Consider the following 72,089-nt stretch of genomic DNA (forward strand, 5'->3'; position numbering starts at 1 on the left):
CAACAACTTAAAATCAATGGCATAAGCAAACTTGTAAAGAGCTTAGTATATGGTCAATATTGGAAAAGGCAAGAAAGCGAAGAAATATGACGTGTGGTTGAAAGAGAAGTTGCCCAAAATGAAAGCGCAAAATCTCAATTTTTAAATGGTTATATGTATACGGAGAGTCATGCATCCAAATGGAACAAGCTATTATTTTGTTATACCTGGAAAGTGTAATAAGCTTAATATTTCTAGAGAAATTTAGGAACCTCTACAATAAGTTGTTTATATTATATAATATTGTGCGGTACTTGATGGCCACCATTAAGAGATAGATGGTCATGTATGACATATAAGATCATCTTGTTTGTACCCGATGGTAATCATCAAGTGCTGCACAGTATTCTGCGATGCGATGCGATTCGCGCAATGCAATAGATTCATACTCTTATAGAGAACCTTTGCCCTTATAGAGAACCTTTGCGAAGAAATGGGTTAATAAACTTTAGTAATAAATACAAAAATAGAGCCAGAAGCAACTGCTAAAGCAATTGCATGCATGTTGATGGTTCTTTTTTTCTTTCTCAAAACAGAAGTTATATTTATCCACATATTCTTGAATTGCTCGGAATCCCCATTTCTTCTTGTCTCCTCCCCTCTTTGCACCTCTTAGTACCTATTTTAATAATACATCAAGTATGGATACATGCCCCCATCAACTAAACTGCAAGGCACACTTGCTTTTATGTTTCCTGCCTAACCATCAATTTAATTAGCAGCCTCATTTTTCTCGAGCAATAAAATAAGGCCTATAGATCACATCAGATTCTTTTCTTTGACTCGACGCAAAGATCCATCCACAATGAAACCGTCAAGGACATCCCAAGGCACCCACTGTGGAATTTCTCATAGGTCATTAATTAGGCCAAGCAAGAATTAGCCGCAAACAAGCGCATGGAGTTCTCGTCCTCTTAGTTTATAGTAATCTATTTCTCCATAGTGGAGTGAGCTGTGGCCTTGCATTGTAGGAGCGGGCCAGTGTTGTCAACCATTACGGTAGTAAAAGCTCTAAAGGAAAGGGACAAGTGAGCTGCTTCAAAGAGAAACACCACACTTGAAAACAAAAAGGGGAAGAATCACACTCGATCCATCTCAACGCATGACTTCCCATTCCTGCTCATTTTGTTGGATGATAACAACGCTTTGCACTAAAGAAGAAGAGCCTGGAAGAAACTCTCCTGAACTAGTACTCTAATTCATCAGCAAGTAATTGGACCACAAAAAAATACCAACCTTTGAAGCTACAACCACCATCATATGACATGTACATAGAGTGGATCACACTCATCAGTATCATAACCAGAATCATCAAATAGCTTAGAGCCCTCACTCTCAAAAATTTTGATTCCCGAAGTCTTTCTCATGACCTCCTCATCAGCCTCAAAACCAATACAATCCTTGACACTCAATTTCTCCAGTTCTTTACATCCATCCATAATCATCAACAGCTGCTCCTTGGGCAAGTAAGACTTGTCAAAACACAAGTGCTTCAACTTTGGAAGGAGCCTGACAATAGCTAATACATCATCCTTCTTGATGGACCCAAACATCCTCAAGCCAGCAAAGTTCTTGCAGTTACGGCTGATTTCGGTGACCATCTCCGAGAAAGAAGCTGGCTTCGATTGCATCTCGAGCAATTCGAGCTCCTTCCATTTCGCTACGAGCTCAGGAATGTGCACCTCATCTTCCATCAACAAGTTCGGCAAGACAACCTTCTTCAGCCCTGGCCATCTGCTAACAATCAGTTCATATATAACACCTTCAGTACTCTAATCCTGGTAACGGGCAGCAGGAAAGAAGACTGTACTTACTCGGATGAAGCATGGAACAAGTCATGCATGGATGCACCGAAGACCGGAGGGAAGCGGAGCTCGATGGCCGATCCACGACTTCGCATGGCCACCAGTTTCATGAAGCCGCTGAAGGAAAAATGGTGCAGAGAGTACTGCGTCATGAATCTCTTCGTGAATTTGCTCCATGGCATGAAATCCAACGGCTCCAAGTCGAGCACTCTCCAGCAGAGGGGATCGAGGGAGGCTCGATACCAGGACTTGCACAAGAAGGGCACGCCGAGGGTGAGGTCCTCGAGGCCGAGCCTTTGGAAGATGTTAACAAGGCAATCCATGTCCATCTCCTCCCATCTCCTCCTCTCCTCCATGGCTGGCTACCTCTCGGAACCCCTCCTTGTGGACTTTGGTCATGAGCATGACGGGCTTCTTATGCGAACCGGGGAGGATGGGTGGGGTTTAGCTCCACCACCAAAGAAAAGCGGCTGGCTTTAGAGGTACAGGTGGATTTCTGAGATTGGTGCTGCTCGAATCTTGGAGTGGTTGCACATCGGAGGTGGGCTATGGGGGCGGTAGGTGCGAATTTGACGGCATTGCGAAGCGTGACGCCGGCGGGAGCTCGTGCGGTCGCGTGGTGCGTATTCCGGAAGAATTGAGGGTGGTAATAAAGGTAGGAGAAGATAAAAGGAACATAATTGTCTAGTGGCCCAAGATCCTTGTAGGTTGGGATTGTATCTTTCGGGTGAAAGAACGATTGATGTTCTTTTATGACGTCGACCGTCGGATAGCAAGTGGCACAGATCTCGAAGCCAATGTTACGCAATCCAACGGTTGAGATGGAACAAAAAGGTGAATCATTGTTTAGCGCGAAGGATACAACCTGAACCCCATTATTGTTTGTACATATCTTTATGATGAAAAGTCCACGTCAGAGTGTACGACACGTTGGGACGCCACATCCGCCTCGGCCACTCAGCTGGAGGTTATACCAAACCAACCCCCTCATCCGGTAATCCCGTATTTGTTGCTTTATTATTATTAGAATTTTTTTATATATATATCCTTGTAAATATTAAAATTTATATTAATATTATTTCAGAAATGTTATTTGCATGTATATCATTATAAAATACTTGTTTTGCGTGTATATCCTCCATTTTTCTTTTTTCTTGTATATATGCCCATCTAACGCTGTTAAAATATTTGCAGTTTAAAATTAAAAATGACTGACATACTCTTAATAGGTAGATATGCAAAAAAAAAATATTTGATAAGAGTATATATGCAAATAATACTTTGTGAGTGTATTAATGCAATTTCACATATTTGTAATAGTTTACATGAAAAAAAATCTAATTTTATTTTTTTTATTGCAGCTCGTTTTAGTTTCCAATGAGATCGTTAACCTGTTACCCATTTTAGATTTAGAAATAAAAAAATGCTTTCATAATTTTAATTAAATTATAATTTAAATAAATATAATGTTGGCTAATTACGTTAGCTAAATCGTTATATCAAAAGTATTCATATAAAAATAGTATTTTGTGAGGGCAGGTAAGTAAATATCAATTTGGAGGGCATTCGTGCAAATTTTAATATTTAGAAGGGTATTTATGCAAAAATCTAAGAATTTTTTTTGCATGTATATCTTTCTAAATATATGAACTTGCATAAATACCCTACAAAATTGATATTTTCATGTATATCCTTATAAATGTTTCTTTTTGCATGTTTATCCATTAATAGTATTTTTGTCATTTTAATTTTAAACCGATAACTTTTTAATGGTGTTAGATTGCATGGGTATATATACAAAACAAGTATTTGACGAGGGTATACATGCAAATATCAATTCTGAAAGGACGCAAATTCTAATAAAAATTTATTATTATTATCATTATTTTTCATGCCGGAAAGCATCTAGAATGAGGCATATGCAATATAGATATATTTTAGTTTTAATAAAAATATAAAAAATAATTTAAATGATTAGTAGTGTTATTGCTTGAACCTTGGAGCTGATGCTAAAAAATTAAATATTCAAGTTAGTTAAGGAAGGAAATTGGGAAAGGATGGGATGGAAGATAAAAATAGTTAGACAGCCCATTCACTCTTATAATAAATATTTATTTCGACTATTTTGGTATTTAGTGGCATAAACAGAAATTGAAATTAAAGAGCTCCCTTATATACATAGTTACCGTCTTTTGTTTGTACTAGGAATATATTGCACTAGTTATTCTGACTAAATTAAGGCTTCCTTGGAACTTATTTTGTGTGTGTGTGTGTGCGTGTGTGTGTGTGTGTGTTACTAGGATTTATTTAGGACTTCAAATACCTAGTCCGACCGAGTTAGATTTGATCTAATCCATTTTTGTAGATCTGTAGATCATGTCAGGATTTAAAATTGGACAAAATTTGGAAATCAGCTCATGTCTAGATTTTATATTTTCTGACCTGACTTGACCTATATAATATCCAGATCTAATTTATGTAAATAAAAAAGAGATCTGACTCCAATCCTAAAACCCAAATAATATAGAGCCCCTTTTCCTTCTTCTAAATATCTTTTCAACTCATTGAATATATCTTATTTAAACTAATTCCTCATCATTCATATCAATAACCCCATCTCCTCACACCTAGTTTTACTTAGTCACATAACAAGTATATCAATATTTATTTTTTAAAAATTTATAGTATGTAAACTTCTACTTAAGAATGATCATATTCTTGGATCAAATTTAAAAAATAAAAATTCATGTTTAAGTTAGTTTTCTAGTTTTAGTTGAAATTTTTAATAGTTTTATATTTAATTTTAAGTATTATTTTTCAACTATAAATGATGGTTAAATATTTGACATGAACTGTAGATTCGACTTGATCTGATTTTGACCGGAATCTGAGTATCAGACTTCAATCAGATCCAACTCGAATGATCCGTGGAATCTAAAATCATTTTCATTTACTTGACCAGACCTAGTACAATCAACAAATGGGTTAGGTCCAAGTCAAAATCAAGGCCCAAATTGAAACCAGGTCGAATTGGGATCAACCATGCTCGAGTGTGACCTAATCCATTTGTAGTTGTAGATTTACTCAATTTCATGCTTGAATTCCTAAATTCTCTCCTATAAGATATAGAAGTTTGATTTGGCACATTTAATACCTAAATATTATATTTTAAAGATGAACAATGATCCAAATGACAAAGCACAAGCTCAAGTATCACGATCGCCGAACTATGTTAGTTCCAAATTAGACTGAAGTTAGCGACAAGGGGACCACAAAACTAGGTGATGAATCCTTTTTACACAAAGTTTTCAGGGATAAGATATTGCTAGAACAATGGAGATTTTTCTCCCCTTTTTTTTTCTTTTTTTCCCCCCAAAACACTGCTTTTGAAGGTTAAGCTAACAAACTGAATAGTTGCCCATTCATTGCATTTGGTGGAGGTTCCATTCTAACTTTGGCAGATATTGAGTGGTACTAATATTCCCATCATTAATTTGCTAGGTTCTAGCGTCATTGTTGAGTCTCATTTTTAGTTATCTAAAAGATGATTTCAAGACCAAAGGAGGAAAATCTGTACATTTTTCCCCCCATTGAAGCTAGGATATGGTCTTTTTGATGGTAGGTGAGAGGGAGATGAATCGAAATTAATCTTAGTTTATTATGGCTGCTGATACAAATAGATAGCGAAGTTTTGGAAAAACTATAAATTTTGATATCTCAACTGGTATTTTAGAATCAAGATATCAAAATATTGGCAGATTTGACAAATTCAAGATTAGCAACTATACTAGAATATTAAATTTAAAATTTATTAATAAAAGTTATTAAAGAAAATAAATATGTGATTGAAAATTCTCTATCTATATGTTTAATATTGTCTCTGCAAAATATTTTAGTATTTGTTAGCTTACATAATTGTTTGATATATTGTTGGCCAACATCTACTATTGTACAAACAAGATGTCAGCTAAATCTTCTCCAAGATGGAAGTATTGAGACTACAAAAAATTTCAATGTTCTCCTAGAATGTATCTCATTGTGTCCAAGTTCCAAGTTCCAAATTTCACATTGACCACATACATACATGAATACATACAAACATACATACATACATTCCAAATTCCACATTGACCACTAACTGTCCTCATACATACATACATACATACATACATACATACATATATATACATACATACATATATATACATACATACACACATATATACATATATACATACATACACACATATCCCCATGACTTTGTCCAGCCTCGTGCCTTCCGCCACTTCAGAAAGCGCAAGACCAAGGCACTCCTGTGGACCGGTTTTAGGATGACGTTAGTCTACTTGAAACTGGGGGGAAACTTGTATGGAAGTTGGTGGTTGTGGGCTTTCTCCATTTCTTCATGATTTTTTGGAGGGCTATCTTCATAAGTTGTCGACGAGCTAAGACAAGGTTGGAATGATGCTATCTTCTTGAAATTAGTCCACAAATCAAAGTAGCAGGTGAGGGTCTTTTTCTTTCAGTCTAATACTACTTGAGACCGAAGGGAAGTTACTGTTGGAGAGAAAGGACCCCCAAAAGCTAAGTTGTTGAGTGGTAGAATTAACACAGTTAGCATGATTTGACACCAGTATGTGGGTTAAACTGAACGTCTACTTCAAAAATGAGCCGAGATTAGTGATTTTAAAGCGCATTGATAGTGTTTAACTGGTTTCATTTCAGCATAGCATTGGTTTAGTCTAAATATTACTGAAAGATATTATTTAAATTTTTTTGCCTTATATAAAAACCTAATATCTATACAGTGCATAGCCAAGTTCTCACATACTCTCGTTTAAATCCGCTACAAATTCATTCTCAAGTATCATAAATTTAATCACAAACATCATCATCAGCCTGTGATTAGCGTAATTGGCCCCTGCTGCAGTGTCTCCTAATCTACATGGACTATCGACCGGATTTGCTATGATATTGCTTATAATAACCTAGAATATCCTCCGAAAAACTAGTGACAAGATATTATTTGGATTTCTGGTCCTATATAAATATTCAAAATCTACTCAATTCATAGTCGATGTGGAACCAAACACACGCCCGAACAGGTTCTCATAATGCCAGTGCCAACCACCCAACTAGTCCAAGAATATTGTATCAGGTTCACCATACTCAAGCATGCAATTAAGTAAATAAAAAAAGAGAGGAGAGACCACAAAGAAACCCAAATAATCAAAACTTGGGAGTCCTTTTGTTTATAATGAATAGGCTGTGTTAGAGGACTTCTGCTTTCCCTTCCTGCTTGTTTATGGGTTTTCCGCTTTTTTTAAGTTTTCCTTTGTCTGCTTCCAAACGGCTGTTAGAACTTCTCTTCTTAGTCCTTCTGCTGTTCCCCACTTCTTTTGTACATCTTGTAACTTTTTCTTTCGAATAAATTTGGTGGTTTGCACCTTCCTTCGATAAAAAAAAAAAAAAAGTGCATAGAGGCATTTGTCTATATCTTCAGGGCAAAAGATATCTTTAGATAGCTTACATTAGGAGTCAATCATTACAACTTTAACCAATCCACTCCTCTTAATTAAGGCTTTTTTTTTTCATAGTTTTCTCCTTTCTAGCTAAAGTATGGGATTCGTACATCTTCTTCCTTAAATTTATATAAGAATGTATCATTTGATCCTTGCAGAAGATTTCTATTACATATTTGTCTTTTTTAAGTTATAGACGTATTGGAGTTGGTATTATACCTTAGAAAATATCTGCTCACCTACAATATTTTATGGGTACAGGTTGGAACTTGGAGAGGCTGAAGCAAGTCCTCATAATTGCAGTTCTGGTGGCTTTTGACGTTTACTCAATCCACTGCAAAATAAAAAATTAAGAAGGAAAAAAGGGACCAAGTCCAAAAGAACTGCATATAATTATTGAAGTTTATACTTCCAAGTTCCGGTGAAGAATTTGACAGCTGCAATTTAGTGCAGCAGCATGGACCGCTCACATGGTGAAATCTTCAGCATTTCTAGAATGCAAAAAAGTTTTTTTTTGGTTCTTTAAGGCCAGGGTCACATCGGCACCCAAGAAAAAATTGAATTCCTTCATGACTCCTTAGTTTTTGGATACATCGGCACCTCACCCTCCAAGTATATATACTCCGCCCCTTAGCTTGTAAGTGTAGAGAGTTCTCCTAATGTAACTCTGAACCAATGACAAGATATCAGTCCAATTGCTGATACATGGCTATGATTTATGACCAACTAGACATCATCACTTGTTATGCTCATGAGAGAAGGCATGAATAATGAGGACTGATAGCAATGGGCATATGCTATGCACTAGGAAAGTAGAGCGGCTATTAGTCACCTAGGATCTTGGAGCACCTTTGGTGCCCTTAAATTTATGCTAGAAAAATATAATGCATTTTGTGATGATAGACAAATCTGAATTTGAGCCTCTTGCCCCACAGATGATTCTATTGATCTCCCTCAAATTAAAGAAACAATTACATCAGCTGTGGCTCCTCTTTTTCCAGTTAAACACATATTAGAAGAAAGAGATTGCATCAGCATATATGTCTAGCAATTGTTAGTTTATTTTTTTTTCTCTTGATAAAATTGTTTCATATATAGTGGATAAGAATTCATATGATGCAATCTTTGATCTCAAAAAAAAAAAAATAATAAAGGTATAATACAGTCTAAGCTTGCTTATATGTAACAAAGAGGGCTCTGATGTTTTTACTAGCTGCAGGATTGAGATTACTTACCTTAGAAGAACAAAACAGAGCAATGACAGAGCAATAGATATGGAACAAGCGGCAGTGGGAGCTAGCACAGAGAAAGAATAGGTGCTACAAATGTCCCTTGTGGCTGAAGTTTTTAGAGTCAAATCAATGGGGATAGCACTACATAGTTACTACTGAACTATGAGTCAGCCTCTAACTTGACTGAAGCAGTATAGGCTGCTCTCAAGACTCATCAATTAATAGGAGTCACCAACCATCAGTGCATGATGTTCTTCGACTAATCCTCACTCTCAATGCTGGAGATGTTATTGATTGTAAACTCATATTGAGATATTTACACATGGAGATAGAAAAAATAGCAGAAAATCGAGCAATTATTATAATATCTCTCTTACAACATGTTGGGGTTATTTAGCTACTATATTCATAGAGAAAATAACGGCAAATACACCAGAATAATTGGAAAAAGAGGAAAAAGATAAAAATGAAAAATGCAAAGGCCGTCTTATTCAAAACCCTAATCCTAATTATCTCTTCTCTCTCGCTTCTTCCAGAGAGAAATACACTTTCACATCTTCTTGACCTGAAATGAGAGAGAAGAGGAAAGGTTCTTGAAACCACAAGAATTTTTGGAATAAGATTTATCTCACAACCTCTTATGATTTGGAGAAGAGTTGCTGGTTTGAGAGCAAAATATGATTAAAGTTGCAAGCTACGTTGGGATTATCCCACTCCTGGACTTGGCCTAATCTAGCTAGAAAAAGACCCAGAGTGGGCACCCAAAAAATGATTGTATCAAGCTATAATATGGGCCTAACATAGCCTGAACTCAACTTGACCCATTGAGCTGCAAGTGGAATCCCGGATCCCTGTTCTTGGCATTCTTGATTAGAAGGAATAGAAGAATCGATCAATCCAATTGACACTTGAAGGACGATTTTTTTTTTTTTTTTTGGACAACTAGAATGGGAGATTAAATTCCGATGAGTGGAACCTCTTGAAACTGAGATTACAACAATTAATCATCTAATCTAGTGTCTAGCTGAACTTTTTGTGGATCAGAAGTTGCTATTGTAAAATTGCTTAGTCTAGCCGTCGAAATGATAAACAATGGCATTATTTGAATATATAACCATGTATACAGAAACATACATCATTTTTAAATGATATAAAATTTTAAATTAAAAAAATATTAATTTATCAGTGAGTATGTCACTCTTCTTTGTTATATGATGGCTCTTATAAGTTTATAGCAATTACTAAAGGAGGTTGCTAAAACTGATATAATGGCCATTATTCTAAACCATATGAATGAACTAGCTTATAATACATCCAAAATTATAAAAAAAGCAAAAAAAAAGAAAAAAAGAAATGTTTGTGTTGTTATCCAGGGTACCTGTTAAAAGGTAAAAGCACAATCTCATCATTCTATTCCTTTTTTTTTTTTTTTGGCGGTGAACCAAGTCAAGCAATAATAGTTAGAGGGCATGTGTTGATTTGTAGTTTAAGTTTGCCTCAGAATTTTCATTTGAAAATTGTTAGTATTCCTTAAAAAAAATTAATTTGACCATCCATGTCTACAAATAACCTGCCCAATGTGGCTTCCCCTTGCAAAATGTCTTAAGTATTAACTTCAAAAATGATTTCATGCTCACAAGAATAGAAGAACAATGATTTGACACATTAGATTTGAACAAATAATATTGCCGAGTGGGAGGTTCCTTGTGGGCAAAATTTTTCAGTAAAGTATTTGAAGATTAGTGTTATGGAATTTCTCAGGTTGTTATATCATGACATTGTTCTATTATTTGTTTATTATATTCAAAACCAATGCTCATGTTCTTTTTTTTTTTCTTATTTAAATACCTACTTCTTTGTTAAATGAATCTACCCTGGCTTCTTGCTAAAGAAATAAACAGAATTGCAGCAACCAAAATTCAAGTAGTATTATCATAATTATCTAACATAAATTAAAAATTAACATAAATCTTGAGAAGGTGGCCATTCACCCTACTCAATACACATACAAATAATTCAGATGTCTCTTGTAATACTTAATAAAAATATTATTATCAATAATAATATAATAATATAATAGGACATTTCAAGGATCGGCATCAAGTTCTCTAACTCAAAAATAATTGATCATTAGGGGTTAAAAAGTTTGGGACCAAAAAAAAAGAAGAAAAAGTTAAAACCAACTCAAAACTCTTGGAAGAGCATGGTTTGAAAAAAGCCATACTAGTTTTACATGTTCAATTTTCTTGTGAAACTTTTATATCATTGTTTTAAATTTTCATTCTTTTCAATTTTTATATGATTCTCAAAATTTTTCCCACCTTATTACCTTGCACATGCCTGCATTGACTATAAATAATACCAACATGTAGACCTGATCAAGATTTTTAATCTTATAGATGACAGATACCTTAGTTTCTCCCTTCTAAGATTTGACACGATATTGTCAAATCCTAATCTAATTGAACATCTCGATTGGTACCCTCTATTTCTTTTTCCTTTTCTTTTCTCTAATTTTTTTTTCTTTGCTTTTTTTTTTCTTCTTCTTCTTCTTTCTTTCTTTCTCTTTTTTTTTTTTTTTCTATTTTCTTCTCTATTCTTTCTTTCCTTTTTCTTATTCTTTCTTTCTTTTTTTTTTCCTTCTCTATTCTTTTCTTTTTCTTCTCCCTTACTTTCTTTTTTCCCTTCTCTATTTTTATTTTTTCCTTTTTTATATTCTTCTTTTTATTTCTTTTTTTATTCTATCTTTTCTCTTTCTCCTCCTCTCTCTCTTTTATACAACGGTAACTCATACTGATCTTGTATGAGTACATTTAAGAAAATCAAAAAAAGAATTTGACGAAGAGAATGAGAAGTAGTCTCGTGGTTCTCCTAGAAAACCCTACCAAATACTGAGCAACAAAGAACACGACCCAATCAACAACCATATTCGTCTCCCAATAGGCATAAATGACCTTAAAAATGCCACAACCTCTCGATAACCTATATATATCCGATAACCATTGCAGAATCTCTCTTTCTATTTTTTTTCTTCCTATGTGGATGAGTTTTAAAGTCCTACCTCATTTTCTCATAGGGTACATCCAGGACACCTCTTTATCCTACCGAGATTTAGAACATGGGACCTAACAAGCATACAACATTTTACAAATGAAAACAATGTTACACTGACACAGGGGCGGCTCAATACATTCTGGGGCCTAAGGCGAATCCAATGAACAAGGCCTTTTTTTTAATAATAATTTTTTTAATAAATATAAAATATTTAAAAAATATATAAAAATAGATAGCTATCAAGTACACTATTTCAACAAAGATACATGAATCTAACAAAAATAGACAAGAAGCCTTTTTAATTTAATATAATTCTTGAATGGAAGTACATAAAAATAATTACTCTAAATGAAGGGCATGAAACTGATTAAATAACTGAGATAATGCTTGACAATACTGTTTACCATGTCAGAAAAGGTCATCCCAGGGCACTTCATAGTCAAGGTAAAGAAAAGATAAAGGAACTAGAAAGTAGGGTTATTATGGGAAATTCACCCCATCCCACCATCTCCCCTTCAAGTGAGTACCCAAGCGGCAACTGCAACATCACAGCACAGCAGCCATTCAACCCCCTCCCTCCTTTTCTCTCTCTACCACCCAAGAGGGGAGAAGAAACCGAGAGGAGAAAACTAAAAGAATCTCCACCCTCCAAGAAGACCATCTCCAATCCCCCTATCTTTCTTCCGGATGGCCCAGCTGGATCAGGAGTAATGTGAGGGAAGGAAAACCAAGACCAAAACCAAAAAAGAGAAGGGATGAAAGATAAGAGTGGCTTCAGGCGTCTATCAAGCCAACCAAATCCCTCCTCTCTCTCTCTCTCTCCCCACCCAAAACAAAACTACTGTCCCCAACTTTCCAAATTGCCCCTCTGCAGGCCAGGAAACTCTCTACCTCCCTTCCATCGAGGGGAAAGACTCGTAGCCAGCTCCAGATCGGAATCTTTGCTTTCTTTTGGTCAGCCTTTCGGAGGCCTTCCATTGGCCCGGGGCCTTAGGCGACCGCCTCAATCGCAACTTTCCAAATTACCCCTCTGCAGGCCAGGAAACTCTCTACCTCCCTTCCATCGAGGGGGAAGACTCGTAGCCAGCTCCAGATCGGAATCTTTGCTTTCTTTTGGTCAGCCTTCCGGGGGCCTTCCATTGGTCCGGGGCCTTAGGCGACCGCCTCAGTCGTCTAGGGCTCGGGCCGATCCTGACATCATCTTTGAAAAATCTAAAAACCTTATCCCCGAAATGGCAATCTATAATGGAAAAGGAGCTCATTACACCATAAGACAAAATTATAAGTTAGAATGATTTTTTTTCTAATTTTCGAACTCCTGCATGCAGTAGGCTAACGCTGACCGAGACAGTGAATCGGACCGTATCCCACAGCAACAAATTCCCCTTTTAGCAAAACTGATGCAATGAATATACCCAACAAGAAACAAATCCCGATATCAACAGCAAATCTTGCAACCAAGTGTTAAAGCCCCATGTTCCCATTCTTACCGCAAATAATCTTAATTAATTAGTCGCTAATTTAGTTTGGACACTGGACTTAGTCAAGTAGGCAAAAAGCTAAGCGGCGCCGGTTATTCACACAAAAAGTAGATCTCGCCAATCACCTTTCACCACGTCACCGAATACTTGTTTGTGTACTAGAACAGGGGGCCTCCTAGCATTACTCCGACCAACCCGTCAATGCGTCTGCAGTCTCCCGCTCGTTGATTCCGTCCGTTACGTACCGGAAACTAAAACGCAACATCGGGCTCGACTGTAGTACAGGAATGACATAGAGATTCGTGTTGATCCGATTAGCTGTGAACACGAATATTAATGTTGAACGTGTAGAATTGGTAGCCCCTAAGGACTTTGATTCCTCCGCCCTGTAACGGGCATAACCCCCTTGCACATATCGAGCTCTGTTCCTTTGTACCTTGTTTGGGCCGACCGTTGGATTCCCTCCCTCCCTCCGCTCGTCTCCATCGCCACCCCCTCCTTAAATCTCCCCCACTCCGACGAAGAACCAATCCAATCCTGCTTCGTCCCACACCCTTCTCTGTCGGTCTCTCCTCCGGTGAGTCCTCTCTCTCTCTCTCTCTCTCTCTCTCTCTCCCCTATAATCTATTTGTCCATGAGATTGATCTTTAGGAGGCCGAGCTTCTGAAACGTTTGATTCTTACTTGTTGATTTGTGTTTCTGGTGATTCGACGTAGTTGGTGTTGCATGGAAAGTATCGGTTAATGTCGGATGCCAGAGTTCGTTTGAACGACTCGTCTTCTGATTTTGAATGTTTCGTGGTTGATTTTGGGTTGCTGTGCTTGAAATCTGTGCAATCGTTTGTGCATTTAACAATCCTAGAGTGCCAAAGCATCTGATTCTGCCTGTTTTATTTATTTATTTATTATTATTGTTGTTGTTATTATTTTTGCCTTTTATGCTTTGTAGTTTTGGTTTGTATTTGCTTTTAAACTTTAATTTTTAATGCTATGTCGGTATTCCTTTGTAGAATGGTCTGAGGATCAGAAGAAATTGGAGATCTATTTGATTTTTGTGTTTCTTGATTTGGTCGATGTTGTGGGATTCTATTTGTTAATATTTGTAAAACTATATTCTCTCTGTGTCAAAATCTAAGTTTGGAACTTTTAAGTTAGGCCATCTTACAAAATCTTAGAAGTGAGAACGTTGAAATGAATTGGCCCTAATTATTTGAATGTTCAGGTGCTTGAAATTCATACATTGCCGCTGTCTGATTTTTTCGTTAGTGGACAGGAGGATCTGAACAGGTTCATGAGTGGCATGGTTTTTATTATTTCCCCCTTTCTAGACATTTATTGTCTTGGATAAAGATCAATGAAGTGTATAATTTCTCTGAATTCTGAGAATGCACAAGATATGTTCAAAGGGAATTCTGCAAGAAAAAGGTCTACTTTTATTTTTTCTTAGAAATGGGTCCACATTTTTTTTAAGATAAGATTTAGGAAGTCCTAACCCATTAGATGTTTTATAAAATAATATAGAAAGTTACAGTGTTGGATGAGACTACAAGTGTCCTGAAGTGGGCAAAATGCTAAGATGGAACAGAAAGAGGGTGGTTGAGCAATTGCATAAAATGATGGGTGATGAAGAGGACCGGGAGAAGCTCGATCAGTACATCTTTGACGAGGCGCAGGAGGTTTGAGCAGGTATTGAGCTGCATGTGTGTTGCTGTAGAAGTTTAGCCTCTGAATAGAAACAAGAAATGCTGCAACAGTAAACTGTTGGATTCTGCTCTGGAGTGGAAGAGTCTATTCATCTATTGTTTCTTTCCAACCACAAGCACCAACAAAGCATTGCAACTAGGCTGTCCTAAGCGGCTAATGATGACTTTGATTGAAGCTTTGGCCTCCAGGTGCTCCACAATTTTTAGATTGTCTTTAGATATTGGCAAGTTATGGAAGATCCAAATGAGCTTTTGCCATACGACTTTGGAGAAATTGCATCTCAAGAATAAATGACCAACTGATTCTTCCTCTGTGCAGCAAAGAGGGCATTGATGTGGTTTTGACCAGTTACGTTTTGCCGGATTGAGGGCTTGATTCTTAGGTGGTGTTTCTATGATTTGGCTTGTCCTTTCAGTGCTTTCATTTGCCGCTACTTCTCTTTAAGTTCTACCACACACTGGCTGGGTATGAGGGTGGATAATTTCACTATGTCTCTATTTTCTTGTTTTATCTTCTTGAGCATCATTGCCTCTCTTACCATAAAAAGAAACCATCTTTTTTTGATGTGGGACAAGAGTGCACTGCATTGACAGTGATGCTAAGAGCAATTGAAGGATTCAAAATCTCCTTGGCCATGAAACACGGAAACAACCTCTCCAAATGACCCCACAAGGGCAGGAACCTCATTCACTGGGCTGCCCTTTTAGAAACACCTAGGGCATCTCTTGAGTGCTTCAAATAAAAGAAAGAGTAAGGTTATGTAATAGCACTTGATCAGGGTTGTCGATGAGCTCAAACTTTTGCAATGGTGTATCACAGCTAGAAGCAACTTTAAAGCTTCACCAGCAACTATACGGTTAGAATTTTTGAGTGAGACAAATTTCATTATGCCCAATGCTAATTTTTCTAGCTCAACTTGAATCACTTTAATTAGAGTCCGATTAGGAAATTATGGCCAAAATAATAAAGCATGGTCATGCTGCCAAATTTGGTGGCTGTAACTATCGTATCCACATTAGATGATTTCAACAGTAATACCCTAGTATCATATTGATTCTAATGACAACGACATGGCATGTGAGTCCTTTTATTTTTAGGAGTCATCTGAATGCATCTCTACAGCTTTCCATATCTGCTCATGTCAGTGGTGCCATTAGACACCTTGGAAGCCATGTAACCATCTTTAACCCATGGGATTAATTAGGAATGTTTAGTTTTCTTCAGTAGTAAGTCTAAGTCAAATTCTAGAGGTACCCATGAGTCTTAGCCAATTTAAGAAGCCCTAAAACACAATGATCTCAAGGTTCAGCATGGATAGGTTTTTATTCAAGATAGAACCAGAATTTATCTCTAGCTTCGGTTTTGGTCAATTTTGCTAGTTTCAGCCAAATCTAGCAGCTTTTCAGTGATCCCATCCATTTTCCATTTGAACTAAAGAGAAGTATCTAGAAATACCCTTTTTAAGTATTATTTTGTGTTTTCAATCATATTGGAGTTAGTCATTTATTTATTTGAGTACAAAGACTTTAAATATTGATCTTCAATGATTCCTTTTCTTTTTATTGAGTTAAAAGATGAGGTAAATAATGCATATAAAACTTGATTGGTCAAGGCTTTTTTTTTTTTGGGTAGAACCACGACTCACACTCGATGGGTGTGAATACGGCCAATAAGATCAGAAAATAGAAGACTACATAAGGGCACAGACACTGACCTGTGGCTCGCCCAAATGAAACCTCCAAAGTGGTGGGCTGCATAGGAGGCAACCCAGTATGCAACATTATTTGCCTCCCTGTATACATGCGTGGCCTGATAGAAAATACACTTTCCCAGCAATCTGCGGGCATCGTGGAGTAGCGGCGCCCTTCTGCATCATATCCCCGACCCCGAACCCACTCAATCACCATGGCGGAGTCCCTCTCGAGAAGGATGCGATCCGTGCCCAACACCAACACCAGTCTAGCATTGGTCAAGGCTTATGAAAAGCCCTTATTATAACACATTATAAAGACTAACGTCAATAACTAAATACAAGATATTTCAAATAAATAACATCCTTTTTTATTTAAAATATATAACATTATATTACATGTAATGTACGAGAGGACTTCTAGGGTCTTCTTTGTGTCTTGATACAAAGCAAAGGGTGTCATGGAACATTTTCTAGTTATATGAAATCAAAACTTGAGGCTCCCACAATTAAATTAGCAAAAATCCTGCTTCTGCTCCCTCACGCTGAGCTCGCATTGCTTGTTCCTCAAATCATTAGAGCACATGCCACATCACTTTGCCTTTTAAAGAAGTAAGATGTGTAAAGGTTGCCTCAACTTTTTTGTGGGATACACCAGATTTTTCTGCTCCTGCAAGACACTACCATTTAAGCATCCAAGGTCAAATACTGCCGGAATTGGGGCAGTAGAATAGTATCATACAATTCTGGTAGGTTTCTGGCATTAGTACATAGTTTATCGGTATGGGATGCATTCTTGTACAACATGTGACCACCTGGTACCATACCTTTCTGGCAAAAGATGGGTGTGAGGTCCAGTACTGGTATTTGAAATCTTATATGTAACTATTCTTGTTATGTTCTGTATTTCCACCTTTTTTTTTCGTTGAAGTGCATAAACCGGTCTTTTTAATAGGGAATCATCCTTTCTAAAATTGTTTTCAGCAAAGTTCTCTTGATGATTGTCTCACATTTATTGCTCAATCGTGTTGTTTTTGTTCCCCTGAGGAACCTAATATGTTCTTGTTAAAATTTCTGAATATCATGTGTTTACTGATTTTACTATCTTTTAGTTGTGCTTTGTAATGTACTATGTAATTTTACCGACTGACACTGAAAAAGTAGTTTGATGTTAAAAATTGCATGCAAATGGATGCAATGCACTGCCTTATTTGGTTTTGATGCTTATATTAGAACAGAAGGGAAAATGCCTGAGCACTTGCAGAATGCAGCTGAAAATATCTTGAACACCATAGTGGAAAACATTGCCAACAATGTCCCAAAGCAAACATCTGTGAGATTTTCAGAAGAGCAAAACACAGTCCCCACCCAGATGAATAAACTAGTTGGACGCCAGAAGTCTATTCATAAGATTTTGGGTGGTGGAAAATGTGAGCCATTTCTTCATCAAGATTTCCTTGCTCCTAGATGTTTTCTTTTGCATGAATAATGATAAATTCTATATTGTGCTTGTAGCTGCTGATGTCTTGTTGTGGAGGAACAAGAAGATATCGTCGAGTGTCCTGACTGGTGCAACAGCTACCTGGGTTCTCTTCGAGTGGCTTCAGTATAACATTTTAACAATCTTATGCTTTGCACTTGTTATTGGAATGCTTATTCAGTTTCTCTGGTCCAATGCTTCTGATATGTTAAGCAGGTATTGGATTTGCTGAAATATTTGACTATAAAAAGTGTGGAAGGTAAGACACTGATGTGTCCTTTTTGACAGGTCTCCATCTCAAGTGCCTCGCCTTGTTTTGCCTGAGGAACTGTTTATAAACATTGCTGTTTGTATTGGTGCACAAATCAATCAATTTTTGGGATTCATTCAGGATGTTGCATGTGGAAGAAACCTGAGACAGTCCCTTGTGGTATGTTACAATCTTAATCCTGTCCCTTGCATGCTCGTGTGCTATTCTTGTTGTTTTTGATCTTTAAATTTGGAAGATGCCATTTGGCAGGAAACATTTACATCAAGAACATTGATAAGAACAGATTCTTTTATATTTCCGTACAACTAATTGTTTTGTCTTAGTATATTAATTTGATCATAGTTAACACCAAATAGTTCGGACAAGGGTGGATGGGGTTATAATATTTTAGTCATTCTGTAATAAAAGCACAGTGATTCAGATTTAATCTTCTCCATGGTTCACATTGAGCAAATCCTTGAAGTGGAAGAAGCCTGATTGAATGCCAGAAATTGAGCATGGCATCCTCAAAATTATTTCAACAATATCAAGCTCAAGGCAGAATGAATTCTTGTGGAGCAATTGTTTCTAAACTGTCTTGAACTTGTCGTGATGACGTAAACTTAAGTGGTAGGCGTTAGTGATATCTGAACATCAAAAGCCATGCACCAATATCAATTAATCAATTGCTCAACCCTTAGCTGGTTGATGAGGTGGCACTTATTTGCTCACTTGGTAGAGAGGGGCCATTTGCATGTTTATTCAAAAGCGGAAGATAAGTCATTGATCCAACTTATGCCATGCAATGCCTGATGATGTTGGAACTAGGCATTTAAATGTCACATTTAAAGCTGCTAGAGGTAAATTATCCGAATTAAAGTTATTTTTATGACTCTTGCAATTGCCGAGAGATTGACAAACTGGATATGATGTTCTTGATTGGAAGATGTAACCAAATAATCAAGAGCAAGGAAGGTGAACCAGACATCAAGGAGATGAGATGACTTGCAAAGATCACTGCACTTGACAAGAAACTAGGGGCTCACTAACACTATAGAGGAATTTATAAAGTGAGTATTGAACGTATGAGTTAGGTCAGTAAGGTGAAAATTACCCAAGTAATTGGTTGGAAAGGAGGTATAAGCTTGGGAATGCCATAATCCTGATGTAAATACTCATAATGATCACCATAAGAAGGTAAGTTGGCCAAAAAGAAAAAAAGCAGTGCAGATGAAAAAAATGCCTTGGGAGGATGTTAGAAGTGGGATGTCATCAAATAAGGTTGTTGGAATTTGGAATTACAAGTTTCAAAATAGATAAAACATCTACACTTTAAGATTCAGAGGGAAAAAAGGATGAGAAAACTTGATCTATCATGTATAGAAGTAATCGGATCCCTAATATGATTCTAGAATATGGTGATGTTTGATGGAATTGCCAAGTTTTCGGCATATACAGTTAACTGGTCTTTGTATTTTGACTGGGAACAACCGATGGTTCAGAAAAAAAAAAAAATATTAGAGAAGGTAGAGATCGAGGTGGTGTCTGATTCAACAACTGTGATGAGTAAATGGATTACTAGATTGCCCAATGTTGGTTTAGAAGGGTGATGGAGACTGTTTCCTGTTTGCTTCTACTCTGTACAACCTGAGTTGTAAGTGACTTGAGGACAATAGTCCACTACATACTACTATCTTATGACCCCTCATGTTCATCATCATTATCATCATCATCCAAGGCCTTTTTAGTTAAAATGTGGTTGGCTATTGAGCACAACTTTAAACCAAGAAGGCTCATCGGAAAGTAAGTTGGCTGGCATCCTGACATCAACCTAGTTTGTGCTGAATTTCTCACAAAGGCAATTCAAGGTAAGAAAACCTTTCTTGGAGCCTGGAGGGCCAGGTGGCAGTTGGAGAATCCTAATTTATGTCAAAGTGTAGGCTTATGCAGTCATGGAACAATCCTTTCTTATAATGTACAATAAAATATTATGCAAATAAATTCAATTAATAGATAATCTATCTACATACGTAATATAACAGTTTGTAGAATAGCCTCTCCAATTAAATAATATTTTAAGGTATACTAAAATAAAGCCGAGAGCAAAGGACGTTGGTGTAGGTGTCCTAGTAGCAAAAGCAGGAGTGGATGACAGGTTCAATGAAGGAACGTGATTTATAATTACATTTTTTAAGGCAAGCTAGGAGCTCTCATTCCTAGTCTAATATGGAAGTCATGCTTTCCATCCAATGTCTCTCTAATAATAACATGAATTGTGAGTGCAAATAATGTTGGCATTACTTCTTCTCTTTCTCACCACCATTAATCACCTGAAAAATGACAGATTCTTTCATCTATCATTTGAAACATTTTCATCTTTATCACTTTAAATTTGAGACCAAAAATCATCTTTACCTGAATAACCCCAGAGAGAGAGAGAGAGAGAAGCATGGTTGCTTTACATGATACCAGCAATTTTTTATGTTCTCTACCAAGTTTGCCAATGATTCTCCTCTCTCTAAATTTCTGGCTTGATATTTTTTTCTTTTAGCTCTGTACCATATTTAAACTAAACTTTTCAAAAGTTTAAAATGCCATTGAGCATTTTTTTCAGGTTGTTGTAAGCTTGTGGGCTGCTGCTGTGATAGGGAGCTGGTGCAATTTTCTGACTGTTCTTTACATTGGTGAGGATATACTCTCCCTCTTTTTTCGTTACCTGTCTTCCACTTTATCAGTTTTGCCTAGTCAAGCTCTTGGGCATTTGTATGCATACATATAATAGGGAAGTATCTTTACAGAAAGAGGTGTATATATTTAGTTTCCTGCTAGGTATCACTTGCGGAAGGTGGTCTCATTTTCTTCAACATTGTATTCATGCTTCTGCAAAAACAACAAGGAATATTAACTATTGCTATGATTATAATTGTTTTTTTTGGCAAGACTCATGTTTATCTATAATGATCAGGCATCTCACCACATATTAAGTTATAGTGAGCAATTTTTTAGATAAAGAAGTAATATGGTCGAGTTTGTGCAAATAAATAGCTGCAGAATGCTCTAAAGAGCATCACTAATATGTGGAGAAGAAATCATCAGAATCTCTAATTTATCTTGCATTTGATACAGGATTTGTTTGTGCTCACACCCTGCCAGTGCTTTATGAGAAATATGAAGACCAAGTCGATGACTTTGTGTACAACCTTATTGGGCAGCTGCAGAACCGGTACCGCAAGGTGGATGCAAGTGTTTTTAGCAAAATGGCTAAAGGAAAACTTTGAGTCACAGAAGAATGAGTAGACTTGACCAGTTATTCTTGTTTGCTTAATTTATCTGAGCAAAAAGGGGTTGGTAATCCATTGTCAAAGACAAAGTAGACAACCAGAAGGAATGTCGAATGGATGTAATTTGGAAACTAATATGTGAATCTGAATAATTCAAGAACTTAATGTGGTATCAAAAATATTTCAAGCTCATTTTAAATTTTTGAAGAAATTCCAAAACACTATGATATCTTGCTTGATTTCTTAGAGCTTTCATATTCTCTCATGGAATGCAGCACTTTATTTAAATTGGTGTTTGGCCCGAGTATACGGAATAGATGATCCAGCATGAGGAGTGAAGAGCAATTTGACTAGAATTAAACTTCGAAGATTGATATATAAATTGAAGGCGAACTAGTTTGAAGAACCTTTCCTTCAATGAAAGTTCTCTTCTAGGACTTTTTCATTGATATATAAAAAGTCACGATTTATCCAATATCAATATATATATATATATATATATATATATATATATATATATATATATATATATATATATATATATATAACATGGCCCTTAATACCAGCACTAAACCCAGTACAAAATCATGCTAGAAATAATATCTAATAATAAATAAACAAGCTAGAATTATTCATTTATAAATATGAAAATCAAGCTAAAATTTGATGCTACATCCAATGAAAAATTTATAAGAAAATCCGGCAAAAGTATCTAAATCTAATAAGATCTTTATCCAAGAATCCGCTCACTCTTTCGAAGCTTAGCATGGTTTAATTGGTCATAGTATATCTTGTCTCACGTCAATAGATTGCTACTTAGTACTCCAACTTATGCACAATGGATGCCAACTAAAGACGTTAATACAAAATGTATAATCTCAAAAAATCTAGGATTAGTGCTGGAAATGGGCTTGCGCCAGCTTGAGGCCCATCGGGTGGGGCTATGGGCTAGGCCTAAAAGAGTTCAGACCGGGTTAGGATTTAAATATAGAGCTTATTTATTTTTTGGGTTGGGCTAGGGTATATCATTGAGTCAGCTTGGGCCTGGTCCGAGCCTGAGTTGAGCTCAGATAAAGCTTGAAACAGAGCCCAAATTTAGGGCCCAGATCTATTTGCTTTTGCATGTTGTTATTTGGAGAGAATGATAAAAAATTAAAAGACAAAAATTAGAATGGATTTAGTTGAGAATGATATATCATACATCATTTACTTTGGTTGTAGGGGAGAACCCAAGTTTTGACTAGCCAATTTACTTATGAAGTAACAAAATAAAATATTAAACTTCAACCGAGTTCGGACCAGATATATTTTTGGCCCAAACGGGTAATTCAAAATAATTCAATTGAGTTTGAGTAAAAATTTTTGAACCTAAATCCAGCATGAAGTCTGAAAAACATTCGGACCATATTTAAGTAGGGGCATGGCTCGGCCCACTTAATTACAGCCCTATCTAAGACGGGAATTAATCCTACTCAAGCACAGGCACCTCAAAAATTTGGATGCCGGTGCTGGGAGCCTAGCCCGAGGCTGACGGCTAGAGGAGAGGTCATTTCAGCAGTCTATCCTCTAAATACGAGACACCAAGCAGGCTATTGATTTGAGTCCTGAGTGGTGCATTCCGAACAATTTAGGCTTGGGGGTAAGTTTCCTCGAATGGATCTTCCTCAACTTTCTTTTTTCTCAAGAAGAATTACAGCTGAAATATTGATGCAGTTGCCTGACTTGCTAAAGACCTCTGAAGTGTGAGCATAGCCAGAAGCATGAGCTTCCTACCACCCAACTTGGCCTTCATTCACGCTAAAAGTTCTGTATTGTAGTTGATCATTTGCTAGATGGAAGGTTAATTCAGATTGTTCATGAATACGAAGAATAACGCACCGTATTAAACCATGCATGGAGAGACTTCTTAGCTTCCAAGCACCAACTCTTTACCTAATTCCATTAACCACCCCTATAAGAGCCCCACATTGTTCTTCCTGAAGCCATCAGAACCTTCATGTTCACTGATGGATCCAAAATCCTACTCCATCATATTGTTGAACCTCCTGCTCAGCTTCAACTCATGCATGGGTGCTCGACCACTTCTCGACCCTATAACAGGAAGAGGTATTATTCCAGCTATCAATCCCAGTGCTGCCTCGCCTGAGACTGAGCCTCACTCAGCAGCAACGTTACCATCAGTCTCAGTTACCAGTGCTGATCGCATGCCTGAGGCTGAGACCCAACAATCGTCGGTGCTACCTCCCCAGCCTGAACCACTGCGGCTTCCCGAGATGCTGAACACTGGCAAATGGCTACCAGTGTCCAACCTGCCTTCCATTCCCTTCTTCCCTATAAGGCAGATCAACCCAGCAGTGCCTTTCATGCCAATTCCTAACATTCCAATAATTCCTGGCATTCCCTTTGTTCCTCCTTTCCCTGGGCTGGGGCACCTCCAAGGCTGGGCTTCGATTTCCAATCCATCTCAGCAAATGCCATTTGGTTCATTTGGAGGGTACCCATTTCAACCATGAAAATCCATATATGGGTTGTGCCAGTATTGAAGTTGTAATGCATTCTTTTTTTTTTTTTTTCTTTCAGAGAGAAGTTTATTATAAAGTTTGATCCTGTGGAATGTCTCTGACAATTCACAGCTGTTATTTCTAGCAATGTGTTTTTTGATGAAATAGGTCCAACTTGTGTTATTTGATCACTTGGATTTAAATTAATAATGTTAGAGAAAACTTCTGTTGGAGTTCAGCAAACTACTCTTGTTTAAATTCCAGCTTTTATTAGAGACTGTGAACAGGAACTGGGGTTGCAAATCTTCTCCCTTATGTCAAACCTATGGATGAAAGAGGAAATCCAACATCCAAAAGAAACAAGGGGGTCCTAGAATTTTAATCTACATGTTCATATCTCACTGTTCACCATATATTCTGATTGCAAAATGGAGTGAACTAAATGATTTCCCAATGATTATGCCTTGAGTCACATAACCCTAATTTCTAGATATTTTCATGGGTCTAATTTTTTTACATCAAATAATTTTCTTAAAAAACATCTTGCATTAAACAAAAAATTTTTCTATTCCGGCCACCTGGATCCAATTGACCCCAGTTACAACTACTAATATGTCTAGTTAAGAACCATGGATCACACATAGCTCTCAACTTAACACCAAGGCTGGCGATTAACCAGACCATGCACGAGCAACTTTTGTTTAATTACCTGGAAGTTTGGATCACATTTGGCTTGCTCAATTAGTGAATAAGTGAAGGCACAAACAGATATTTATGGCTTGCTTGAGCTCAGCAAAGGTAAATTTAATATTTAAATAAACTATTAATTATTTTTTATTGTATGTTACTTTAATTATTAGACGTAGATAAAAAAATTCTTAGTTATTTTACTGAATGCTACAAAGGTTAAATAAAACAAGAGCGTATTTCAATTACAAAATTAAGATATTATCATGGAAGTTTAGCATGAGATATGTATATATATATGAAAGTCTTTTTGATGAACATGTATATATGGAAGGCATAAAAGACCTCACGAAGTTCTTTTAAATGAGATGTTCATAAATAACTTATTACTTGGCCTCGAAATCAAATTAGGTAGTTATACCCTGGCCTCAATACAAAGCAGGCCAAGCTTAAACTTGACTTTGCTCTCTCGAGCTCAACTTGTTTTAACTTCCACCACGAACTGACCATCAAACAGATTGGAAATGGATCCTGCTCCGATCAAACCCAATTTGATTCAATTAAGTCTACACCTGATCCATACCAGAACTGATATAAGAGACAAACGCATCCCAAACCCAGCAAGACAAGTTGGTTTTTGATCACGTTGGATGCGACATCCATATCAGAAATGGAATCCATCTTATTGCATCTATTCCCCATAGAGAACAACATCCTTTTTCTTTTAATTAACTCATCTCCTCCTCCTCCTGGTAGTAGGATCAAAGAAATAGGGAAAAGCCATGAGAGCTATCCCACTTGCAGTGTCCAGTATCTTGTCCACCCCTTGAGACAATGAAAAGCTGGCCCAAACGGCAAAAGATCGAGAAGCAACCCTTTTGTTGTCACTCTGGTGGGACCCCACTGCAGCCAGGTTGACGAACGAAGCCCCCTCAAGTCATAGAAGCGGACAACGTAGAACTCCTTCTGACTCGAGTCTCCTCTACGGTCCACCGTGGCACGTCCTGCATGCACTCAGAACGTGCATGGTTGTCCTCACCCACGTGGAGACCGTGGGCTGCGACCATCCTCCATGAGCTCTGCCCCAAATACCGGGGCCCACTCGCCACCTCGGATAAATGTGTGAGCAGGAGCTCACCGCTCTACTTTTCCCATCTAAAGCTGAAGCATCTCTTCTCCGTCGACATAGATCTGCCACCCAGATAGAAGGAACGAAGCCCAAATCCCCACCCCCCTCCTCCTCCTCCCTCCAGTGTATAAATAGATGGCCAGCTCTTGCTTCACTACCCACTCCGAAGTACCAAAGCCTCTTCCTTTAGTATTGGCTAGCTCTTTCTTTCCCTTTGTCTTCTTTGCTCCACCACTGCAATGGCTGTTGTCACCAATGAGAAGTCGTCTCCTTTTGGTTCAGGCTTGGTGGAGACCCGAGATGTGGCATTCGATGATCGGGTCTACCGAGAAAATAATGGAGGGGGTGATGATGACGACGACGATGATTCTGATGTGGCGCCCGCGGCCTAATGATTGGGTCTGAGGTTTTTAGAAGTATGATGAGGGTATAGTACTTAGTGTGCCAGCGTTTTATATATCTTTATGTAGACGTTACACTCTTTGTCATATATTCTAGAATAATTAATGCTTTTAGTTAATCAGTACGGAGGTAGTTTATGATGGTAAAAGAGGGGTTCTACTCTCCCTGAATGTAATATATAGTAGTCTTTTCTATGTACTAGCTGACCGTGATTTAATAATAGTATATGTTGCTACCCCACGGACTCATGACTGCTGCTTAATTCCATCAATCTCTGTGTGTGGGCGTGCGTGTGTTTCTGGCTGGTTGAAGCGAATACGTTTTGAGAAAAGTATATTGTGTTCAATTAAACTAAGGATGCTGTATTAAAGAAAAGGACTTCAAAAAATGATGTATGCTGCTTTTTTGAGAGAAAGAGAGAGATAGGACCGGGTAACTAAAGTGCGGTCGTTCAGAAAGAAAGGTTGCCTTATCTGCAATTATATTAAGGTCCCGTTGGTTATAGCTAGCTTTGAAGAATCCTATGTTACAGGTATACATGAAATTCTGATTCATTGCCCAACTTGCTCTCTGTGGTTTTCTTATTATTTTATGTACCTTATTGATTGAAAATATTTTAAATTTTTTCAAGTGATTCTTAAATTTTTCTTTTTCTTTATGTGTAGCAAGATATATCAGAAAATATAAAGTAATACTGCTTGTAACCTAATGTGTTTAAAACAATGGACACGGTGGGTTGTTTATATTTACGGCTAGGTGAGGTTAAAGTCATCATGTTTTCCTTCTGAGTACCATTAGATCATCCGCTGCTATTATTCATAAAGATGTTTGCTCAGAAAGTATTTAAAATACTAATTTTGGAGCAAAAGTATCAATAGCAATTAGTCATAACATTTCTTCAATAAATCCTTGTTCTAAAGTTTCTTCAAATATTTATAGATTAAACATAGTCTAGAGCAATATATAGTTTTTTCAAAAAACTTTCAAACGTGATTTTTTCTCTACTCAAAGTAAAAAAAAAAAAAAAAGGCCTTTGGCTCCATTTTTATGAGTATATAGGCAATTTTGCGTTTTGGATTTATAATAAACGCATTAATTAATGGAGATGATGATTTATGAAGATTTTTGAATAACTGTGTCTCTGCAAAAGATGAGAGTAGTGGCCACATTCACATAAAACAATTTAGCATGTTTATTATAAAACTTATTGCTATTGATAGATAATCTTAAAACTACAGTTCAAACATAATTTCAGTCCATGGTTCGCTGACTTAAGATTATGAGATCCACTTCTTGATTTGCTCACTGCAACTTAGAGGGTATCATTAAATTATTTCCTTCAACAAGTATGTTTTTTGGTGCATCTATCTCCATAAATGTTCTAAAATCATTCATAATCTTGATGGATTCTGCTGTATACTTTTGTCTATACCCTCTCATTCTTCTTTAAAGGGTATACAAATCCCTGCTGATGGGCCTCATCTGAATTACTTTTGTGGCTTTCCAAGATATCTGATAACACGAACTTTCTATTGGTGTTTCTGGTAGGATTACCAACTTTTATCTTGAAGAATTTGATATATACCTTATTTTGGACAGTAAAGTTTAGTCCCATATGAAATCTGTTAGTTATGATTTTCGGGTGTTTGGCTATTTATGTGCTATTGCATATCTTTTGGGTTTAGATATAGATTTAGCCTGGAAAAGTTAAACTTCATGTGAAATCAAGCCTTGAGCTTTCCAATTGTGGTGCAAATGATCCAGCAAGCCATTTTCTAAAATAGTAATACACACGGAATTGAGGTTAGCTTCAAGAGAGACATACATGCAGAGAAGAAGAGATAAAACTATTATTTTATTCCATTTGGTGAGGTTTTTTTCTTGTCCTGATTTCATTATAAACATGTTAAGACATTTGCAGTTTGCCAACAGAGATCCATAAAATAGTACAAATTTGGCTTATTATTGAGAAAGGGATAATCCTAGACTTAACTTTCTCTCAAAAAAGACATTTCAAGGTTATGCCTTTCAATGAGCTATACCTATAACTCTATAGGGGGTGTTTGGTGATTCAAATGGGATCACCAAGGTGATCACTGATGATTTTCATCCTATGGTAATTAAATTCATGATGAACTAAGATGATCGCATTTGGTAGATTATATTACAATGATTAAAGATTCTTAAGTACCTAGGAGTAGCCTGTTTGGTACTCCATGAGGATTTAAAATTACTGACTATATAATACCAAAATTACTCCTCTTACATTACATAAGATATATTTATTAATCATGTAAAATTTATTATAATAATTTTATATTTATCAATATATGAATTATTAATATATTTTATAAATTTATATTTATTATGATTATAAATTATTAATCATAAAATATATTAATTATTGTTATAAAATTAATATTTTTATTTATAATTATAATGTATTATTATTTTAATACTAATATATATATATATATATATATATACATATTGATTAGAAAAATAAGGTAAATAGAAGTAATATATTAAATTATTTCATAATATAACTATAAAGTACAATAATTTCTTTTTGTTATAATTTAAAATTATAATTGAATATTAATATGAAAATAATATGATTAATAATATATTATAATATAATATATAGTTAATACAATATATGTTCTACCAATATGATATAATATATACAATACTGATATAATAAATTAGATGTATTGATATACCAATTTTTTCTGCTAGACTAAAGGGTATCTTTGTCTCCATATTTCAACCGAGGTTCATTGCCCTAGGCAGATCTTGGATATCTGAATTTAAGGATGGATTTTCCATCATTAAGTTGGGGTATAATTTGAAGAGTGGGGGTGATATAAGATCATTGCCACATAAAGTCACCATTATGGTGCAACCAAATGTGGTGATCTCATTACCTCTACCTTTATTACTGTTGATCTTGGGATGATCACTCCCATACCAAATGCCTTGAAAAATTTTCCAACTCATTAATTGCCTGGATATAATAATGAAGATTGAGATTTTCTTTCATTTAGTTATAAGTTCCTCTTTGTAATGTATATTACTAGCAACATAGAGCATCATACTACATTTCAATATTCTTCTTACTACTGTTCTTAGCTAAAGTTTTATACATCCCTAGTTAATGCCAGCCTGTCATAGAAACTATCATAATAAACCTCCGTAGGCTCTGATACATATCCATGCTTTTTGTATATACTTGAAAAGATGATGATGGTTAAAATACAAAAGTCCAGCAATTTGAATGTTCTCTATGAATGTAGATAGCTCAAGACTAAAGAGTATGATCAAAAAAAGAATCCAAATGGTCCTATAAAATTTTTGATCACTTTAAAGATGTCAACATGTAGATTTACATTGTAACCATAAATTTAAATATCAAAAGGTTCTTTTTTGATATATGTATGAGGCAAATGGATCACACTTCATGGAGAAAGATGTAGAATCTATTTGTGAGAATTGAAAAAATGCCATGATAAAGTTAAACCCTGAGTTTTAGTGCGACAGAGTTGAACTAATAAATAATATCCTCCTCCATAGTGACAAAGTTTTCCCTCTAATATTCTCTTCCATGGAGATGACGCACAATGAGAGTTATTGGTTTTGGTGATTCACAAACTAAATTATATTCAAGGACAAAGGAAATATATAACTATAACAAAAGTTACCATAAATTATACGAATTACAACCCACTAGAGAAAACAAATAAACAAGCATTACCTCAAACTTAGTACAAAAGGCTTCTGCCTCCGCAGGTGGTGGATAACACCAAAATTTCCTTGCTTTCACATTCACTTGATAAATATTTCATGCAATCCTATTTTTTAGGCCATAAAGGGCTATTAGAAAATGAATTTATAGCTTCATTCCTATCTTTTCAATTTTTGAATTCATTAAAGAAATCTAAAGTTTGTTTACCAAAAAGAAAGAAATCTAAAGTTTCTTAATTAATAGTTTAAAACACTTTATATCCATAAACATTAAACATTTAAAAATTTTCTGTTTCTTTTTCTTTTTCTTTCTTGAGTTCTTGGAGAGGAAAGTTGGGAGACCCATCAATTCATTTTAATAGAATTGAAATGTTTATGAAATAGTTTTAAGAAGCATAACTGATTGACATATACAAGTTTAGAAGATAATTTAGAAGTAGCAACAGAAGCCCATTTTGACCTGAAAACCTTGATATTCTTGAGGATAATATCAGTCACTAAGAAGCTTGCCTTTTGAAGGTTCTATTGTTTCTTTAGCTCCAATCCCAACCTTTTCATTAAACTGTACATCCAAAGTAGATTTGCCTTTGTTTAAAAATAAAATTACCAACTTTTGTTTTGTATATTAACTCCTTGAGTCTAGCTCTAACCATCAGATACACAAATTGTATGCTAACTCCAATAAATCGCTTGCTGGATCAGTCAAGAAACATAGAAAGTACTTCTTTTCACTATCTGTGATTCACAAAATGTTGAAGAAAGGAAGTTGAGGTGGGATACAACTCATGAAGAGATAAGCGATTGATTACCAAGTGATGAGAAAAAATAACTTTTCTGTAGAAAGCATAAGGAAACTTACAATGTATATACAAAAAAAAAAAACTTGGAAAATATTTTTCCCAAGGAGATTTTAGTAGATAGTCCTAGCTTGGAGTTGTCAATATCATAGCATGATTTAACTTTTGCATAGAATCTCTTGCGACCAAAAAAATTGTATGATTTTTGGCTGCAATATGTCTCTTTTTGTTTGTGATATAATTGGCTTTTTCTTCAACCATTGAACCCTTATCTTTAGATTAATGGGCTAGAATGAGCCACATTACTTTCCAATTCAGCAGATAGTTTGTGTGGCATTAACAACTAGGACATGAATTTTTTTGATTGTCTAGCTAGTAAAAATCTCAACTTGGTGAACCGCCAACATTCTCAGCAATGATGCTGGAGTGCCTAGAGTGCACATGCTGCTGCATGGGTTGTGGATTGTGACCGCATGGATCACACGTCCTGACAATACAAAGCATGGGTTCCGTACATATGGATCTCGAAACATAGAAAAGTTTGATGTTAATTTTGATTTTTATAAACTTCTTTATGAGAAGTTTTGATGTTATAAGAAAACTTAATAGTTAGAGCTTTTTGAGTTAGAATGGAACTTGAAATTCTACAATAAAAAGTTGAAGAAAAGAATCATTTTGCACTACTTATAAATATCCCCATTGAGGCTCATCATATAATTATACTTGAGATACTTAAATTACTGATTAATAAGAATCCTCTTGTAAGAATTATTCCTGTTTTCTCACTATTCTCTCTCTTTTCCCATTTAGTGGATTCCTAGGAATTGTGAGTGAGCATGTAAGAGATGTATCCCTGGAGTGGCCAGCCAAGATAGTATTTTTTAGCCTTAGAAGAGAGTAATTGCGCCGGCTCCTCTTCCAACTATCATCCACTCTATATCGTATGTGCCATAGTAAGGTTTTTGCCACATCATAATCGGTTGCATCGACATTCCCTTCCTCTTTTAAGTTTTCAGCCCAAGTGCAATCCCTCCTCTCAAAATTAATAAGTTTCGGATAAAAAAGTAACCTCCACATCCTGAAAAAAGTAACTTCTTAAAGAGAAGGTTTTGTTTTCTGATGGTTACTTTTTTCATGGAAAAACAAAAGGCTCATTGAGAGAAAAAAAGTATATATGTAGAAATGGTCTTTTTCCTTTCCTAGCTTCCCAACATGACTCTGGATCCCTACTTCCTGAGTTTGAGTTTTCTCCCTTCCAAGTTCTCAGTATATCAGCTCTTAATATTTTGAATCTCGTTTCTAACATTTTACCATGAAGTCTCTTTTGATTCAGAACATATTCAGTTTTAGCTCTAGATCTTGTTAGTTCTTTAGCAGTTTTAGAACCCACTGGCTCTCCTTTTGTTGTCAATGGTTCTCATTTACGACACCGAGAATTTTCTTACGCCACTCACAGAGCCCCTCATTTTGAGAAAAAAGGCCATTGGGCCACCTTTCAAAGCAATGAAGCCTTAAACCAGTCACTGCAATCATGTTGACTTTAATCAAACATAATAGAGAAGTAGTCATCAAGTTATATATATATATATATATGAGAAAAAAGGCCATTGGGCCACCTTTCAAAGCAATGAAGCCTTAAACCAGTCACTGCAATCATGTTGACTTTAATCAAACATAATAGAGAAGTAGTCATCAAGTTATATATATATATATATATATATATATATATATATATATATAGATAGATAGATAGATAGATAACTATATATATGCATATGTATATATATATTGTTGGCTCGGAGTGGCAAACCCAAGAGAGGGGGGTGAATTAGGTTTTATAAAATTTTACGAAAATAAAATCAAACCCCCTCAAGTTTTTAAATCTAATAAAATTAACTAGATGCAACAAGTATAGCAAGTAATAATCACAAATATGCAACTAAATATAGAAAAATAAAGAGTGAAGGGAAGAAAAATAATACGCGATGATTTATAGTGGTTCGGTCTCCTTGTGAGTCTATATCCACTCTCCGAAACTTCTTTCTAAGATTTAATCCATCATGCTTATCCAAAACTTTACAAACCGCTTGTCTTCCGCGTGCAAGCAACCTTTACACTTGGTGATATCCGAGCTAACTCTTGGTTGATCTACTCCCTCAAATACTTTCTTGTTTATCTAGAGTATGATCCTCCCAGGCAATTTTCCTCTTTGTGTCCTCTAGTCTCAAGAGTTTCTTTCATCTTCGATCCTCTTTATCACTTAAGCTAACAAGAGCTCAACGACTCTCTTACAATGCTTAATCAAAATAACAAAAATAAAAGCACTACACTCAATTTCTCAACAAGGAAGGCCTTTTACTTGTAAGCACAATACTTTCTTGATTTCTCTTCAAACTCTATGAAACTCTCTATCTGCGATATGAGGTATGAACCTCCTTTTATAGCCTTCAGAAGCCATTTCCTTGTTTGAAACGATTTGAAGCTTTGGAAATCCTTCTTTAACACATTTAATGTATGCAGATTCGGATCAGATTTGATTTCCTGCATTGCAATACCTTTTTGACAAACCAAAAGGCTGAATTTGACTTAGTGGCTAGAGATAAAGTTGTAGCCCTTTACATTATCTTTCCAACCTGATAAGAATCATCTCAAAAAAATATTTAGTTGAAAAGTTACAGCTAAAAGAGTGAACATATATCAGCCTAAATTATAGCTATAGATAGATAGATTGTAGACCCTCTTACTCATCGTTAACATTCAAATTTCAACATTAATTGAATATAAAATTTGTAGCCCTTTACGTTATATTTCTAACCTGATAAAAATTATCTCAAAAGGACATTTGGTTGAAACATTACAGCTAAAAGACTAAACATATGTCAACCTAAATTATGGCTATGGATAGATAGATTGCAGACTCTATTACGCATAGCTAACGTTCAAATTTAAAAATATATTGAATATAAAAGTTTTAGATAAATAAGTCTTATTTCCAGATCAATAAGAATTGCATTAATATTATATTCCAATAAAATGTTATGCCAAAAATACTAACATACGTTCAGACTTCCATCATCTACCTTCAAAAGAAATCTCAATTTTTGATTTTATTTGTTTGCTACAATCATAATAATGAACTAAATTTATTTGTTTGTTATCATTAAAATCAAATAGTAAACCGTTGAAACCATGAGGTTAACAATCTCTCCCTTTTTGATGATGACAAACAATAGATGAAAACTTATATATTATTATTGTTATTTTTAAATAACATCTCTTGATATTAATCATATATCTTCTCCCCCTTTTGGCATTAAAAAAAAAAAAAACAAATCTAAGAAAATATAGATGTGATATCAAATTAAATCAAATAATTGTTTATGAATCAATCTTATTTGATAACATTTATTCTCACCCTAAATAATTGCATTTTAGCACATGAGAAGAGAACAACATGAATTCTTATTCATCAAGATATAGAGAGATTGATAAGATTCAAAGTTATGCACAATATCTCCCCCTATCTATATGCATAGCATAGAAAAAAATATCATTTTTTCAAAAGGATTGGACATACCAAGTTTTCTTCTAATATAACAAAATTTTTCTTCGCTAAGAGGTTTTGTAAAAATATCCGCCAATTGATAATCGATACTAATAAATTCAAGTTCAATATCTCCTTTTTAAACATGATCTCTTATAAAATGATGTCTAATTTCAATATGCTTGGTTCTAGAATATTGAATAGGATTTTTAGTTAAATTAATTGCACTAGTATTATCACATTTAATAGGAATATGAGAGAAATGAAATCCAAAATATTTTAATTGTTATTTCATCCATAAAATTTGAGCACAACAACTACCGGTGAAAATATATTCAGCTTCAGCTTTTTACTAAACCAATATACTAGAGAATATCCAAGAAATTGACAAGAACAACTATTCGATCAATTTTACAACCCGCAAAATCTGCATCAGAGAAACCAATAAGATCAAAAGAAATATTTTTAGGATACCATAATCCTAAGTTTTGAGTGTCCAATAAATATCGAAAAATACATTTCATGGCAATCATGTGAGATTCTTTTGGACATGATCACACATACAAATACTAAACATAATATCCGGTCTACTAGCAGTTAAATAGAGTAAAGAGCCAATCATACCTCAATATTTTCTGTCATTTATTGGCTTACCATTTTCATCTTTGTCTAGCTTAGTTGATGGACTCATTGGGGTTCCAGTTGGTTTTGAATTTTTCATTCCAAACCTTTTAAGCAAATCCTTTATGTACTTGGATTGGTTAATAAAAATGCTTTCCTTTAGTTGTCTGATTTGGACTCCAAAGAAGTAGTTTAGCTCTCTCATCATGCTCATCTCAAATTTACCTTGCATGCACTTAGCAAAATTTTTGCACAAGCTTTCATTAGTAGCACCGAATATAATGTCGTCAATATAAACTTGAACAATGAGCATGTCATGATCTTTTAATTTTATAAAAAGAGTAGTATCTAGTTTTCCTCTTGTAAAATCATTATCAATAAGAAATTTACTTAATCTTTCATACCATGCTCTAGGTGCTTGTTTTAAACCATACAAAGCTTTCAAAAGTTTAAAAATATAATTTGAAAAATCATAATCTTGAAAATTGGAAGGTTGTTCTACATAAACTTTCTTCGAAATATAACCATTTAGAAAAGCACTTTTAACATTCATTTGATATAACTTGAAATCTTTAAAACATGCAAATGCAAGTAACATTCTAATTGCTTCAAGTCTATCTACCAGTACAAAAGTGATGACGGACAACTGCAGAAGAAGAGGATAAGGAGGAAGAAGAAGAAAAGTGGAAGGAAGAAGAGGTTATAGAGACACAGGAAGAAGAGAAGAGGAGAGGAGGAGAAGAGAAGGAGAGGGAAGAGAGAGGAGAGAAGTAACGTGGGGAAAGAAATCTTAATTCACTTTTATTAAACCCAAATCACAATGAGGCCCCCCTATATATAGGGCCCAAATAAGAAAATTAACACATAACCCCTTACACAAAAATAATTCTCAATAAAGCCCAAAATAACACAAATAAAGCCCTACAACAATAAAAATGTAAACAAGCCCAAAACTAAAACAAAAAATAAAATCAAAATAAAAATGGTGGACTAGACGGACGGATGATTAGCTCTGATGTCCCTATCAATTCCTCCCAGATGGAAAAAACTCGACCCCGTCGAGTGCAGATCGGGCCGGCTGTTGTACTACTCCAGGAGATCGGAATTAAAGCGTCGTAACTCGGCTCTGGAGATCCACGTCACGTCAGATATTGGTCGGCCTTTTCACTGAACAAGATAACGTTGATAACCACCATTCCTGGTTGACATAACCTGCTCATCCAATATATATTCTATTTGTTCTTTACATACATAAAATTTGGGAGGTGGTGGCTCAACAGCAGGTAATGGGTCAGGGTGATCAACAAGGGCAAGTGTGTCAACAAAGGGGTCAGAATGAATAATTGTTGTCCTTTTGTAGGGGATTAAATTTTTAATATTAAATATCGCACTAATTCCATAGTCATCAGGAAGATTCACAGCATATGCATTCGAATTAATTTTCCATAGGATATTGAACGGTTCCATACTACGAGCTTGCAATTTCTTGAACATTTTCGAAGAAAGTCGTTCAAGCCTAATTCTTATCATGACATAATCTCTTTCATTTAGCACTTTATATCGTCCGTATAAATCAGCAAGAAATTTATATTTTAAGTTATTAAAGTGAATGCATTTGTTAATTTCTTGATGCAATGAATGTGGGTGCAATGCGAATAACCGTGTAGACTTAGATACTCTATACTGATGAGACACGAGGATCAGGTCTATGGGCTGCCTAGATTTGCAACCATGCACAACATCGAATGGACTCATGCCTATGGACTTATTAACCAAATTATTTTATGCAAATTCAGTGGTCAGTAACACTAAATTTCAGGTCCTAGCATGTTCACTTACCAGACATTTTAACAGGTTTCTAAGGCTACGGTGGATAACTTCAGTCTAGCTGCCAGTTTGAGGATGATAGGCAGAAAAAAATTTTAGTTTGGTACCTATCATATACCACAGGATTTTTCTAAAGTAGCTCATGAATCTAGCATCCCTATCAGATATAATAGATTTTGGAGGGTCAGGATGTCTAACGACTTCATCAAAATAAAGTTTGGCAATTCTAGAAGCATCAGAAGTGATGCCGAACCGGGAGGGAGAAATGGCTGCAGTGATGAGAACGTACTGTTGGGGTTGCTGTACGTTGTAGCTTTAAGATGGAAACAGAAGAAGAGGGAGAAGAGAATGAGGAGGAATAGAGGAGGAGGAAGAGAAGGAGGAAGAGAGGAGTGAAAGACGTGGGGAAAAAATTATTAAACCTTCATTAAATCCTAATCATGAAAATAGGTCCCTATATATAGGGCCCAAATACACAATTTGCATAAATCCCCTTACACAAAAATAAATCTTAATAAGCCCACAAATAACACAAATAAGCCATAAAATGCAAATAAACCCAAAAATAAAAATAAAATAAATATGCAAATAAAATGGTGGCCTAGCTGATGTCCCCATCAAGTCCTCCCGGGTGGAAAAAACTTGACCTCGTCGAGTGCAGATCTGGCCGGCTGTCGTACTGCTCCAGAAGATCAGGGTCAAGGCGCTGCAACTCGGCTCGCAAAATCCACGTCACATCTGTTTCGGGTCGGTCTTTCCACCAAACAAAGTAACGTTGGTAGCTTCCTGTCCTGGTAGATATAACCTGCTCATCTAATATATGTTCTATGTGTTCTCTGCGTGCATGAAACTTTGGAGGTGGAGGCTCAATAGCAGGTGCTGGATCAGGGTGATCAATAACAACGGGTGTATCAACAAAAAGGTCAGAAGGAATGAATGTTGACTTCTTGTATGGGACTAAATCTTCAATATTAAATATCGCACTAATCCCATAGTCTTTAGGAAGATCTACAACATAAGCATTCGAACTGATTTTCTTTAGGACTTTGAACGATCCCCCACTACGAGATTGCAACTTTTTGAACGTTCCCGAAGGGAGTCATTTAGGTCTAATTCTTACCATGACATAATCACCTACATTCAATTCTTTATAACGTCTGTGCAAATTAGCAAGGGATTTATATTTTAAGTTATTAAAGTGAATATGTTTGCTGATCTCCTGATGCAATGAATGCAAGTTTAAAGCAAATGATTGTGCAGACTCAGAGACTCTATGTTGATGAGACATGGGAATCAAGTCTATGGGTTGCCTAGGTTTATATCCATTCACCACTTCGAAAGGACTCATACCTAAGGTCCTATTGACCGAACTATTATATGCAAACTCGGCGGTTGGTAACACGAGATCCCAAGTCCTAGCATGCTCACCTACCAGACATCTTAAAAGATTCTCTAGACTTCGGTTGACAACTTCTGTCTAGCCATCAGTTTAGGGATGATAGGCAGAGGAAAATTTTAATTTGGTGCCCATCATGTGCCAAAGGGTTTTCCAAAAGTAGCTCATAAATTTAACATCTCAATCGGACACAATAGATTTTGGGAGGCCATGGAGTCTAACGATTTCATCAAAATAGAGTTTCGCAATCCTAGAAGCATCAGAAGTCTTAGAACAGGAGAGAAAATGAGCCATTTTAGAGAATCGGTCCACCACTACGAAAATAGAATCGTGTTTGATAGAGGTACGTGGAAGCCCTAACACAAAATCCATGCTAACATCTTGCCAAGGACAATCAGGAACGGGTAGTGGAGTGTAAAGACCAGTGTTCTGTTTACGTTGTTTGGCTAGTTGACATGTGCGACACTGACTGACAATTTTGGCCACGTCTCTCTTGAGACTCGGCCAGAAGAAACGTCTTTCCACCATTTCAATGGTTTTGTCTCTTCCGAAATGCCTAGACAGTCCTCCAGCGTGTATTTCCCATACTAGAAAATCTCTCAATGAGGTTCAGGGAATACATAATCGGTCGGAGCGAAAGAGGTAATCATCTTGTAAAAGGAAGTCATCTTGTTCTCTCTCTACTCCATCTCGTAGGGTCAAGTATACATTACTAAAATCGGAACATGTGGTATATTGTTTCCTGATTTTTTCAAAACCAATTACTTCAGTGCTCATCACAGATAGGAGGAAGATCCGTCGACTGAGCGCATCAGCAGCCTTGTTCTCAACTCCAGCTTTATGTTTCAGTACAAAAGTATAGGCTTGCAGAAACTCGATTCATCGGTCGTGTCGATGGTTCAGTTTTTTTTGAGAATTGAGATACTTTAAAGTCTCATGGTCTGAATACAAGATAAATTCTTGCGGTAGCAAATAGTGTCGCCAATGTCGCAAAGTTTGCACTACCGCATAGAATTCCTTATCATAGGTGGAATAACGCAACCTGCCGTCGCTTAATTTTTCGCTAAAGAACGCGACAGGGTGATCTTCTTGGCTTAACACGCCACCTATGCCAATGCCAGAGGTATCACATGCGACCTCGAATACCTTAGTGAAATTGGGGAGGCACAAGACAGGTGCTTCGGTCATCCTTTTCTTAATTTCTTTAAATGCTTGGGATGCCGATTTAGTTCAGATAAAGTCTTCTTTCTTCATGCAATCTATAATGGGAGACATTATTGAACTAAAATTTCTAATGAAGCGACGATAGAAAGTAGCCAGGCCATAAAAACTACATACTTCTACTAGGATCTTGGGCTCAGGTCAATCGACTATCGCGCTTACTTTTTTCGGATCAGCGGAGACACCCTTGGAAGACACTATGAACCTAAGAAAGTGACGTGATCAGTTAGGAAGGCACACTTCTTAGGGTTTGCAAAGAAGCTTTCTTTTCGCAGGACATCACAAACCTGCCTTAAGTGTGAGAGATGGAGCTCTTGAGTTTGACTATAGATGAGGATGTCATCAAAATATACAATAACAAATTTATTCAAGGTCGAAAGATCTGTGTCATCACCCTCATAAAAGTACTTGGAGCATTTGTTAATCTGAAAGGCATTACCAACCATTCGTAGAGTCCATCTTTGGTTTTAAAAGCAGTTTTTCATTCATCCCCAGGACGAATCTGAATCTGGTGGTACCCACTCTTTAGGTCGATCTTGGAAAAAACTGTAGCACCAGACATATAGTCTAAAAGGTCGTCCAGCCTAGGAATGGAAAAACGATACTTAACCGTGATTTTATTGATAGCACGGCTATCGACGCACATCCTCCAAGAGCCATCTTTCTTGGAATTGAGGAGTGCAGGTACATCACAGGGACTCAGACTCTCACGAATATATCCTCGAGTGAGAAGTTCGTCAACTTAACGTTTCAGTTCAGTGTGCTCGTTTGGGTTGAGTCTATGATGGGAAAGATTGGCAAGGATGCTCCAGAAATGAGGTTAATTACGTGCTGGTTATCACGCATCGGAAGAAGTGCATCTGTAAGATCCTTAGGAAAAATAGAGTGAAACTCCTCCAACAGGGGAACTACTGCGGTCGGATGCTCGGGATTTGACTCCATGTTGATAACTCTAGCCACAAGGGCGAACACAGGTGATTGGCTTTCGATATCTTTCATTACCTCTTTCGAAGTAATGATGTGAAGTGACTCATCTTTCCGTGGTGTAGCACCCTTCTTTTTAGGGGCGGGATCTCTAGGAGGCAATGAATTTAGTATAATTTTCCAACCCTGGAACAGAAAGCTATACGAATTCGACCGACCGTGAAGGGTGACGTCCCTATCATATAACCAAGGTCTTCCTAGAATGACTTGACCTACGTCCATCGGAAGGCAGTCGCACCAGATCTCGTCTTTATAAGATAAGAATTGAATCGGGACAAGACATCTTTCCGACATCGAAATGGACGTCTTATCTACCCAGGCTACCTTATATGGTTTGGATGAGGGGTAGATTTCAGACCGAGGTGGAAAATAACTCCAGACACAATGGCATTGATGCAACACCTGCTATCAAATAGGATTTTGCATGTTTTACCATTGATCTTAATAAGCGTGTAAAATAGGAAAGTTCTACGCCAATCTTGTTCGGTCTTGGTTTGGGCTAGAGTACACCTAATCATATGGAGCCTAGAGTTTGGTCATTCTGATCAGTGGGCTCATTTTGGGATTCAGTCTGAACAAACTCTAACCCGGTCTGTTCGTCTCCAAAGTCTTCTATGAAATCCTCGATGTTTGGTTCATAGACTTCTTCGACACATTCAGTCTCCTGGGTTTCTGCTTCCAATTCAGTCATTAGATAGGTCTTGGCACATTGGGACGCGATATGGCCAAACTTTTGGCATATGAAACATTAGGTTTGGCTTCTTGAGGGCGGGTTGGACCCTAGTATGCCTTTTTCTTTATCAGATGACGGACTTTGAGCAGGCATCGAGAACGGCCTAGTCAGTGTTTGGCTAGAGCCGGGCTGGCTAGGATGGTTGGAAAATGGTCTGGATTGCGAAAGATAGCTTTGATTAGGTCGGGCTCCTGGGGGTATGGACTGAGAGTCGGTACGCCTCACTACAGGGATTCGTAAGAAACTATCCACATCTTGAGCCAACTGGTATGCTTGGCCAAGGGTGGTAATCTCTCAGAGGATTAATTCTTTCTGAATCTCCTCGCGGAGTCCTGCCCGAAACCTAGAAAGAGTAACAGTCTCCTCTTCGATTACACCGCACCTCATGTGAAACTCCTCAAATCGTGCAATGTAATCGGCAACGGTTGAAGTTCCTTGAGTTAGTTTCTACCACCTATCCATAAGGCGTTGTCGGTAAGAGAATGGCAGATACTTTTCATTCAGTTTTTCTTTCATGTCCTCCCAGGTGGTGATACGTGGAAGCCTCTGGGTCTCACGCATATGTTCAACGTTATGCTAGTACCAGTGAGCTTGCCCAATAAGCTTCATTTTAGCAAACCGTACTTTTCGATCATCAGTCATTTCATACCACTCAAAATAGTTATCCATGGCTGCTCTCCAATCAAGGTACATACTCGGCTCTAATTGATCAGCAAATGTGGAAGCATCTACTCGGACGGTATGAAGTAGTCGCTCGTCAAGATCGCACTGGTGATCGGAGGAAGTTGGTTCCTAGGGGGATGGGGAAAAGCTACAGGTGGTGTGGTCAAACCAAACTCGAGATAAGCTGCGATTGGGGTTGACGGTTCAGGAGTCCTAGAGTGTTGCACTGGAGTACGGATCTCCCGTTTGAATTCATCTTGATCAGCTCGTAATGCAGCTAATTGTTCCAAAATATCTTGTAAAACTCTGGGGTCCATGGTGGGTAAAGGGGTCTGAGAGTCAGTGAGGAGGTACTCTCTACCGCTACGGGTTGGCATGCAGGGACTACTCTAGTTGGTGATATGATATGCAATGCTACTAATGAACCCTAACATACCATATGCAATGCAAGACAACCTATTAATACAATCTACTATGAATTCGGAAATCAGCAAATTTTTCACAAAAATAACTTAAAATTAAATATTACTAATTTGCACTTTGGTTATTTCAGAATTAAGGTAGAAAATTGGTCACTATAAGAAATTAGGTTGCAAACACGTATTACAGTCGTTCAAAGTCCGAAAGTAATATGATCTATGGATGTTGAGAACTATTCTGTCGCTAGGATGTGCTAATTTAATATCTAGATTGATAGGATGAATAGGACGGGTGTGGTAATATATGTTCAAGGTTGCAAAATATGACAGGAAAGTAAGTTTTCAATTATGGTTGTCATGCAAGAGAACTAGAATATAATTAGATAAACAAGCCCAAAAGGAGGAAGAACCTATTACCTGTGGTGAATGCAGTCAACCAGAAGCGTCCGTTGTAGAGTCTCGAACACGAAATCAGCATCAGGCGAAGTTAGTTGGAGCTGTGGACCTGGCGCTGCAGCAAAATGGCCTTCTGGACTTCTAGAATGGGCTGAAGAAGATGCTGGATCGGCCTGTAATAGGACCTGCGGCCGATTGGGCTTGGGCTCTGGCCCGCAGTTGAGAAAAAGGGTTGGCGGCCTTGTGGGTTGGGGTTCAGAAAGGAGCAGATGGGGCCGGTTGTTTGGTTGGGCCCGTGCAATGTGAGTGGGACGGCCCGAAGGCTGTGGGGGTTTTGGTGTGGCTCGGGTGAGGTTTGATGCGGGTGTGTGGGCGGACGGGAGAAGGAGATAAGGGGCGGATCGTGGCGGCGGAAAAGGAAGAAGATGAAGAAGGTGGAGCGCGGCGGGTTTGCGGTGTGCGAGCAGAGGAGGGGCTAGGCAGTTCACTCTCGGGTGGTGGCCGAGAGAAGGATAGTGAAGTTGGGGGGGGGGGGGTTTGGTGCTTCTCGGCGGAAGGGAAGATGGTGGCGGCGGTGAGGAGGAGGCAGCCGAAGAGAGGTGGGGCGAGGAAGGCGACGGCGGGAACTTTAGGCGGCGGCGCTTGGTGGCGATTGCAAGGGCTGCAAGGCGGAGGTGGATGGCGGTCGCAGCACGGAGGAAGGGGTGGCGCTGCGGTGGAGATGGGGCGGTCGCAGCACGGGGCGGCGCTGCGTGTCGGCGGCATAGGCAGAGGGCGACGCTGCGACGAGGAGGCGGCAACGTCGGCGGCGTCGATGGCGATGGCGGAGGAAACACCTATGGTTTCCCTTCGGCGGAAACATAGGTAAACAGTTTTTTTTTTTACCCTTTACGGGTTTGGGTTATCGGGTTCGGATTTCGGTTGAAACCCGCTCCGATAACTGAGAAGCCCAGCACGTGCAGATCGCGTGCAATTTTTTTTTTTAAACTTGTTGGACCCGGGTTACCGGGTTGTGGGTAACGGGTTTAGGACTTACCCGTTACCCGATTTCTTCTTCAACCTCCCGATCGATTCGGGAGGATGATCCGGGCGCTTCGGCGGCAGTGGCGGAACGGCCGAACGGAGCAACGACGGAGTCCGCTGCCGCAGCTCCGTGGTCGGCGGCGACAGGCGGCAGCTGAACGTGGTGGCGGCCGGAATTCTCCTGTGTGCAGCGGTCGGCGGGTGCATCGACAGTGCCGAGGGACAGGGCTGAAAATAGAACGGCGATGCTCTTCTTCTTTCCGGCAGCGGGAGTCACTCGTGGCCCGTCGACACGCTCCGGTGTCCGTGGTCGGGGTACCGCGTAGAGCTTATGTGCCAACCAAAATCCGGGGATCCGGCAACGCTCGGCCATACATCGGTAAGTTTTCTATGGACGGCGAAGTGGCCGCCGGCGATGATGCAGGGGAGGTGGAACACGGTGAGGGTACCGTGGCTGATGGTGGTGTCGGGAGTGATGACAGGTGGACGGGGAGGACTAGCCGTAGAGATCTCTTCGTTCTTTTTTTTTTTGTGAAGCTGACAGAGGGAAAGAAGGAACCGAGAGAAGCCCGGTGAACCAGGGGTTGTTCCCCTCTGTCCCTTCTTGTGAGAACTGAGAGAGCGAGAGATCCCTTTTTTGGTGAGCGGAACTGACAGAGGGAGAGGCCCTGTTCTTGTTGTTGGTGGGAACCAAGGGAAAGGAAGACTGTTGTTGGATTGGGGCTTTGGCAATAGAAGCAAAACCGATTTGCTCTGATACCAAGTTGATGCCGAACCGGAAGGAAGAAATGGCTGCAGTGATGAGAACGTACTGTTGGGGTTGCCGTACGTTGTAGCTTTAAGATGGGAATAGAAGAAGATGGAGAAGAGAATGAGGAGGAGGAAGAGAAGAGGGAGAAGAGAATGAGGAGGAGGAAAAGAAGAGGGCAAGACATGGGGGAAAAATTATTAAACCTTCATTAAACCCTAATCATGAAAATAGGTCCCTATATATAGGGCCCAAATACACAATTTGCATAAATCTCCTTACACAGAAATAAATCCTAATAAACCCACAAATAACACAAATAAGCCCTAAACTGCAAATAAACCCAAAAATAAAAATAAAATAAATATGCAAATAAAATGGTGGCCTAGCTGATGTCCCCATCAAGAAGTCTTAGAACAGAAAAAAAATGAGCCATCTTTGAAAATCGGTTCACAACCACAAAAATAAAATCGTACTTGGTAGAAGTACGTGGAAGCCCTAATACGAAATCCATAATGACATCTGGCTATGGGCATTCGGAACGAATCCAAATCTGGTGGTAACAACTCTTCAAATCAATCTTAGATAAGATTGTGGCACCAGACATAGAATCTAAAAAGTCGTTTAGCCTAGGAATGGGAAAGCGATATTTAACCGTAAGTTTGTCGATGGCATGACTATCAACACGCATCCTGCAAGAACTATCTTTTGTGGGGTTGAGGAATGCAGGCACAGTATAGGGGCTTAGGCTCTTACAATCATACCCTCCTGCAAAGAGTTCATCAACTTGATGTTTCAACTTGGCGCATGCATTTGGGTTGAGCCTATGATAAGGAAGGGTAGGCAGAGGTGCTCGGAAGACTAAAGAATGAAACTCCTCTAAAATGGAAGCTATCATAGGAGAATGGTCAAGGTTGGATTCCTTATTGATAGCTTTAGCCACATATGCTAACACAAGAGACTGGATCTCGATATCTTTTACTACCTCTTTCGAAGTAGTGATGTGAAGTGGTGTATTTGTACTTTGGTCAACAGTTTCCTTTTGGAGATCATTCTGGACAAATTCTAATCCGGTGGGTTTGTCTTCAAAGTCTTCTACATAATCTTCTATATTTCATTCATAGACCTCTTCGACATATTCGGCCTCTTGGTTTCTAACTTCTGGTTCAGTAATCAGGTAGGTCTTAATGGAACATTGAGACGCTATGTGGCCGAATTGTTGACACCTAGAGTATTGGATTTGGTTCCTAGGAGAATGGGAAAGGACTATAGGTGGTGCGGCCAAACCGATTTTAGGTTGGGCTGTAAAGGAGGTTGGCGATTTAGGAGTCCTAAAGTTTCACATGAACTCATGGACCTCTTGTTTGATTTCTTCCCTTTGAGCTCATATGGAAGCAAACTAGTCCATGAGAAATTTTAGGACTTCGGAGTCCATGATAGCTAAGGGTGTTGATCAATTATGTTGATCCCTTATTTGATTTTGATGAGACCAAAACACATGAGCATATTTCTTATTGTACTAATGAATTTAAGTGAGTGTTTCAGAAGAAAATACATAAAAACTTAAGAGAAATCCATTAGAAAAAGGTTTAAAGAAATTAAGATGAGTTAAACACTTAGGTTGAACCTTAGTTGCAATTGGACAGTCCACGAGACGTCTCCCACAGTGAACGAGACGTCTCTGGCATAAAGAAAGAATTCTGGCACATCCTCGAGCTGACTCATGACAGAGATGAGTCGACTCTAGTAGAAAGACAGAAGACTGTCTCAACGTACCAGTGCACGAGACGTCTCCAGCTGAGCGCGAGTTGTCTCCCACAGTGAAGAATAGATTAGCACTTTTCTCTGATCAAAATGCGAGACGTCTCCTTTGGAGCGTGAGCTGTCTTCTTCAGAGAAAAAATAGAAGAATAGATTTTGCAAGTAGAGCGTGAGCCGACTCTAGACTGTTGCAAGCCGTCTCCTACAAATGAAAGCAAAAACTCAATTGCAATGAGGTAGAGCACAAGCCGACTCCAGACTGTTGCGACCCGTCTCCCACAGATGAAAGCAAAAACTCAATTTTGATGAGGCAGAGTGCAAGCCGACTCCCAAAATATGCGAGCCATCTCCCGCAGGATTAACAGAAACTCACTTATGAAGAGCCCGATTTCGAGTCAACTCCAGATAGACTCGAGATGTCTCCAACTTGAGACGAGCCGACTTACAGAAAGAACGAGACGTCTCCAAATCTACTGGCACTCCAATGGCTAGTTTGTCAGAACATCCAGAAGTGGCAGAACGGCTCTATTTTAGTCTCTAACTGCTATTTCTCTAGTAGAAGACTATAAGAAGGTGTGTTTATCAATTTTTCAAAAAGGAATGAAGTGATCACAAAGAGCAATTAAGAAAAACACCTCATAAAAGCATTCAAGGGCCATTCAAAGAAAAAGAGAGAGAAGAAAAGCAACTTGTGTGAATTTAAAGCTTTCTCTTCAATCAAAGCTGCCTCAGTGATCCTCAACTTCATATGAAATCAGAAGAGGGTCAAGTAAAGGAGAAGCCAAAGTTCTTCCAGCAACAATCTTTGCTTACAAGCTTTCTTTTCTTTACTCCTTTATTTAAATTGTCATATCTGCTTATATAAAGAAGCTTGTAATTGTGTAAAAACAATCTTTTCATATCTTGTAACTGAAAGTGAATCCTAGGTTCTTCGGTGTTAAGCATGCTGAATTTTTTTTTTTTTGAAAACCATGGCTGAATCTGATCGGGTTGCCTACGTACCCCTTCATAAGGGGGATCAAGCCATACATAGTTCTTTTTAAATTTTAAAATACAGCGAAAAAACAAAATCAAACAATTTAATTCATGCATGCTTACAAGATCAAATCTAGAAATCAGCACCTTAAGAACACATAGGATTATGCCGGAATCATTTAAACAATAATGCTAAAACTTTCATGCATAATTAACTATCAAATCTGAAAGGTAAACACTCTATTCTGATTAATCTCCGAATATCCATCGAATGGATTCTGGAGATAACTCCATGAGGAGCCTCAAAGGAGGGTAAAACCTCGGAGAATCAGACCTAGACCCTGACTCCAAAATAAAATATTGATGTAGGATAAATACCTTTTATGATAGAAGAAACTTGTAGATCTGATCCTTGACTTTGCAGCCACGCACATGAATGGCCTCTATGAGAAGTACACGCGAAGCCCTAAGTAGATCGTCTTCCGCGGGAGTGCTAGCTCGCGTAGGAACGTTGCAATGGCTAAAGCTGTCTCCTTCTAAACACTCAACCTTTGATTGTTCTTCAAGGATATGGAGGATGGATGTGAGCAAGAAGGAGAAGAAGGGATGGAGGCCCTCAGAGAATTTTTTTAGAATTTTTTGAAACTTCTAAATATTGTATATCTTGAACCCAAGGCATGGAGGTCTTTTATAGCCAAAAGACCACCCCACACCTCACACCTAATTTAGCCAACTAATTTCGCTGATAAAATTCCAAAAAAATTCTGGTGGTTTGGTAGCTAAGAGTAGATAAACATATCCAAATTTCGTACATTTTGAATCCCTAAAGGATAGGAATTCATGCATCTATAGTTCAGCCGCAGACCACCCTATTTCATGCACCATGCAATCCCTACAAATTAGGAAATTCATCTAAATCTTTCTAGGAAGATTTAAGGTGCCATTTTTATAGGAAATATATCCCCACGCCTCCTCTCTTCTCATGCCAATTTTTGGCCCAAAATAAAGAGGATAGGCATAGAAAATATTATGGATAAAGCAAGGTATCATTCTTATCCAAGAAGATAAGGATGGGTTCCTAAAATTTAGGGATTCTTCTCCTTATCCAATTCTGATTATTTAGACTCATAATCCTCATCAAATAAGGTCTTCTAATTGATTTGGTTCAAGCCCAATCCAATTGGTTAAGTCCCATCAATTGGGTTAAGCTCAATCTACTTGGGTTGAACCCAATCCAATTAGGTCAAATCTTGATGCAGCCCAAATTGAATCCTATTCAATGTGGCTCAACCTAAGCCCAATTACTCAATCAAATTGAGTTCATTAGCAATCTAATTGCTAATTAATCCTTCAATAATTTAATAATTATTTTAATGCAACTTTTGCTTAGGATAATTTGTCAATCGAATTGACCAAATTATCCCTAAATGATTCTTAATCATCAATCAGCCATTTGATCAACCTAGAAACTTCTATGCATGTGACCTCATAGGTTCGAACCTAAGCCGGTAGTATAGGAACATCTTCCTATACTAATCGATGTGACCATCTAGCAATGGTACCCGACGTCCAGATAGGCCGAATATATGCGAAGCAAATATTCTGGAACTCTAGACTATGGTTACTTTATAATTCAATCCCTTTGACTCCTAATGCCAGGATAACTTAGAGCTCACTGTCAACCCTATAATTAGTACATCCATTATGTGATTAACTTTAGATATCCCGTGACTCCTCACTGGGATTACCCTGACCAAGGTTTTGCTAAATTAATCACAAGACATTATCTCCTATTTTCAGGAGGGGTCAATTCCATCTCGACTCACAACTGACTACGCAAGTACTTGACTGCACCCAGTGACCTTCTATCACTGAATTAGAAATTCAGGTAGTCTGGTACCAAAGTACAGTGAGTTGCTTACTAGTCACAGATTACGATCTCAGGTCAGAGGGCCAAACTTATACCCATATCCACTCGGAACATCTCTTGACAGTAGAGCATTCTGAAATTGGTCACGTTCAGTAAAATGTACTCCTACACTTCACCTGTGTGGCATACCAGTATCTCCATACTCCTTGGTTAAGAGGACAACCAACGTATATGTCACACAACAACCTAATCTCGACAATGCTGTCGTCCCAGTAACAACATATCATTTGGTCGCGAACAAGTTTAAGGACTCGAAGATAAATCCTTCTTTATCATAAAATAAGTCCTAAGAACTTCATCATATAAGAGTTCATTTGAAGATATACAATAATGAATAATGCCAAATAACACTTTATTAATTTGTCAATTCATTTTCAAAATTCAATCATCAACATGCTGACGATTGACATTTATGATACAATTTCCAACAGTAATTGATTCAATTAGGGGATTGAATCAAGGGGTTAAGGCATTGTCCAAGCCTATGAATTGGATTGTATTCAACCAAGGTTGGTTGGGGTTTGGTTCTAGTTGGTGACCTAGGAAAAACTAACTGGGTTCGTTGTGATCTCGGTAAAACAACGAGTTGGGTTGTGAACTCGCAAAACAACCAGGCTGTAATCTGAAGATTATAGTAAATTTTGAAGTGAGCTTGGAAAGTAGACGTAGGAGCAAGAGTTAGCTCCAAACCACTATAAATCTTGCGTGTTTGTGTTGTGATTTATTGCTCTTCATTTCTTTACTGCTTTTCTATTATTGCTTTACTTACTTCCGCTTAAAATCATGAAAGCTTTCATTAGTAAAATTTGAATAGCATAATTTTTTAAGGACCCAATTCACCCCCCCTCTTGGGTTGTCTTTTGAGCAACAAGTGGTATCAGAGTAGGTACTCTATAATTTCTTGTCTTTTGATTTTGACTTAACCGTCAAAGAGCAAAAGATTTGATGGCAACCTCTTTTGGCTCCTCTCTAGCTGAAGGACAGTCTACCAATAGGCCTTTTTTGTTCAATGAAACAAATTATACCTATTAGAAGGCTAGAATGAGAATTTTCATTCAAGTTCTTGATTATGACATTTGGAGCATAATCATCAATGGACCACACATTCCCACACGCATAGTTGATATAGTGTAGTTGTCCCCAAATCTGAAAGAGATTGGAATGACAATGATAGAAAGTTAGCACAATTGAATGCCAAAGCAATGAATGTTTTATATTATGCATTAGATCCCAATGAATTTAATAGAATTTCAACCTGCATTGCTGCCAAAGAAATATATGATAGACTTGAGGTTACCCATGAAGGTACCAATCAAGTTAAGAAATTCAAAATTAACATGTTAGTGCATAAGTATGAATTGTTTAAAATGGAACCAAGTGAATCCATCACTGCTATGTTTACTAGATTTACTGACATTGTTTATGGTTTGAAAAGTTTAGGTAAATCATATGTTGACACTGATTCTATCAGAAAAATTTTTAGGTCCCTTCCAAGGTCATGGGAAGCCAAGGTGACAGCGATTCAAGAGGCCAAAGATCTCAATATGCTTCCACTAGAAGAGCTTCTTGGATTCCTAATGACATACAAGCTGACCATGAAGCAATACAGTGAGGATAAGACCCAAAGAAAGAAGGTTATAGCCTTGAAGGCCACTGCTCAAAAAGAATATGAGAACAATAGTGAAGAAAAAGAAGAACAAGATGATGATGTGGCCCTTCTTGTATGAAAATTCAAGAAGTTCATGAGGAAGAAGCCATACTACAAGAAGAGGCCCACTCAAAAGAAACTGAAAAAGAAAGAGAGGCAGTGATTTGTTTCACATGTAAAAAGCCCAGTCATTTCAAGACCGACTGCCCTTAATTAAAGAAATTCACAAAGAAGGAGAAGAGGGCATTTGTCATGACATGGAGCGACAGCGAGGAGTCTTCATCAGAGGAAGAACCCCAAGAAAGAGCCAACATTTGCCTTATGGCAGATGATAGTGAGGTATCCTTTGAAATTTCATTAAGTTTTACTTTTGATGAACTTTATGATGCCTTCAGTGAATTGGTGAATGATTATAAAAAGTTGTAGCCCCTTACGTTATCTTTCTAACCCGAAAAGAATCATCTCAAAAGAACATTTGGTTAAAAAGTTATAGCTAAAAGCCTAAACATATGTCAGCCTGAATTATAGCTATGGATAGATAGATTTCAGACTTCTCCCCGGTGAACTTGCAAGTTTCAGATGGGAACTCCAGCATGCTAAAGATGCCTCAAGCTTTGACAGCTTCTCGTAACTTCTTCCACAGATCGACTAGAAGACGCTGGCCAAAATCGAAGAGTTTGTCTAGGTTTCCACAGATCGACTAGAAGACGCTGGCCAAAGACTAAAAGTGCCAAAAAATATTATTTCTTTTGTAGTATATGGTACAACCAAATATGGTGATCTCATTACCTCTACCATCATCACTGTTGATGGGGACATCAGAGCCCTTCATCCAGATGATCCTGAGCCCCCGGATTGAGCCAGACTCGTTTATTTGCATATTTATTTTATTATTTTATTTTTGGGCTTATTTGCATTCTAGGATTTATTTGTGGTTTATTTTATTTCTGGGCTTATTTGCATTTTAGGGCTTATTTGTGTTATTTGTGGGTTCATTAGGATTTATTTCTGTGTAAGGGGGGTTTATGCAAGTTGTGTATTTGGGCCCTATATATAGGGAACTATTTTCATGATTAGGGTTTAATGAATGATTAGGGTTTAATGAATGATTAAGAATTTCTTTTCCCTACGTTCTTTCTTCTCTTCTTCTCCTCTCCTTCTCTATTCTTCCTGCGTCTCTACAACCTCTTCTTCCTTCTCCTTCTCTTGTTCTTCCTTCTTCTTCTCTTCCCCCGCACTGGTGCTACATCAACTTGGTATCAGAGCAATCGGTTTTGCTTCTATTGCCAAAACCCCGATCCATCAACAGTTTTTCTTTCTCTCGGTTACCATCAACAACAAGAACAGGCCCCTTCCCTCTGTCAGTCCGCTCACCAAAAAAAAAAAAAAAAAAAAGGATTTCTTGTCCTCTCAGTTTGCACAAAAGGGGACAGAGGGGAACAACCCTGGTTCACCGAGCTTCTCTCGGCTCCCGCACAAAAGTAAAAAAAAAAAAAAAAGGAAGGGGGAAACCCCTGCGGCTGCTCCTCCTCTTTCCACCCGTCACCGTGCCCGAGGCCACCATCATCCCGCATTGCGCCGCCTCCCCACCGTCAAACTTTGCCGACGAGCACCCCACCCGAGCCGCCCGCGTCTGCCACCGGCCGCCTGCGCCGGGTCCGCAAAAGAGACTGCCGCCGTGGAACAACCCGTGGCCGGCCGTTGTCTGTCGCCAAAAGTCCGCAGCCGCCACCAGCCGGAGCTCGTGACCGGCCGCCGCCCGTGATTGCCGCCCCACCCCGCAGCCGCCGCCGCAAGGGTCGGAAAACCCTCTCCGAAACCATCGGGAAGTTGAAGAAAGGATTAACGGGTAAGTCACAAAACCCGTTAACCCGAATCCGGTAACCCGGGTCCCCAAAACAGCTCCGCACGTGACCGCACGTGCGTGCAAAAAAAAAAAAAAAGAAAAAAAAAGAAGAGAAAAGGAAAAAGAAAAAAAAAGAAAAAAAAAGAAGAAAAAAAAAAAAAGAAGGTACCTGTTCATCTTCCTCACCGTGAGCACCCTCGCCACCGCCTTCGTCCGCCGTCGCCGCCCGCCTCGCCGCCTTGCCACCGCCTTCGTCTGCCTTCGTCACCGCGGCCGTCCACAGCGCCGCCCGTCCTTGCCGCGACCGCCGTCGCCGTTCCACCGCAGCGCCGCCTTCGTCTTGCCACCCTCGCAACCGCCGATCCGAGTTTTTCTTCCACCACGCCGCTCCGCCTGGCCGCCTTCGCCACCCCCACCGCTTCTTCTCCGATCGCACGCCGCCCACTGCTGCCTCTGCCTCGCCGCCACCTTCCGAACTCCCATCGCCATCCCCTCCACCAAAGCCCCTCGCCGCCTCCGGCTTGCCCTCCGTTTGCCGCTGCACCAGACCGCCGCCACCTGCATGCCGCCTCCTCTGCTCCGCCGCCGGTCGTCCCCATCTCGAACCCCTGTCACCTTCCGCCGCCCCTCTTCCCCTCAAACCCCTTCCTATCTGGCCGATCCCACGCGCCTCCCACCCTCCTTCTAAAGTCAACACGGGCCGACCCAGGCCCACGCAGCAGGAGCCTGCCCCGACTCTCTCTCACGAGCCCAAGTCAGCAGGCCGGGCCACTGCAGAGCCCCTTTCAACGGGCCTTTTCTTCTCCAGGGGGGCCACACCACCCCTCCCTCCTTCCTTTTCAAGCCCATCAGCTGCACTTCGCTTCTGATAGTCGCCCCAGACCTCGAACGCACCATTCTGGTTGACTGCATCCACCACAGGTGATAGGTTTCCATTTTTCTTGGATTTGTTCATTTAATTATGTTCTAGTTCTCTTGCATGATAGCCATATACTTGAAAATTTATATTGTTGTCAAAATTCAGAGCATAGAACCCCTACTTTCAAACCCATCATATTTGCCTTGTTAAAATCTAAATATTAAATTAGCACACCCTAACAACTGGATGCTTCTCAACATTCTTCGATCAGATTGATTTAGGATCAGAACAACTGTACTACTTGATTGCAATCTAATTTCTTAAATTGAATAATCTTAATCCTTAATTCTGAATAACCAAAGTAAAAATCAGCAACATTTAAATTTTAAGTTATTATTGTGAAGACTTGCTGATTTCTGAAATCATAATAGATTGCATTAGTAGGTTGTCCTGCATCAAATTTGATCTTGCATCATATTTATTAGGGTTTCATTAGTGACACTGCATTTCACATCTTCACCCAGTGTCATCATTGCATGCCAACCTGTAGTGATGTGGAGTACTATTTCAATCAACCTAAAACCCCTGTAGCTACCTTGGATTCCGACATTTTGAGGTCTGTCTTAGAACAGATCGTTGCCATACGGGCTGGATACAAAGAATTCAGACAAGAGATCCGTGAGCTCGTGCAACATTCTAGGACCCCTAAATCGCCAACCCCTGTTACAGCCCAACCTAAAATCGGTTTGGTCGCACCACCTGTAGTCCTTCCCTACTCTCCTAGGCACCAAACTCAATACTCTAGGTGTCAACAATTCGGCTATATAGCGCCCCAATGTTCCACTAAGACCTACCCGATTACTGAACCAGAAGTTAGGAACCAAGAGGCCGAATATGTCGAAGAAGTCTATGAACCAAATATAGAAGACTATGAAGAAGACTTTGAAGACGAACCTACAGAATTAGACTTTGTCCAAAATGATTCCCAAAGGGAGACTAGTGATCTAAGTACAACCAAGCCACTTCACATCACAACTGTGGAAGAGGTAGTGACAGATATTGAGAGCCAATCATCTGAATTGGCACTTGTAGCTAAAGTTACCCATGCGGAGTCCAACCTTGAACATTCCCCGGTAGTAGTTTCCCTTCTAGAGGAGTTTCCTGATGCACTCCCTGATGATCTTCCGGATGCACTTTCTCCAATGCATGATATCCAACGCGCAATCGATCTAGTTCCCGGAGCATCTCTGCCCAACCTTCTACATCATAGGCTCAGACCGAATGCATATGCTAGGACCTGAAATTTAATGTTACCGACAGTTGAGTTTGCATGTAATAGTTCGGTTAACAAGTCCATAGGTATGAGTCCATTCGAAGTAGTGCATGATTACAAACTTAGGCAACCCATAGACCTGTTTTTCATGTCTCATCAGTATAGAGTCTTTGAGTCTGCACAATCAATTGTATCACATCCACATTCATTGCATCGAGAAATCAGCAATTGTAGTCACTTTAATAACTTAAAATATAAATTCTTTGCTGATTTACACAGACGTTATAATGAGTTAAGTGAAAGAGATTACATCATGATAAGAATTAGGTTTGCACGACTTTCTTCGGAAACGTTTAAGAAATTGCAAATTTGTAGTGCAGAACAGTTCAAAATCTTAAAGAAAACCAGTTCGAATGCATATGTTGTGGATCTTCCTGATGACTATGGGATTAGTGCGACATTTAATATTGAAGATTTAGTCCCATACAAAAAGATAATATTCCTGCTTTCTGACCCCTTTATTGATATACCTGCCTATGTTGGATACCCTGCCCTATTACCTGCTGTTAAGCCACCACCTCCCAAATTTCATGCACGCAGAGAACAAATAGAACATATATTGGATGAGCAGGTTATTTCAAGCAGGAACGGTGGTTACCAACGTTACCTTGTTCGGTGGAAAGGTCGACCAAAGTCTGATGTGACGTAGATTTCCAAAGCACAGTTGCAGCGCATTGACCCCGATCTTCTGGAGCAGTACGACAGCCGGCTAGACCTGTACTCGACGGGGTCGAGTTTTTCTCACCCGGGAGGAGTTGATGGGGACATCAGAGCCCTTCATCCAGATGATCCTGAGCCTCCGGATTGAGCCAGACTCGTTTATTTGCATATTTATTTTATTATTTTATTTTTGGGCTTATTTGCATTCTAGGGTTTATTTGTGGTTTATTTTATTTCTGGGCTTATTTGCATTTTAGGGCTTATTTGTGTTATTTGTGGGTTCATTAGGATTTATTTCTGTGTAAGGGGGGTTTATGCAAGTTGTGTATTTGGGCCCTATATATAGGGAACTATTTTCATGATTAGGGTTTAATGAATGATTAAGAATTTCTTTTCCCTACGTTCTTTCTTCTCTTCTTCTCCTCTCCTTCTCTATTCTTCCTGCGTCTCTACAACCTCTTCTTCCTTCTCCTTCTCTTGTTCTTCCTTCTTCTCCTCTTCCCCCGCACTGGTGCTACATCAACTGTTGATCTTAGGATGACCTTCTCATACCAAATGCCTTGATGAATTTCCCAACTTATTAATTGCCTGGACATAAATAAAGAAGATTGAGCTTTTCTGTCATTCAGTTGTAAGTTCCTCTTTGTAATGCATATTACTAGCAACATAGAACATCATACTACATTTCAATCTTCTTACTACTATTCTTGGCTAAAGTTTTATACAACCCTAGTCAATGCCAGCCTATCCTAGAAACTATCATAATAAACCTTCATAGACTCTGATACATATCCATGCTTTCTGTATATATTTGAAAAGATGATGATAGTTAAAATACAAAAGTCCAATGAATCAGCAATTTGAAACTTCGTGATCAACGCATATAGCTCAAGACTAAAGAGTATCATCAAAGAAAGAATCCAAATTGTCCTATATAATTTTTGATCACTTTAAAGATGTCAATATGTAGGTTTACATTGTAACCATAAATTTAAATATTGAAAGGTTCTTTTTTGATATATGTATGAGGCAAATGGATCACACTTCATGGAGAAAGATGTAGAATCTATTTGTGAGAATCGAAAAAATTCCATGATAAAGTTGAACCCCTAGTTTTAGTGCGGCAGAGTTGAACTAATAAATAATATCCTTTTCCAAAGTGACCAAGTTTTCCCCCTAATATCTTTTTCCATGGAGATGACATGCAATGAGAGTTATTGGTTTTGGTGATTCACAAACTAAAACATATCCAAGGATGAAGGAAATATATAACTATAACAAAAGTTACCATAAATTATATGAATTATAACCCACTAGAGAAAACAATTAAATATGCATTACCTCTAATTTACAAGAAAAGGCTTCTACCTTGCTAGGTGGTGCATAACACCAAAATTTCCTTGCTTTCACATTCACTTGATAAATAGATGTTTCATGCAATCCTATTTTTTAGGCCATAAAGGGCTGTCAGAAAATGAAATTATAGCTTCATTCATGTCTTTTGAATTCATTAAAGAAATCTAAAGTTTGTTTACCAAAAAAAAAAGAAATCTAAAGTTTCTTAATTAATTGTTTAAAACACCTTATATCCATAAGTATTGAACATTTAAAAATTTCCTACTTCTTTTTCTTTTTCTTTCTTGAGTTTTTGGAGAGGAAAGTTGGGAGACCCTTCAATTCATTTCAATAGAATTGAAATGTTTACAAAATAGTTTTAAGAAGCATAACTAATCGACAGATACAAGTTTAGAAGATAATTTAGAAGAAGCAATAGAAACCCATTTTGACATGGAAACCTTGATATTCTTGAGGATAATATTAGTCACCAAGAAGCTTGCCTTCCGAAGGTTCTATTGTTTCTTTAGTCCCAATCCTGACCTTTTCATTAAACTGCACATCCGAAGTAGATTAGCCATTGTTTAAAAATAAAATTACCAACTTTTGTTTTGTATATTAACTGCTTGAGTCAAGCTCTAACTATCAGATACACAAATTGTATACTAACTCCAACACAACGCTTGCTGGATTAGTCAGGGAACATAGAAAGTACTTTTTTTCACTATTTGTGATTCACAAAATGTTGAAGAAAGGAAGTTGAGGTGGGATACAACTCATGAAGAGATAAGCGGTTGATTAACAAGTATTGAGAAAAAATAACTTTTTCGTAGAAAGCATAAGGAACCTTACAATGTATATACAAAAAAAAAGAACTAGGAAAATATTTTTCCCAAGGAGTTTTTAGTAGATAGTCCTGGCTTTGAGTTGTCAATATCATAGCATGATTGAACTTTTGCATAGAATCTACTGGGACCAAAAAAATTGTAGGATTTTTGGCAGCAATAAGTCTCTTTTTATTTGTGATGTAATTGGCTTTTTGTTCAACCATTAAACCCTTATCTTTAGATTAATGGGCTAGAATGAGCCACATTACTTTCCAATTCACCAGGTAGTTTGTGTGTCATTAACAACTAGAACATGGATTTTTTTGATTCCCTGGCTAGTAAAAATCTCAACTAGGTGAACCACCGACACTCTCAGCAACGATGCCGGAGTGCCTAGAGTGCATATGTTGCTGTACGGGTCGTGCATTCTGACCGCCCGGATCACACGTCCCGACAATACAAATCATGGGTCCCGTACATATGGGTCTCGAAACTTAGAAAAGTTTGATGTTAGTTTTGATTTTTATAATCTTTCTCTATGACAAGTTTTGATGTTATAAAAAAAGTTAATAGTTAGAGCTTTTCGAGTTAGAATGGAGCTTGAAATTCTACAATAAAAAGTTGAAGAAAAGAATCATTTTTTACTACTTATAAATATCCCCATTGAGGCTTATCATATAATTATACTTGAGATACTTAAATTCCTGATTAATGAGAATCTTTCTCTCTATTCTCTCTCCTTTCCCATTTAGTGGCTAAGTAGGATTTCCCAATGAGCATGTAAGAGATGTATCCCTGGAGTGGCCAGTCAAGATATTATTTTCTGGCCGTAGAAGAGAGTAATTATGCCTGCTCCTCTTCCAACTATCATCCGCTCTATATTGTATGTTCCATAGTAAGGTTTCTGCCACATCATAATTGGTTGCATCAACACACTCTTCCTCTTTTTAAGTTTTCAGCCCAAGTTCAATCCCCCCTCCCAAAATTAATAAGTTTGGGATAAAAAAGTAACCTCCACATCCTGAAAAAGTAACTTCTTAAAGAGAAGTTTTTGTTTTCTGATGGTTACTTTTTTTATGGATAAACAAAAGGTTCATTGAGAGAAAAAAGTATATACGTAGAAATGGTCTTTTTCCTTTCCTAGGTTCCTAACATGACTCTGGATCCCCACTACCTGAGTTTGAGTTTTCTCCCTTCCAAGTTCTCTATATACCGGCTCTTAATATTTTGAATCTTGTTTCTAACATTTTAATATGAAGTTTCTTTTGATTCAGAACATATTTAGTTTTAGCTCTAGATCTTGTTAGTTCTTTAGCAGTTTTAGAACCCACTGGCTCTTCTTTTGTTGTCGATGGTTCTCGTTCATGACACCGAGAATTTGCTTACGACACTCACAGAGCCCCTCATTCTAGGAAAATGGGCCATTGGGCCACCTTTCTAAGCAGTGAAGCCTTGAACCAGTCACTGCAATCATGTTGGCTTTAATCAAACATAACAGAGAAGTAGTCGTAAAGTCAAAAACACCATCATAATAAATGAAACAAATGAAAAAGTCTCTAAGAAAGATAAACACCCCAAGTAGTTATTTATCCAAAAAATGCCAGTACAATTACAATTTGCCGTTAACAACATGCCTCACTCTCAGTGCTTGTTAGTTGGTATATAAGCCCCGGGGAGAGTGGTGCCAAAGAAGTAATTTAGCTAAATGCTGCTAATAAATATTTTGACGTCTCCAACATTAGGGAAGTAATGCTCCCACCGAGGTGAAAAGAATGTATTGTCATCAACAACAAGCAGGAGCTCAATGAAGGGACGAAAGCCTTTCAGTGAAAAGATCAAATGTCTCATCTCGATCTATCATGCTAACTCGGGTATAGTTGGGACTTGCTCCAAAATAACTCCCACCTCGAGTAAGGATCTTGTGGGTCCTTAAAAAGCTCGCACAATCTTCTATTCCTTCTTTTTCACATTTCAACCATGCAAAGGCTGTAAAACAAAAGGATTAAAAAAAATGAAGAAGAACAGAGAAACTTAATTCAAATATAAGAAGCCGAAATTTATGTTACTTCTATCAAATAAACTAGCAACTTAGACTAGTCATAGATAGTTTTCTTCGGAAGTCAACAAGTTAATCAAGGAATTTTCATAGAAAGAACACCTGAACAATTATTCTATTCATGATAATAACCTAAACATGGTATTTAAAACATGACAAGAGTAATTAAGTTGAGATGGAGATCGAGTATGCTGTACTCCTTCGATATGCGTGCCAAAATTTTAGGTATTTATATTTTAAATAGTGAAAAATCAACGTATTCATAAGGAGATGATGGTGTATATAAATAGGATCTCATACATTGATAAGACTAAAGCGACTGGTATGTAGAGCGAAGCAGAAGCAAACTAGCTTACGAAATATTTATCAAAGTCTAATCTAACTTGCACTTCCAATTTTGAACATGAGAAACAGGTAAGTTTTAAAAACTACAATCACATACCAGGAAGAGTTTCAGCCTTCTCTCCGGTGAACTTGCAAGTTTCAGATGGGAACTCCGGCAAGCTAAAGATGCCTGAGGCTTTGACAGCTTCTCGTAACTTCTTCCACCGATCGACTAGAAGACGCCGGCCAAAATCGAAGAGCTTGTCTGGGTTTCCAGGGATTGGATGCTCATAGCTATCCGAGACTACTTTAAGAATCTTTGTTGCCCGAATCTGTGAGACTTTGGACACTCCAATTGTGCTTAGCTCTATAAATTTGGTCATCTTCCGAGCAACAGCAGCGTCCTTCACTAGAGCCCACCTGTTTAACAAGGACCACAACCAAATTAGAGAAGTTTGCCTCATTCAATTTAACCATAGATTATTGAAAAGAAACCATCCTAATTTTATGAAAAATAGAAATTGAAGAGGCATAGCTACCCAAGACGAGATCCAGCATGGCCAATGCTCTTTGAGATAGTAAAGATCGAGATGTCATGATCTGCGGGGCTAGTAATTGGTGTATATTGAGGCCAATAGTAGGCCAGGTCATGGATTGTCTTCCCACCCTCAGACTTCAAGAATGCTTGCCTTAGAAAGCCATCAGGGTTGCTAGGAGAACAAACCAACTCAATATATGCATCACCCTTAAATGTGCATGCATCGCCAGCCCATCGAAAAAGTCTAGATCGAAGGTAATCCATCAGTGGTGCATATGACTGCAATTGAAAAGTTTGTTAAATTTGATCAGGAAAAATTATTTTCCAGCAACTTATCAATCTAAAACCACAAGGGAAGCTGAATCATCTATGCTCCCTAATTTATGCAGTCTTGTCAAGTCAGCAGATCGTTAGGGCTATCATCATATCCATAGGTCTTGTCTATTTGAAATTAAACTAAGTTAGAACATATTAGGGTCAATTTCGATAATCCAGCAGGATTGGACTGAATATCCTACCAAAATTCGTGGCTAAGACCACCCATTTAAGAATGGCTCAATCAACCAAATATATCCTGGCTCAAATCCCATAGGAAGAGAAAAATGATCTCTATGGATTTTTTTTCTCTTGCAGACCAATAGGCCCATAGGCTAGAATTTAAACTAGGATTTGATGGGTCTTTAGAAAATGAGAGCCATATAGACCAATAGGATATATTTCTGTAGGATTTTTAGCCTAATTCTCTAGAAATATCCAAATAGGCCTTTAGTATGCTATAGATCTTGTGTACAAAACTAAACAAAACATATTGTATTAAGGCTTTTCCAACATAAAATTACTAGAAGATAAATTGATGGGAGATATTGTGAGAATTAGCAGAAGCTCTCCCCTCAGAAAAAAAAAAAAGAATTATCAGAAGCTGAGACAATGAAACTATGAATGAGACAAATGAAGAATAGCTACATAAAAAATTTAGATGAAAAACAAATACTGACACCTAGTTGGAGAAGAGCCATTCTCTTATACTACTTAAATTAGATTTAATGGCTTGTTGGAAAACAACATAGCAACTAATTTATATAAGGCTAATTAACTCAATCGGGTTATGAATCCATTAATCAAATATTTACTCGGGGAAAAAGTAATGAGTGCATCATGGTTGATCTCTATCCAACTTTCAGTAACTTTGTAGGGCAATTCTTTTTAAATAAAGTAATGGGAACCCCCTCACATCAATTACATACTCTTTGATATGGACACCAGTGCAAGTATAAAGTGTGGATACTTGCTGAAGTGTCATATTCTTTTATGTCTTAAAAAAAAAGAGGGTCAATTCTTCTAGCTTTTTATATTTTTCTCACGTATCTATATAAATTTGATATATAGTAGTCATTCCTAAGTGTTTGAAGCAAATACTTTAAAATAAACTGAAGTACAAAATATCAACTCCTATATAGATAGAAAATATGAAGGGTTCTAAGCCTGATATATATTATTGATCTTTTTTTGTTCAATCTAAACTTTTGAGACTCAACAAATGTATGATATTCAAAATATTGCTTTGTCATTTCTTTCTTGTTAAACATTTTTCTTGGCAATAAAATGGCAAAGCAATATTATTTTTTAAAGAACAATTACATATATGCAAACATTACCAAAAAAATATTCGGTAATTTTTAGTTCATAGCAATATTATTATTTTTTTCTTGATAATAAGGGAGGCCGCAAAATTGGCCATCCGGATATCAATATTACTTTTAATGATTAGTTTTATTTTCATAAACCTTATCTTAGATAGAACTAATACCCTTTAATTTATTGCTAGTCATATGTTTTACCTAATTATCAAATTTGGTGCAACGCAAGTAGAGATTACCGAGTAGTATGGGACGACAGACACCACATTCATTTGGTCAGTGGTATCCGAAGGTGATAAAGCATAGACCGCAGCTTGCAAGAGCTGGCTCGAGCCGGTGCCGACGATTAGGTGTCGATCCTCGGTCACAGCATTGCCTACTAGCTTGTGAAGGCGTCGTATCTCTCGAGCAAACTCGGGTTCAAGAAACCAGCAAAAGTTGGTCACATCTGAGAAATAACTTATCGTCTGCGAACTCGGAATGGTGATGGCCCCTTGATCCCCCATCCCTTTCCAAAATGATTCGTACATGGTTGGGTCTCCACTGCATCAATAGTTTGACATCAAAATTGTTATAATCAATGCTTTATATAGAGATGTGGTCTCTTGACCTCATATTTTTCCCTACATGTAGTTACTATGTTTGGTTAGGCTATATACAAGTTGCATATACAACTTATTTAGCATGGTTGTGCAGTCTATATGCAACTCTTTTGACAATATATGTTAATATTAAAAATGTAGAGGAGTTTAATAACTGGTCTGATCCTTTCTTTGATTGGATTTCAATACATGGTCTGTTGACCATTAGCATTTAATTCTTTGTAACAGACACTTTTATTATATATACTCATAATTGTTCTTATAAACAGTTATATCAACCCTTCACACAGTTATATGTTCCTGCACATACTTTTATCTATATATGCAACATTATTTATAACAATATATATATTGTGATATAACTATGTATAGCGGTTAGGGACTTGGAATTCAACTCAACATGGACTAAAAGTCGTGATCTAGTCAATGGAGGGACCAACTATTACATACATCAAAAATATATCACTCATGTGTGCCAACATATGCACCCATATATGATATAGGATTTTATAATGTTCGAAAATTTCAAAGAAAATATGAAATTATATAAAAGTTTGAAAAATAATTAGAATAATCAAGAATAACAAAAAAAAAAATGGCAGAATTATCGTTTCTATATATTTATTCCGGTCAATGGTATCATGGCTTCTAGCACCATAATTAACAAATTCAGTTTAAATATCTAATCAAAAAATTGTCCAATTTTGGAACAAAATGTACACAATGAATGTTTGTTGCCTTCTAGAACATGAATTTTGTTCTTTTTCAGAAAAAAAAATCTGTTTGGATATTCCCACAAGATTATGTTGAAAATTTTATAGGAATCGGATCTATTGGCCTATCTAGCTTGCATTTTCCAGGAGTTTGTTTAAACCCAGTCTAAATTTTAGTTTTGGACTACAGGAAGAAAAAAAAGTCTCTATAGATATATAAATATATTTTTTTTCTATTGGATATGGGTTGGATGGAGTTTGGGTATTTTTTCAACCTCAAGATCTCATCCCCAACTTCACCTTCGATGAGGGCATCCAACCAAACCAACAAAAACAAAAGCACGGGGGGTGATGAGGATACTCACACATCAAGATTAATGACGAAGTCCTTGGAGGCGGGGGGCTTGCCACTGGTGTTGCTGACGACGGTCTCCTGCTTCGCGGCCATGTTCTCCTTATTCTGCTCCATCCTTTTTGTCTTCCTCTCTCCTTCTTATTCTTCTTCTTCTATCCTTCAGATCTCCCCATGGGCCTCTTTTTATATAAAGAAAAAGGTATATGCCGGTGGGACATGGGTAGCATTTAATGTCAACGGCTAAGCTCTGGATTCCATTTCCCTTCTATCTTCTTTTGGCAAGTATCCTGGATTAGATTTCATTCTATCTCATTTTCTGCACCCTTATCCCAGAGCCCCGAATAAGATATGCACAAGATCGCTTATATAGAGCCACAATTCCAATGAATGCAGATATCTTTTGTTGGTTTCTTAATTTGCGTTTCTCCTCCCAGGTTTTAAAAAAATTGAAGGTATAGAGGATTATTGCCAAGGATGGTTGTTTAGCCCTTACCGAAGTCCTTTCTTCCATGCAGCATACATGCGCGAATTGGAAGGAAGGATTGGATTGTTAGTTTCCAAAAAGAATAACATGAGTATGAGAAAGTTGCTTCTTGTTTGCAATACTTGTTTGAATAAAATGAATTTTTAATTCAATTTTAACAAAAATAATCCAATCATATCAGAGAAATAGTTATCCAAATCTCTATGAACTCATTTGATTCGTGAAAAAAGGAGGGAGAATGTCAAGCCCCAACCCGATGGCCCGAGCCGAGTGTGTGAGAGACGGTCGTACATCCCCACGGTTAACACCATATGATATGCAGCCTTTTTTACTCACACATATGTCATTCCAAACTCAGGCACTGGGAGATGCAAATAAACTAATACATTTATTCAAAAGAACATAATGATAATTTAATTGAATTGATTATCGAAGGATCCTTGATATAGAGTACAACTCTGTTATTTACACTAATACATAACAAAACAATAACTATCCACTTCGATAGTTGCTTTGCATGTCTAATCATTACTCCTAGTAGTTCTGGTAACTACCATCAACCATCTTCCACTATCCACATAAACAAGCACGATCATTCTGCAACACTGGACCGGTAGTCATACCTTGTCAATCTTTAACTTATTTTGATGCAACTTGTGTTGGTTGTCTTCCTTCATTCGACCTACAATATTAATTATTATTATAAAATTAATAATTTTATTATAATTATAACATATTATTATTTTAATACTAATATATATATTTTTGATTAAAAACTAAAGAAAATAGAAGTAATACATTAAATTATTTCATAATATAACTATAAAGTACATAATGTCTTTTTGTTATAATTTAAAATTATAATTGAATACTAATATGGAAATAATATGATTAATAATATATTATAATATAATATATAGTAAATACTATATATATATCAATATGATATAATATATATAATACTGATATAATGTATTAGATATATTAATATACCAAATTTTCTGCTGGATTAAAGGGTATCTTTGTCCCCATACTTCAGCCTAGGATTATTGCCCTCGGGAGATCTTGGATGTCCAATTTTAAGGACGGATTTTTCATCATTAAGTTGGGGGTGCAATTTGAGGAGTGGGGGTGATTTAAGATCATTGCCACATAGAGTCACCATATATGGTACAACCAAATATGGTGATCTCATTACCTCTACCATCATCACTGATGATCTTGGGATGATCTTCTCATACCAAATGCCTTAATGAATTTTCCAACTTATTAATTGCCTGGATATAAATAAAGAAGATTGAGCTTTTCTTTTACTCAGTTGTAAGTTCCTCTTTGTAATGTATATTACTAGCAATGTAGAACATCATACTACATTTCAAACTTCTTACTACTGTTCTTGGCTAAAATTTTATACAGCGCTAGTCAATGCCAGCCTATCCTAGAAACTATCATAATAAACCTCCATAGACTCCGATGCATATCCATGCTTTCTGTATATATTTGAAAAGATGATGATGGTTAAAATACAAAAATCCAATGAATCAGCAATTTGATACTTCATGATCAATACATATAGCTCAACACTAAAGAGTATAATCAAAGAAAGAATCCAAATTGTCCTATATAATTTTTGATCACTTTAAAGATGTCAATATGTAGGTTTACATTGTAACCGTAAATTTAAATATCGAAAGGTTCTTTTTTGATATATTTAAGAGGCAAATGGATCACACTTAATGGAGAAAGATGCAGAATCTATTTACGAGAATCAAAAAAATTCCATGATAAAGTTGAACCCCTAGTTTTAGTGCGGCAGAGTTGAACTAATAAATAATATCCTCTTCCATACTGACCAAGTTTTCCCCCTAATATCCTCTTCCATGGAAATGACACGCAATGAGAGTTATTGGTTTTGGTGATTCACAACCTAAAACATATCCAAAGATGAAGGAAATATATAACTATAACAAAAGTTACCATAAAGCATACGAATTATAACCCGCTAGAGAAAACAAATAAATATGCATTACCTCTAACTTAGAAGAAAAGGCTTCTACCTCGCCAGGTGGTGGATAACACCAAAATTTCCTTGCTTTCACATTCACTTGATAGATAGATGTTTCATGCAATCCTATTTTTTAGGCCATAAAGGGCTGTCAGAAAATGAAATTATAGCTTCATTCATCTCTTTTGAATTTTTGAATTCATTAAAGAAATATAAAATTTGTTTACCAAAAAAAAAGAAATCTAAAGTTTCTTAATTAATTGTTTAAAACACCTTATATCCATAAACATTGAACATTTAAAAATTTCCTGTTTCTTTTTCTTTTTCTTTCTTGAGTTTTTGGAGAGGAAAGTTGGGAGACCCATCAATTCATTTCAACAGAATAGAAATGTTTACAAAATAGTTTTAAGAAGCATAACTGATTGACATATACAAGTTTAGAAGATAATTTAGAAGAAGCAATAGAAGCCCATTTTGACATGAAAACCTTAATATTCTTGAGGATAATATTAGTCACCAAGAAGCTTGCCTTCTGAAGGTTCTATTGTTTCTTTAGTCCCAATTCCAATCTTTTCATAAAACTGTACATCCAAAGTAGATTCTCCTTTGTTTACAAATGAAATTACCAACTTTTGTTTTGTATATTAATTGCTTGAGTCAAGCTCTAACTATCAGATACACAAATTGTATGCTAACTCCAACACAACTCATGCTGGGACATTCAGGGAACATAGAAAGTACTTCTTTTCACCATCTGTCATTCACAAAATGTTGAAGAAAGAAAGTTGAGATGGGATACAACTCATGAAGAGATAGGCGGTTGATTACCAAGTGATGAGAAAAAATAACTTTTCTGTAGAAAGCATACGGAACCTTACAATATATATACAAAAAAAAAACTTGGAAAATATTTTTCCCAAGGAGATTTTAATAGATGGTCCTGGCTTTGAGTTGTCAATATCATAGCATGATTAAACTTTTGCATAGAATCTACTGGGACCAAAAATTTTGTAGGATTTTTGGCTGCAATAAGTCTCTTTTTATTTGTGATGTAATTGGCTTTTTGTTCAACCATTAAACCCTTATCTTTAGATTAATGGGCTAGAATGAGCGACATTACTTTCCAATTCACCAGATAGTTTGTGTCATTAACAACTAGGACATGGATTTTTTTGATTGCCTGGCTAGTAAAAATCTCAACTAAGTGAACCACCGACACTCTCAGCAACAAAGCCGGAGTGCCTAGGGTGCATATGTTGTTGTATGGGTCATGCATTCTGACCGCACGGATCGCACGTCCCGACAATACAAATCATGGGTCCCGTACATATGGGTCTCGAAACTTAGAAAAGTTTGATTTTAGTTTTGATCTTTATAATCTTTCTTTATGAGAAGTTTTGATGTTATAAAAAAAGTTAATAGTTAGAGCTTTTCGAGTTAGAATGGAACTTGAAATTCTACAATAAAAGTTGAAGAAAAGAGTCATTTTTTACTACTTATAAATATCCCCATTGAGGCTCATCATATAATTATACTTGAGATACTTAAATTCCTGATTTAGCATCCTCTTGTAAGAATTATTCCTACTTTCTCTCTATTCTCTCTCCTTTCCCATTTAGTGGATAAGTAGGATTTCCCAATGAGCATGTAAGAGATGTATCCCTGGAGTGGCCAGTCAAGATATTATTTTCTAGCCGTAGAAGAGAGTAATTGTGCCTGCTCCTCTTCCAACTATCATCCGCTCTATATTGTATGTGCCATAGTAAGGTTTCTGCCACATCATAATTGGTTGCATCGACATACTCTTCCTTTTTTTAAGTTTTCAGCCCAAGTTCAATCCCTCCTCCCAAAATTAATAAGTTTGGGATAAAAAAGTGACCTCCACATCCTGAAAAAGTAACTTCTTAAAGAGAAGTTTTTGTTTTCTGATGGTTACTTTTTTCATGGAAAAACAAAAGGTTCTTTGAGAGAAAAAAGTATATATATGTAGAAATGGTCTTTTTCCTTTCCTAGGTTCCTAACATGACTCTGGATCCCCACTACCTGAGTTTGAGTTTTCTCCCTTCCAAGTTCTCTATATACCGGCTCTTAATATTTTGAATCTTGTTTCTAACATTTTACTATGAAGTTTCTTTTGATTCAGAACATATTTAGTTTTAGCTCTAGATCTTGTTAGTTCTTTAGCAGTTTTAGAACCCACTGGCTCTTCTTTTGTTGTCGATGGTTCTCGCTCATGGCACCGAGAATTTGGTTACGACACTCACAGAGCCCCTCATTCTAGGAAAATGGGCCATTGGGCCACCTTTCTAAGCAGTGAAGCCTTGAACCAGTCACTGCAATCATGTTGGCTTTAATCAAACATAACAGAGAAGTAGTCGTTAAGTCAAAAACACCATCATAATAAATGAAACAAATGAAAAAGTCTCTAAGAAAGGTAAAATTACAATTTGCCGTTAACAATATGCCCCACTCTTAGTGCTTGTTAGTTGGTATATAAGCCCCGGGGAGAGTGGTGCCAAAGAAGTAATTTAGCTAAATGCTGCTAATAAATATTTTGACGTCTCCAACATTAGGGAAGTAATGCTCCCACCGAGGTGAAAAGAATGTATTCTCATCAACAACAAGCAGGAGCTCAATGAAGGGACGAAAGCCTTTCAGTGAAAAGATCAAATGTCTCATCTCGATCTATCATGCTAACTCGGGTATAGTTGGGACTTGCTCCAAAATAACTCCCACCTCGAGTAAGGATCTTGTGGGTCCTTAAGAAGCTCGCACAATCTTCTATTCCTTCTTTTTCACATTTCAACCATGCAAAGGCTGTAGAACAAAAGGATTAAAAAAAATGAAGAAGAATAGAGAAACTTAAGTCAAATATAAGAAGCTGAAATTGATGTTACTTCTATCAAATAAACTAGCAACTTAGACTAGTCATAGATAGTTTTCTTCTAAAGTCAACAAGTTAATCAAGGAATTTTCATAGAAAGAACACCTGAACAATTATTCTATTCATGATAATAACCTAAACATGGTATTTAAAACATGACAAGAGTAATTAAGCTGAGATAGAGATCGAGTATGCTGTACTCCCTCGATATGTGTGCTAAAATTTTAGGTAATTATATTTTAAATAGTGAAAAATCAACGTATTCATAAGGAGATGATGGTGTATATAAATAGGATCTCATACATTGATGAGACCAAAGCGACTGGTACGTAGAGCGAAGCAGAAGCAAACTAGCTTACGAAATATTTATCAAAGTCTAATCTAACTTGCACTTCCAATTTTGAACATGAGAAACAGGTAAGTTTTAAAAGCTACAATCACATACCAGGAAGAGTTTCAGCCTTCTCTCCGGTGAACTTGCAAGTTTCAGATGGGAACTCCGGCAAGCTAAAGATGCCTGAGGCTTTGACAGCTTCTCGTAACTTCTTCCATCGATTGACTAGAAGACGCCGGCCAAAATCGAAGAGCTTGTCTGGGTTTCCAGGGATTGGATGCTCATAGCTATCCGAGACTACTTTAAGAATCTTTGTTGCCCGAATCTGTGAGACTTTGGACACTCCAATTGTGCTTAGCTCTATAAATTTGGTCATCTTCCGAGCAACAGCAGCGTCCTTCACTAGAGCCCACCTGTTTAACAAGGACCACAACCAAATTAGAGAAGTTTGCCTCATTCAATTTAACCATAGATTATTGAAAAGAAACCATCCTAATTTTATGAAAAATAGAAATTGAAGAGGCATAGCTACCCAAGACGAGATCCAGCATGGCCAATGCTCTTTGAGATAGTAAAGATCGAGATGTCATGATCTGCGGGGCTAGTAATTGGTGTATATTGAGGCCAATAGTAGGCCAGGTCATGGATTGTCTTCCCACCCTCAGACTTCAAGAATGCTTGCCTTAGAAAGCCATCAGGGTTGCTAGGAGAACAAACCAACTCAATATATGCATCACCCTTAAATGTGCATGCATCGCCAGCCCATCGAAAAAGTCTAGATCGAAGGTAATCCATCAGCGGTGCATATGACTGCAATTGAAAAGTTTGTTAAATTTGATCAGGAAAAATCATTTTCCAGCAACTTATCAATCTAAAACCACAAGGGAAGCTGAATCATCTATGCTCCCTAATTTATGCAGTCTTGTCAAGTCAGCAGATCGTTAGGCGATCATCATATCCATAGGTCGTGTCTATTTGAAATTAAACTAAGTTAGAACATATTAGGGTCAATTTCGATAATCCAGCAGGATTGGACTGAATATCCTACCAAAATTCTTGGCTAAGACCACCCATTTAAGAATGGCTCAATCAACCAAATATATCCTAGCCCAAAAAATGATCTCTATGGATTTTTTTTCTCTTGCAAACCAATAGGCCCATAGGCTGGAATTTAAACTAGGATTTGATGGGTCTTTAGAAAATGAGAGCCATATAGACCAATAGGATATATTTCTGCAGGATTTTTAGCCTAATTCTCTAGAAATATCCAAATAGGCCTTTAGTATGCTATAGATCTTGTGTGCAAAACTAAACAAAACATATTGTATTAAGGCTTTTCCAACATAAAATTACCAGAAGATAAATTGATGGGAGATATTGTGAGAATTAGCAGAAGCTCTCCTCTTAGAAAAAAAAAGAATTATCAGAAGCTAAGACAATAAAACTATGAATCAGACAAATGAAGAATAGCTACATTAAAAAATTTAGATGAAAACAAATACTGACACCTAGTTGGAGAAGAGCCATTCTCTTATACTACTTAAATTAGATTTGATGGCTTGTTGGAAAACAACATAGCAATTAATTTATATAAAGCTAATTAACTCAATCGGGTTATGAATCCATTACTCAAATATTTACTCAGGGAAAAAGTAATGAGTGCATCATGGTTGATCTCTATCCAACTTTCATTAACTTCGTAGGGCAATTTTTTTTAAATAAAGTAATGGGAACCCCCTCACATCAATTACATACTCTTTGATATGGACACCAGTGCAAGTATAAAGTGTGGATACTTGCTGAAGTGTCATATTCTTTTATGTCTTAAAATAAAGAGGGTCAATTCTTCTAGCTTTTTATATTTTTCTCACATATCTATATAAATTTGATATATAGTAGTCATTCCTAAGTGTTTGAAGCAAGTACTTTAAAATAAACTGAAGTACAAAACATCAACTCCTATATAGATTGAAAACATGAAGGGTTCTAAGCCTGATATATATTATTGATCTTTTATTGTTCAATCTAAACTTTTGAGACTCAACAAATGTATGATATTCATAATATTGCTTTGTCATTTCTTTCTTGTTAAACATTTTTCTTGGCTATAAAATGGCAAAGCAATATTATTTTTTAAAGAACAATTACATATATGTAAACCTTACCAAAAAAATATCTGGTAATTTTTAGTTTATAGCAATATTATTATTTTTTTCTTGATAATAAGGGAGGCCGCAAAATTGGCCATCCGGATATCAATATTACTTTTAATGATTAGTTTTCTTTCCATAAACCTTATCTTAGATAGAACTAATACCCTTTAATTTATTGCTAGTCATATGTTTTACCTAATTATCAAATTTGGTGCAACGCAAGTAGAGATTACCGAGTAGTATGGGACGACAGACACCACATTCATTTGGTCGGGGGTATCCGAAGGTGATAAAGCATAGACCGCAGCTTGCAAGAGCTGGCTCGAGCCGGTGCCGACGATTAGGTGTTGATCCTCGGTCACAGCATTGCCTACGAGCTTGTGAAGGCGTCGTATCTCTCGAGCAAACTCGGGTTCAAGAAACCAGCAAAAGTTGGTCACATCTGAGAAATAACTTAT

General features: G+C 37.4%; 4 protein-coding genes across 5 annotated transcripts in view; 1 reads left to right on the forward strand and 3 right to left on the reverse strand.

The window, feature by feature from the left end:
- Window positions 1-508: 508 nt before the first annotated feature.
- Window positions 509-2,557, reverse strand: LOC103709805 (F-box/LRR-repeat protein At3g48880-like). Of its 2 annotated transcripts, none has more exons than XM_039114461.3 (2): window positions 1,854-2,557; window positions 509-1,776 (listed from the first exon to the last, which is right to left on the reverse strand). In XM_039114461.3, exons 1-2 carry the CDS (start codon window positions 2,198-2,200, stop codon window positions 1,296-1,298), a joined length of 828 nt encoding a protein of 275 aa, XP_038970389.1. In that variant the 5' UTR covers window positions 2,201-2,557; the 3' UTR covers window positions 509-1,295. The 2 variants fall into 2 exon arrangements, with proteins under 2 accessions (XP_038970389.1, XP_038970390.1); XM_039114462.3 differs by having other exon boundaries at window positions 509-1,773; window positions 1,854-2,547.
- A 10,904-nt stretch (window positions 2,558-13,461) lies between these two features.
- Window positions 13,462-21,756, forward strand: LOC103722883 (reticulon-like protein B8). Its single transcript, XM_008813590.5, is given in 7 exon segments — window positions 13,462-13,710; window positions 17,760-17,956; window positions 18,042-18,222; window positions 18,295-18,436; window positions 20,871-20,940; window positions 21,383-21,525; window positions 21,527-21,756. Coding segments are annotated over 6 exon segments (747 nt in total). The 5' UTR covers window positions 13,462-13,710; window positions 17,760-17,772; the 3' UTR covers window positions 21,554-21,756.
- A 37,344-nt stretch (window positions 21,757-59,100) lies between these two features.
- Window positions 59,101-64,301, reverse strand: LOC120104065 (tryptophan aminotransferase-related protein 2-like). The gene is made up of 5 exons (XM_039114460.3): window positions 63,782-64,301; window positions 62,341-62,644; window positions 60,466-60,743; window positions 60,045-60,346; window positions 59,101-59,532 (listed from the first exon to the last, which is right to left on the reverse strand). Exons 1-5 carry the CDS (start codon window positions 63,883-63,885, stop codon window positions 59,348-59,350), a joined length of 1,173 nt encoding a protein of 390 aa, XP_038970388.2. The 5' UTR covers window positions 63,886-64,301; the 3' UTR covers window positions 59,101-59,347.
- A 4,331-nt stretch (window positions 64,302-68,632) lies between these two features.
- LOC120104064 (tryptophan aminotransferase-related protein 2-like) overlaps window positions 68,633-72,089 on the reverse strand; it is a 4,818-nt gene continuing 1,361 nt past the window's right edge. Inside the window, exons 2-5 of the mRNA XM_039114459.2 lie at window positions 71,865-72,089; window positions 70,011-70,288; window positions 69,590-69,891; window positions 68,633-69,077 (exon numbers count right to left, since the gene is read on the reverse strand). The exon at window positions 71,865-72,089 is cut by the window's right edge and continues 79 nt beyond it. Of these exons, the coding sequence (XP_038970387.1) occupies window positions 68,893-69,077; window positions 69,590-69,891; window positions 70,011-70,288; window positions 71,865-72,089 (990 nt within the window). The 3' untranslated portion in view covers window positions 68,633-68,892. The remainder of the gene's footprint in view (window positions 69,078-69,589; window positions 69,892-70,010; window positions 70,289-71,864) is intronic.

This window comes from Phoenix dactylifera, chromosome 1 (assembly GCF_051530095.1).
Source record: "Phoenix dactylifera cultivar Ajwa chromosome 1, Ajwa_hap1_PhDact_Kaust_v1.1, whole genome shotgun sequence".
In the NCBI taxonomy this organism is placed as follows: Eukaryota; Viridiplantae; Streptophyta; class Magnoliopsida; order Arecales; family Arecaceae; genus Phoenix; species Phoenix dactylifera.

Coding starts and splice junctions, on each gene's coding strand:
- LOC103709805 (XM_039114461.3), bottom strand. CDS start 2,200: ATGGAGGAGAGGAGGAGATGGGAGGAGATGGACATGGATTGCCTTGTT. Junction 1,777..1,853: donor TTGTTCCATGCTTCATCCGA/GTAAGTACAGTC, acceptor ACTGATTGTTAG/CAGATGGCCAGGGCTGAAGA.
- LOC120104065 (XM_039114460.3), bottom strand. CDS start 63,885: ATGGAGCAGAATAAGGAGAACATGGCCGCGAAGCAGGAGACCGTCGTC. Junction 62,645..63,781: donor TTCGTCATTAATCTTGATGT/GTGAGTATCCTC, acceptor CTATTGATGCAG/TGGAGACCCAACCATGTACG. Junction 59,533..60,044: donor GAAGGCTGAAACTCTTCCTG/GTATGTGATTGT, acceptor TTTGTTTTACAG/CCTTTGCATGGTTGAAATGT.